This window comes from Schistocerca piceifrons, chromosome 1 (genome assembly GCF_021461385.2).
Source record: "Schistocerca piceifrons isolate TAMUIC-IGC-003096 chromosome 1, iqSchPice1.1, whole genome shotgun sequence".
In the NCBI taxonomy this organism is placed as follows: domain Eukaryota; kingdom Metazoa; phylum Arthropoda; class Insecta; order Orthoptera; family Acrididae; genus Schistocerca; species Schistocerca piceifrons.
Window position 1 is genome coordinate 909181365 of NC_060138.1, and position 72089 is coordinate 909253453.

Below are 72089 nucleotides of genomic sequence, written 5' to 3' on the forward strand. Positions count from 1 at the left end.
GATCTCGAATCACAGGGTGTAATTGAACGTGTGCAAGCTTCTCTCTGGGCCTCACCCTTAGTAATTTTGCCAAAACCTTCCGGAAAATTGAGACTTTGCGTGGACTTCAAGGCCACAGTGAATCCACAGTTAGTGACTGCTACTTTTCCTTTGCCCCGCCCGGAAGATCTTTTTGCTAAACTGTGCCCGGGAAAATATTTTTCAAAGTTGGACCTAGCCGATGCGTACTTGCAAATACCGGTGGACGACGAATCCCAGCGCATATTGGTGGTTAACACGCATCTTGGATTGTACCGCTTCAAAAGACTGCCTTTCGGGTGTGCATCCGCCCCTGCCTTGTTTCAGCAATATTTACAAACTATTTGTGCGTCGGTCCCTACTGCAGCAAACTATCTGGACGATATAGTGATCTCCGGACAGACAGAAGAAGAACATCTTGAGAATTTACGAACATTATTTCAGGTCTTGCGGCAAAATGGTCTTCGCTTGAGGAAGGACAAATGTGTGTTTTTTGCTCGTGACTTACCATACCTGGGACATGTCATTAATGCCCAAGGCATACATCCGAGTCCAGAGCACCTCCGTGCCATACACGACTTGCCGTCCCCTCAAAATATCAAACAGCTACAGAGTGTGTTGGGTAAAATTAATTATTACCATAAATATGTGCGCAATGCCTCTTCCATTTCAGCTCCGCTTCATCGCTTACGCCGTAAAGGTGTTCCGTTCGTCTGGACGACGGAATGTGAACGCGCCTTTCGCCAGTTGAAATCGGCGTTGCTTTCTAATACTTGCCTTACGCCATTCGATCCCCAGAAACCCCTATTGTTGATGGTAGATGCATCGGATTTCGGGATCGGTGCTGTGCTTGCGCACAAAGTTGGCTCACATGATCGCCCTATTGCCTTTGCGTCCAAATTGCTCTCGTCTGCGCAAAGAAATTATTCACAGATAGAGAAAGAAGCTTTGGCTCTCGTGTTTGGTGTTACTAAGTTCCATGATTTCTTGTATGGTCGTCACTTTACCATCATCACAGACCACAAACCTTTGACATCGCTTTTTCATCCGAACAAGCCTGTCCCTCCACGTACAGCGCAGAAATTCATTCGCTGGTCTATTTTCCTCTCGCAGTACCGCTACGATATCTTGTATCGGTCCACTGCTAAGCACGGAAACGCCGATGCGTTGTCCCGTTTGCCTGTTGCTGAGGATAAAGCATTCGATTCTTCCGAACTTGCTTGCATGTTCATTGATTCGGAAACCGATGAAGTGGTCGAATCGTTTCCGATTGATTTTCGTCGTGTCGCTACAGCCACAGCTGCTGACCCTGTCCTTGCTACTGTTTTACGTTTTGTTGCTACGCAATGGCCTTTGTCAAAGTCTCGGATCGAGGATCCGTTGGTTCGCCGATTTTTTTCTCACAAGGAGAGACTTTTTGTTCGACGTGGTGTTTTGTTGTTGCGTTCTGATAATGATCAGTCCAGAGTCGTGGTCCCACGTTCGTTACAGTCCTCTGTTTTACGGCTTCTTCATAAAGGACATTGGGGTATAGTGCGGACGAAACAACTTGCTCGTCAGCACTGTACTTGGTTCGGAATCGATGCTGCGATTACGAATATGTGTTCTTCGTGCCCGGCGTGTGCCGAACAACAATCCGCACCGCCGCGGAAAGTCTTTGCATGGCCAAAAGCCACTTCCCCTTGGCAACGCTTGCACATTGATTTTGCTGGTCCATTCTGGAATGCGCGATGGTTGGTTCTGGTCGACGCCTTCAGTAATTTTCCTTTTGTTGTCCGGATGTCTTCCACGACGTCCTCCGCCACCATCCAAGCGTTGTCTGCTATCTTTTGCATTGAAGGTCTTCCGCAGACTATTGTTTCCGACAATGGCCCACAATTCATGTCCGCAGAATTCCAGTCTTTCTGCCAGGCCAATGGTCTTCAACATCTGACATCCGCGCCGTTTTCGCCTCAGTCCAACGGTGCCGCTGAACGATTGGTCCGGACTTTCAAGTCACAGATGTTGAAATTGAAAGAGTCGCATTCTCGGGAGGACGCATTGTTGCTCTTTTTGTCTTCGTATCGCTCTCAGCCCCGAGATGGCCGCTCGCCGGCTGAGTTGCTCCACGGTCGTCCTCATCGCACCTTGATGTCTTTGCTGCATCCGCCGCATCAGGTTCCTGCGCAGCGGCAGACTCCTGCTTTTGCTCCAGGCGACGTTGTATTTTATCGCAACTATCGAGGTTCACGGCGTTGGCTCGCAGGGCGCATTCTTCGCTGCCTCGGCCGCGCGATGTATTTGGTTTTGGGGGCCTCTGGTGAGGTGCGTCGGCATCTCAATCAGCTGCGCCTCTGTCGTCGCTCGGGTTCTGCCGCTCCCCGTCTGCTTTCAGCGACGGTGCCGTCCGGTCAGCGCCCTGGGGACCCATCTACTGGCTCGCCTCATCCCCAGGTGTTACCGACGATGCCTTCCATTTTGCCCGATGGCGACGCGCCGCCGCCGCCGCAGCCGCAGCAGCCGCCGCCGCCGCCGCTTGTTCTCCCGCCGCCGGCGACCGCATTCGACGCTTCGTTGCAGCCGCCAGGCGCCTCCCAGGGTCACGCGCCGCCGATCGCTTCCCGTGACCAGCTGTCCTCCGCCATGGAACTCCAGCCCGCTCCGGACCACATGACGTCATCGCGCGTCGGCTACCCCGACGCCATGGAAGTAGACCCTTCGGTCCCTCATGTCTTCTCACGGGCGCATACACCGCATGTTGACGTGCACCCTGGACTAGTTTTGCAGGCGTTTCCTAGCTCCCCTCGGACCGGATGGCCGGGTGCGGGTGGCACAGCCTCGCCTGTTGTTAGGCTCCCCACCTCATCGCATACGTCAACATGTGGTCCTCCCCACGGCGGGCGGAAGCCTTATTACACGACCGTTCGCCGATTTGCGGGGGAGGAATGTGGTGTCACCGCCAGACACCACACTTGCTAGGTGGTAGTTTAAATCGGCCGCGGTCCATGTAGTACATGTCGGACCCGCGTGTCGCCACTGTGATCGCAGACCTAGCGCCACCACCTAGGCAGGTCTCGTGATACGAGAGTGGACTCGCCCCAGTTGTACGAGAGCACTAGCTACCGAGAGTTGTACGCGAACCTAGCTATCGCCCAGTTGTACGAAGCCTTTCTCTCTCATTAGCCGAGAGACAGAATAGCCATCAGAAGTTAATGGCTACGAACTAGCAAGGAGCCATTTGTATCAATGCCTATAGCTTACGAGTATTCAAGAGAAATAAAAGATAAGTACAAAGCATCTACATACTTTTCTTCTTATTCATTAATAAGTTCTCATGTTCCAGACTTCACGCCCGTATGCTTAATGCGTGCACTATCGGCTACAGCTTTAGTATAGCGTGCCTGTCTTTCTTTTGGCTACTACCGTGTGGCGTAACAGTCTTGTTACGTCACAACACCTTCCTTGACTATTCTGCGGAGAATCTCTTCGTTCCTTACCTTATCTGTCCACCTAATTTTCAACATTCTTCTGAACCTCCACATCTAAAATGCTTCGATTCTCTTCTGTTCTGGTTTTCCCACATTACTTGTTTCACTGCAGTACAATGCTGTGCTCCAAAGTACATTCTCTGAAATTTCTTCCTCAAATTAAGGCCCATATTGGTACTAGTAGACTTCTCCTGTCCCGGAATGTTCTTTTTGCCAGTGCCAGTCTGTGTTTTAAGTCCTTCTTGCTCCCTCCATCATGGGCTATTTTGCTACCCAGGTAGTAGAATTCCTTAACTTACAGTACTTTACGGTCCTCAATTTTAACGTTAAGTTCCTCGCTGTTCTCATTTCTGTTACTTGTCATTATTTTCGCCTTTCTTCGTTTTACCCTTTGGTCCACGTTCTGTACTCATTAGGCTTTTCATTCCATTCCACAGCTCCTGTAATTCTTCTTTACATTCACTCAGGATATCAGTATCATCAGCGGATATTACCATTGATTTCCTTTCATCCCAAATTTTAATCCCAATCTTGAAACTCTCTTTTATTTACATCATTGGCATTTCAATGTATAAATTGAACAGTAGAGGCGGAAGACTACAACCCAGTCTCACGCCCTTTTCAATCCGTTCTCCAGTGTTATTGTCCCCTCTTGGTTCTTATATACAGTCTACACTGTCGCCTTTCCCTATAGTCTTCCCCTATTGTTCTCAGAATTTTTAACTTCTTGCATCATTTTACACTGTCGATCGCTTTTTCCAGTTCGACAAATCCTGTGCAGATTTTTTGCCTTTTCTTCAATCTTGCTTCTATTATCAAGTTCAACGTCAGAACTGCCGCTCTAGTGCCTTCATCTTTTCTAAAGGTGATATATATATATATATATATATATATATATATATATATATATATATATATATATATATATATATATATATATATATATATATTGTGGGCTTTAAGTACCCCCGCCCCTTGATAGCATGCGTTATGAAAACTGCGTTGGTATTGCTATGGCTAAACGTTTTTACTCAGACTAGACTCACTGCCTTAGGAGAAAACTGTGACGATCTTGTAAACGGAATTCTTTAAACATACAGGTTACAGCACAATTAACAGTGAAAACTGAAGAGGTCGGAAATAAATGATAATAAAAGCAAAAGCGATTCAGTAAACGTGAGTCTGAGAACGAACGTTTGTGAGATAGTTGCGATTTTGTGGTTCCAGCCGCTAGACTAGTATGCAATATCCTTCTAGGAAGTACAAATATATTTGAAACGTAAATTTCTTAATAAAATCTCCATCTAATTCGGCTCAAATGTCACCCACGAGTAATCTTAAAAACAAATACTACTACTTCAGTACGTTACATGTTCACTCGTATCTGTTAAAGGAGATGTACCACGTGTCGTCTTCGCATTTGGATACGATAATACATACGCCTAAGCAGTGAGTTACAGATGTATGAAACACCTCTAGATCTTGATAAGGCTTTATAGTTTGACTCAACTCGAATGCTGTGCACCTGATAGTTTCGACTTCTCATTAAGTCGTCATCAGATGATTTGAATACGTTACATAGAAATCATCAAAGTACAACTGAACAGGCCACGAGAGAACGCCCATTCTGACTTTTTCAGTTGTACTTTGAAGCGCTACTACACTATCTGACCAAAAGAATTCAGCCAGGCCTATATAATGCGTAACTGATCAGTACACGACACGAGCGACAAATCCGAAATTATAAAAGCAGACGGGAAGTATTTTGTTGCCAGTAGACTGGCAACAGAATGGGTCGTTCAGGAGAGCTCCGTGACTTCGAATATGGACTAGTCACTGGATGCCACCCGAGCGACCCGCCAGGGTAGCCGAGAGCGCTAACGCGCAGCTTCCTGGACTCGGGTAGGCGCGCCGGCGCTGGATCGAATCCGCCCGGCGGATTAACGACGAGGGCCGGTGTGACAGCCTGGATATGGTTTTTAGGCGGTTTTCCACATCCTGCTAGTGAATACCGGACTGGTCCCCACGTTCCGCCTCAGTTACTCGACTCGCAGACATCTGAACATGCTCACACTATTCCATTAATTACACTCGACGCAGACAGTAGGGGTACACTAATTCCGTCCCAGGGGTACGGGTGGCGGCAGGAAGGGCATCCGGCCAACCCTTTCCACTAACTTTGCTAAATCCGTTCCTAACAATGCCGACCCTGCGTCTACATGGGACATGGCACCAATGAAAGAAAGAAAGAAAGACTGGATGTCACCTGAGCAATAAATCTGTCAAGGACCAGGCAGACGTCATGGACTTGTGACGGATCGTTTACAGGCTGCGACCATCGGCAAGTGATGGGCGTTGTTGTGAGTGCCAGCGCCAGTTTCCGAGTGACCGGGGAACTGTGGCTGTTCTCCAGACAGAACATGTAGGTTTGGGTTCCACTAATCCTGCTAACGTGTGGTGGCCAGGCCCGACATGGTGGTCTTTAAAGGAAAGAGTTTTTCCTACAGAAACAAACTTCTGAAAGTGTGGGCAGGCAGCGGCACTTAATGGTAGTACGATGTGCGTCAGCAGGAAGTGGCCAATCGCAGTGCATCGTCTCTGTTCTGGAGGCTGTTTGGCCGAAACGTCTTCGTGTGAAAAGAGTGTCGCCGGGCTGTGGGTAGCTCTCGAATTGCTGGTAGGCTGCAGGAGACAAACTGGAGACATCTGAGGCAGAGGTGGTGTGGAGGCGTATTTCGGAAGTTCGTAGTCGGGTAGCAGTGAGGTTGTTCTTTAGATGTGGGAAGTTCAGAAGTGTTCGAAAGTATGTTACCTTTCGCGCGCGTGGGAAACGTCTTAATCTATTGCTAGTTTTCGAACTGAGTGTTGATATAGGTCAGCTGACACGGACTGTTAAGTAAGTGACCGCCTAACAGAGTGTGGAGCAACTGGCTAGCTGGAAGCGTTGTGTAAGGAACGAAGCTGACTTGGTGAGAGTTGTTTGAACAAGAATAATTTGAGTTTTGCTCCAATAGAAATTTGAAGTGTGGAGTTGTCGTCTATGTCCTTACCTTCTTTTACTTTAGATTGTGTTACTTTTTCGTTTACAGAAGAGGGGTTAAACCGGTTGATGATGGTGTACTGACTCATTGCGGTGTTGGTTGTCCAGTCCAGTGGTCGGACGTGGGAGCTTTTGAAGGTGGCTTCAGGCTGTTGGGTAGTGATGTAGCGGGAGTAACTGTTTTAACCCCGTCTCGCGGATCTAAGTGTGGCTGATGACTGTTATTTGGGTTATAGCATAGGTGTAGCAGGGCCTAGAAATGATTCGGATCCGCCAACAGACCTTAGGGAGGAAGTCTACAGAACAATATGTCACTTGATTTTTCTCGCGCACCGCACAACACTAAGACTTCGCGAGCTCTGGCCGCGGTCACGACGGACTTCATCAGCCGCTGAAGGGGCTCCGAGATGACAGACTAGGAGGAACGTTTCATACTGACGGAGACGGAACGTGGGGCATTTGGGAAGATGGTTTAAAAAATCGCATGAAATCAGCGGAAGGGCTGAGTTCTAAAGTGGTATCAACAGTCCAGCTAGCAAAATGCCTGTTCGGAGGACATTAAAAAGAATGAAATACAATAGTCGAGCATCTACTCATAAGGCACACATTTCTGTAGCCAATGTTAAGCGACTCTTGAGGTGGTGTAAAGAGGGAGCCATTGGACAAAGTATGACTGGAAACGAGTGATTTGGAGTGAAGAATAACGCTATAAACTGTGGCAATCCGATGGAAGAGTCTGGGTTTCGTGAATGCCACTAGTAGGTTACCTGCCATGGCACCAACAGTGCAGTACGGAGGTGGTGTTATTCAGAATACCGAATTATGTACCGCGTGCAGCAGAGGAACAATTCACAGACGATAGCTGCTTGTATCTGTATGACGGTACACCCCGCCATAAGGCAGCATGTATGAGACTATGGTTTGTGGACAATAACATTCCTTAAATGGACTGTCCAGCACAGACGCTCGACCCGAACCAAGGGAACACCGTTTTGGTGAGAGATCGTCGACGTCGCTGCCGTCGACGTCCAACATCACTAGCTACTCTGTTTCCGGCTCTAGAACAAGAAAGAGCTACTGTTCCTCCATAGACATTAACACACCTGATTGAAAATCATCCCTAATGGAGTTCAAGCCGTCGTAAAGACGAAGGGTGGACACACCTCATATTTGGACACTTGGAGATGCTGTATATGAAATACTCAGATCGTCTGACGATGTTTTCGTATGAAGTTGGAAACGGTAATACCACTATTTATGTTATCTACATTACTGGCCATTAAAATTGCTACACCAAGACGAAATGCAGATGACAAACGGGTATTCGTTGCACAAATATATTATACTAGAACTGACATGTGATTACATTTTCACGCAGTTTGGGTGCATAGATCCTGAGAAATCAGTACCCAGAACAACCATCTCTGGCCGTAATAACGGCCTTGATACGCCATGGTATTGAGTCAAACAGAGCTTGGATGGCGTGTACAGGTACAGCTGCCCATGCAGCTTCAACCACAGTTCATCAAGAATAGTGACTGGCGTATTGTGACGAGCCAGTTGCCCAGCCACCATTGACCAGACGTTTTCAATTGCTGAGAGATCTAGAGAATGTGCTGGCCAGGGCAGCAGTCGAACATTTTCTGTATCCAGAAAGGCCAGTACAGGACCTGCAACATGCGGTCGTCCATTATCCTGCTGAACTGTAGGGTTTCGCAGGGATCGAATAAAGGGTAGAGCCACGGGTCGTAACACATCTGAAATGTAACGTCCACTGTGGCCGAGCGGTTCTGGCGCTACAGTCTGGAACCGCGCGACCGCTACGGTCGCAGGTTCGAATCCTGCCTCGGGCATGGATGTGTGTGTTGTCCTTAGGTTAGTTAGGTTTAAGCAGTTCTAAGTTCTAGGAGACTTATGACCTCAGCAGTTGAGTCCCATAGTGCTCACAGCCATTTTTTGTAACGTTCACTGTTCAAAGTGCCGTCAATCCGAACAAGAGGTGACCGAGACGTGTAACAATGGCACCCCATGCCATCACGCCGGGTGATACGCCACTATGGCGATGTGCGTTCTCCGTGATGTCGCCAAAGACGGATGCGACCATCATGATGCTGTAAACAGAACCTGGATTCATCCGAAAAAATGACGTTTTGACATTCGTGCACCCAGGTTCGTCGTTGAGTGCACCATCGCAGACGCTCCTGTCTGTGATGCAGCGTCAAGGGTAACCGCAGCCATGGTGTCCGAGCTGATAGTCCATGCTGCTGCAAACGTTGTCGAACTGTTGGTGCAGATGGTTGTTGTCTTGCAAACGTCCCCATCTGTTGACTCAGGGATCGAGACGTGGCTGCACGATCCGTTACAGCCATGTGGATAAGATGCCTGTCATCTCGACTGCTAGTGATACGAGGCCGTTGGGATCCAGCACGGCGTTCCGTATTACCCTCCTGAACCCACCAATTCCATATTCTGCTAACAGTCACTGGATCTCGACCAACGTGAGCAGCAATGTCGCGGTACGATAAACCGCAATCGCGAAAGGCTACAATCCGACCTTTATCAAAGTCGGAAACGTGATGGTACGCATTTCTCGTGCTTACACGGGGCATCACAACAACGTTTCACCAGGCAACGCCGGTCAACTACTGTTTGTGTATGTGAAATCGGTTGGAAACTTTCCTCATGTCAGCACGTTGTAGGTGTCGCCACCGTTGTGTGAATGCTCTGAAAAGCTAATAATTTGCATATCACAGCATCTTCTTCTTGTTGGTTAAATTTTAATGGCCAGTAGTGTAAGTCGCCAACGGCCTTGCCGCAGTGGTAACACCGGTTCCCGTCAGATCACCGAAGCACTGTCGGTCTTGGCCAGCACTTGACGGGTCACCGTCCGGATCTGCCGAGTGCTGTTGACAAATGGGATGCACTCAGCCCTTGTGAGGCCAATTGAAGAGCTACTTGGCTCAGAAGTAGCGGCACTGATCACGAAAACTGACAACGTCCGGGAGAGCAGTGTGCTGATCACATGCCCCTCCATATCCGTACCCGGTGACGCCTAGGGTCTGACGATGACACGGAGACTGATCGCTATAGTTCGACCTCCAAGGCCTGTTCGGACGGTGTTTATCTGTTTTATGCTATCTAATTTTGAAATACTCAATAAAACAGGTTGTTCAACGTTTTTGTTGAAAAAATATTTCGTATGGAATATTTTGGAGGAATCACAATCATTAAACCTGATTGACACGGTTGTTTATTAATAGAGTTGTAGACTGTCGCCTTCAGTAGCTGCTTAACAGTGTAAATTATAACTGTACGTCTTACATGGTTAAACAAATGCCTAGTCCGATTCTGATACATCGGTTTATCGGAAAAGTTCAGGTTCTCGCCGAAGCATTGTCACAAATCAGAATTTGAGGACGTGGTGTGGGACAATATAGGAGAAGACTGATCGTTAGCACACATCAGGTTGCACGTAACTCTGCTTCGAAGATTAAAGAGTGAAAAACAAAATAGCACCTATACATAAACATTACCACCCTCATCATAACCAAAGTGCTCAAGTCAGACGAATTTTGGAACTAGGACCATCATAACCAAAGTGCTCAAATCAGACCGATTTTGAAACTAAAGTTCAGTTCTGCAAATGGCTGTCCAGCCCAGTACTGTAGTGCTGAACATCAGAATGAATTGTTCTCGGCTGAGATCTCTTCCAGTCGCGATGGTTTTTTCAACTGCTGCAGCAGCCATGCATAGTTTGAATAAAATCGATACTCCATGCTCGTCTCACATCACCAGTAGGGATTTTCTATCAGCTGTACAACAGAATAGGATTTTCACTATGCAGCGGAGTGTGCGCTGATATGAAACTTCCTGTCAGATTAAAACTGTGTGCCGGACCGAGACTCGAACTCGGAACCTTTGCTTCCCGCGGGCAAGTGCTCTACCATCTGAAGTTTGGAAGGTAGGAGACTAGATACTGGCAGAAGTGAAGTTGTGAGGACGGGGCGTGAGTCGTCCTTGGGTAGCTCAGTTGGTAGAGCACTTGTCCGCGAAATGCAAAGGTCCCGATTTCGAGTCTCGGCCCGGCACACAGTTTTAATCTGACAGGAAGTGTCAGATGCTGTACAAGTTCGGCCACCACCCACGTTCAGCAGGTGTCCATTGCAGGTGTGCCACAGGTGGTTTTGGAGTTTGTAGTTATCCGCATGAGGATGTCGTGTGCACCATCCCATTTCACTGTTAATGTCCGTGAGTGTATGTACAACATATACCCTCAAGATTTGATTGGAAGGAACTGTTCTGACCTACAGCTCTCACAATCACCAAGTCTCTCTCCCACTTTTCCTCTGGAATTACATGTAGTTCTTCGTGCTACCTCGTCGGTAGCGTCCTAGATAAATATCATGCTATGCAACAGACACCAGGTGTATTTGAGAAAGTCTGGGAAAAATTATACTCTTACGTTTAGACTGGCAGTTACTCAATAAGTTGCTTTATTATTATTATTATTATTATTATTATTATTATTATTATTATTTTGCTCTCGAAGATAGTAATGAAACCCACAACAACATTTTGAGCTTGTTGAGATATGTTCACTCGATAATGCAGTCTTTCTCTAGCAAATCACTAAAAATAACTACATTTCACGAGAGACTAAATGGGAATTTCTGTAAAAGGTAACTGGAAAATGCCCTTTCACCCTTCATCGGAGATGGGGCCGCGCGGGATTAGCCGAGCGGTCTTAGGCGCTGCAGTCACGGCCGGTGCGGCTGGTCCCGGCGGAGGTTCGGGTTCTCCCTCGGGCATGGGTGTGTGTGCGTGTTTGTCCTTAGGATAATTTAGGTTAAGTAGTGTGTAAGCTTAGGGACTGATGACCTTAGCAGTTAAGTCCTATAAGATTTCACACACATTTGAACATTTTTTTTTTCGGAGATGGGTCGTAGATAGTTCGTTGGAGTGAGCTGTTTAATCATGATGTGGCATCGACACCATGCGGTGTTAGATTACAAGGATTTGTGCTAAAAGCAGTTATGTAAAACATTGCTTCCACCTGATAATGATGATGGTTGTGTAAGCGTCGCAAAAATTTTAAGATTTTAAGTTTCCAGTTAGATAACGAGTCGAAGTCCTTACAATGCAGTGAATTCTGGATGAAATAGTTAATCATAAATTGCTGCCTTTATTATAGTAAAATCACACACTATTTTTTTCTTCGGTGGGCAGTTTTTTGAATCTCACACTCCAATCTGTTCGATCAAAATCGTTTCTTGTACTCATTCACATATATTGTGTTGTTTGTATTTGATCAGAAGCTTAATAGTGCCACTGTATACAAGTGATCAGAAACAACCTGAAAAGCGTGAAACTGTGTTGCAGTCCGCAGCTCGTGGTCGTGTGGTAGCGTTCTCGCTTCCCGCGCCCGGGTTCACGGGTTCGATTCCCGGCGGGGTCAGGGATTTTCTCTGCCTCGTGATGACTGGGTGTTGTGTGATGTCCTTAGGTTAGTTAGGTTTAAGTAGTTCTAAGTTCTAGGGGACTGATGACCATAGATGTTAAGTCCCATAGTGCTCCGAGCCAACTGTGTTGCAGGGTAGGTTGTACAGAAAAATAATTGTTAATAAAAAAATTCGATACGTTGCACCGTTTCCGAATTAATTAGCACAGAAGTTAGCCAGTCTGCCCGTTGCGCACGCAGATTCAAGTGGGCCGCAAGATAAAATTTGTATCAGTTCTTATCATAGCATAGAAGGCAGTGCATGAGATTCCTTTGGGTCGGGTTTGATCCTTGCTACGCCCCATGTCCAACTTTTGTATCTCTCTCGAGTTCGGTTTCAGGAAACCAAACGAAGTTGACGTTTGGCAATTTGCGTGCGCAACGGCCTGATTAGCTAACTTCAATGCTATTTAACTCGGAAACGGCGCAACATATCGGATTTTTTCTAATCAGTTATTTCTCAGGACAATCTACACAGCAACACCCTCACAAGCTTATCAGACTGTTTCGGACCACCCTGTATATTTTATCAATGCTGGTTATACCCATCATTTGATTAAATGAAATATTAACGTGAAGTTGTGCACAAAGAACCCTTGCTTTGAGGAAAATAGATAAGCTTTTTACTCGGACAAGGAAAGGATAGTAACGATAAATTAAGGCAAGTTGTTACAGTTCTGACTGTGGAGCCTATTTGTAACGGAAGTGTCGCCGCCTCTGCACTGACAGCATTATCCTTTTTGAACGGAAGACCATCAAAGGAGTTGAGCAGAAGGAACTCGTCCTGCCTGACTGGGTCTGGAGGCCAAACACGTGCGCCTCTGAGTAATATGTAGATCAGGGTCAATTGGCGCAGCAGAAATGCTAAACAGCTCCTTTGTGACCATCGGACGAGTCTGGGGCGTACACACAGACCCGAATCAGATAACGCAAAGGAGTCCGTGCCCCGTACAATGGTGAGGTGTTCTTACGAGAACAATGAGCGCGACCTTCCTACTCCTCAAGAAGGGCGCGCGGTGTCTTCCCCTCCATGAGAACGTCTGGGCGCTGCCCAGTTTTTCTGGATTGTTCCACACCGAAGCCTTTACGGGAGATTTACGACTGTGAAGCAGACGGCAACGGCCTCCGGCGGCGGCGGTACAGGCGCTGCCATCTAGTAGCCGCGCGGCGCGCTTAGTGCGGCATTCCGCCGCCAGGGCGCAGCTCCCATCAAGGCGCCTCTCAGGCAGCGTTGTGAGTGTTCCGCTTGAAGTATCTGCTCCCGTAACGACTAGTGAAAACTGCCGGCGTCTATATTCTTGTCTGCGCTTCAGTTACTGCCATTGACTGTTCGAGTTTTCCCAAATGATAGCTTAGAGAGTGCGTAAGTCGTCTGCGTAAAAAGTTCATTGATTACTGGACGAAACTTTGTTACAACACTGTCGGAACAGAGAGGTAGGCACCAGGGCACCTCCATGAAGTTGCTAGATAATCTTATCTCTATGAAACATCACGCAAGGGTCCGAAAATTCAACATAGTTCATAATATTAAGAGACACGAAGTGATGTTCTGTACAGTGGTTAAAACACTGGACTCTTATTCGGAAGAAATGGGGTCACAAAATAGCGTTGCTCATGCGATTTAGACTTTCTGCGCTATACCCAGAAAAATTACGGTGAAAGCTGAGGGACTTCCCTTGAAAAGGACACCCCTAATCCCCTTTCGCATTCTTCTTCGATATCAGTTTGTGTGCTGATTCTTATGATATTCTCGACTGGACGTCAGGTTTTAAATCTTTGTCGTAAAGACGGCAGTCCGGTATTATTTCAAATTTTTAAGCTGTGTGAAGAATAATAATCTAAGTGTGATGTCTCCTGAGAGGTACAACGTAATTACACATCTGTCAGTATGCAGTACGCACTCCATGAAGGAGGATGGAACGTGATTGTCAGTGTACGAAGGTTATTTAAGTATGTCAGTGCGTTTTACCGTTAGCTGTATTAAAGCACTTAGCTATTTGCGGCAGTTTCAGTGTGGCTGGGTGGTTTTTGGTTTACTTGACGCCACAGTAAGAGCGTTGCTATTTGATGATGATGATCAGTTGATCGAAATGTTTATTTCATCAGCAGCCGGTCGGGGTGGTCGGGCGGTTCTAGGTGCTACAGTCTGGAAACGCCCGACCGCTACGGTCGCAGGTTCGAATCCTGCCTCGGGCATGGATGTGTGTGACGTCCTTAGGTTAGTTAGATTTAAGTAGTTCTAAGTTCTAGGGGACTGATGACCTCAGCAGTTAAGTCCTATAGTGCTCAGAGTCATTTGAACCATTTCATCAGCAGCTCTTGACATTACTGAAATAGGACTTTTTTCAGTTGCAAATAAGAAGTTGATAAGTCACATCCGCCAAAACAGGCCTGGATGGAACTTGCAGTAAACCGTCCCTGATGTAGTACACTGTAAATTCTCGAGCACAGCCGGTGACAACTTGAAAACTGGAACTAGATCATTTTCTACATTGGAAGCGTCAGAGCTCGCGTGTGTTCTAGGAGGGGGGGGGGAGTAGGGGAGAGGAAGACGTGGAACGTTCAAGGGCGCTCGTAAGAGTGTTCGTAGAGGAGGAGGAGGTGGTTTGTACATTTTTAACGTTTTGAAAGAGGAATGGCACACTTAAGTAGTCATAAAAAATGTTTTAAAAACTTGTGTAATACTGACTTTAACATCGTTGTCTAGAAAGAAAAACACCTGTATACACCACATTTTTTTCATTTCCCTGAGAGCTAAAGGGGGGGGGGGGTGCTTGCCCATAGGTATGAGCGCCTTTGGAGACGTTGTGTGTACATTAATGAATGGTCAGTTCCTTCTCGCTTGGGAATGTCCCTGTCCATGTGTGTTTTTCTTTAACATCGGCTCGAAATCGGGCTTTTGTCGATGTAACAGTGGTTGTGGAAGGCTCTCTGTCAGTGTGGAACGTGGCGACAGATTCGCTCGAGGTGCACGGCGGTGCCTGGCCGAGCGTCTTCAATCAGACGGGAGTCCTGCAGCGGCAGACTGAGGACAATGGCGGAGGTGGAGCGTCCTGCGTCCAAGGACACGAGGCCGCGCCTCCCGCCGACCTCTCAGGACTCCGGCCAGCCAGCGGCGGTGCGCGCCGCTGCCAGCCACCGTCTCCACATCTCTCCTGTTCGTGCAGCAGGCGTCGCCGATCTGGTTCGCGTTTCACTCCCCACATCACCCACGTATAGCCAGCAGCAGAAGATATATTCAATTATTCGACGAAAACAACGTAACGACTGTAACAAAGAGAAATACGAGATTAGTAGTGAACATTCTGAACACGCCACAGCTTATAAGTATTTAGGGGTAATGTTAAGAGGATATATGAAATGGAACGATCGTGTAAAATCAGTATGGCGAATGGATTTGTCCAAAGAGTTTTGGGGAAATGCGATGTAACTGTGAAGGACATCGCCTGCAAGACGCTATGGTGACCGAATCTGGAGAGTTGTTCTAGAGTTTGGAGTCCTTATCAAGCAGGCACGACAACAGACATCAGACGATTCCACAGACGCAGTGCTGGATCGTTATTTGTCGGTGTAGTCCATGCGAAAGATTAACAGAAATGTTGTTGACATTTTTAACAACAATTCTTCCCGGTTGCAGGACTCAACAGGACCAGCCATACCTCTGAGGATGTCCAACGTAGTATTGGACGAAACGTTAGGAATAGAAGTATTCCATGGACCACGGCCACATAACCCGGAAGAATTATCAACAACAGTACCATCCGGTCGTGAAAGCCTTCATTGTATGATTAACAGAAATGCTCGGCGAACTTAAATGGTAATCCTTGGAAGAAAGACGACGCAGTTATCTAGGAACGTTGTATGGCAAGTTTAGGGAATCGGTGTTCGAAAAAGACTGAGGGGCTTTCATGCTACTTATCTCGAGTAGGGATCGTGACAATAAGACAAGACAGACGAGGCACGTAAGGAGTTACGTAGACAATCGTTCATGCCTCGCTCAGTACGCGAGTGGAATAGGAAAGAAAATTGATGATACTGGTACGATCTACCCTCCGCCATGCACTGCACAGTGGCTTGCGGAGTATGCGGGATGTCCCAGAATCAATGGTCAATCTTCAGGGATACGACAGGATCGATCACTCATAGCAAAAAAGGCTAGTGAACATGGGCTTTAAAATGCGTACTTTAAGAGCTATGAGTGCTTCTTCATCTTCGATACTGCTTAACAAATCTGTTCTACTCCAAGCTCTTTGCTTTTCATATTTTGCGAGAAATATGGATCAAAACAAGAAAAATTGCCTAATAAACGTGGGCACGGATTTTAGAGCGCATCATTACTGAACAGTTTTTTCTTGTTTTCGTCCATAATACCTTCTCCCAAAATACAGAAACAGAGAGCTTCCAGTAAAAGAGAATTGATTCACAGTATCGAAGATGAAGAAGTGCTCATACTTCCCGCATTTTAGAGGCTAGACTTTTTTGCTCTGCATGATCGTTTCTGTCGTGTTCCATTTCTACTGGATCATCCTGCATACGTAGATGTAGGTAACCAGGAACGACATAGTCAGACGAAACGAACACAGCCGGCCGCTGTGGCCGAGCGGTTCTAGGCGCTTCAGTCCGAAACCGCGCTGCTGCTACGATCGCAGGTTCGAATCCTGACTCGGGCATGGATGTGTGTGATGTCCTTAGGTTAGTTAGGTTTAAGTAGTTCTACGTCTAGGGGACTGATGACCGCAGATAAGTCCCATAGTGCTTAGAGCCATTTGAACCATTTGAAACGAACTCAGTATCTATTCATGAATGTTGTCTACTGGGGAAGTCACTTGGATACACCGGCAATGCAGAAAACAGTGCAGTATGTTAACCTGCCGTCGACATGGACATCATTAGAGACAGAGCTTGAGCGTTTTCGTGCTTTTCATACTCAGCTACAGTTTTCTGGCGCTCCTACCCGAGAAATGTCGTTGACGGTACCGAGAAACGAGCCTTAAGCTTTGACAGAAGATGGAATTGCTTTGAAACAACTTATCAAATATCAATTCACTGCTTACACTACGTATGTGTCTTCTGATGCATTGTGAAAATGATACAATAATTAGGACTAAGGATTTATTCGATCTTCCATAAGTTTAGTACGTCTACTGACTGTAATTGTGCCAGGCACTTTATTGTGAATAGCAGAGGAATCACGTAGATGTAGATGTAAAGGTTATGTGGTTTTATTTTCTTGTTGCAAACTGTAGGCGATAGCTTAGAAGTCACTAAGTGAATGCGAAAATATGACGTATAACTGTTTTCTTTAATCCAACTTTTCGTACTGTTGTGTTCGTATCAAGTCAGTGAATGTGCATTGAACACTTGTTTGCAGAGACGATGAACAAAAGTTGGTAATGTTTTAACAGTTCTTGACATCGAGATCATTCGAGCGAAACAGGAGAAGAGTATCGAAGGAATTAGGTTGTGGTCTCGTTGGCGGATCCATCCCCATATTGATTTGAAGTGTACTGGGGAAATACCTGATACAGGATGATCGTATGAGGCTTACCCTGATCTATTCAAATGCAAGTACACAGTAGAGTCTCACGTAGATCGATTAAGTCATACAGCCCGAAATAGTGCCTACCCCCCCCCCCCCTGCCCCCCACCCCATGAACTTTTGTAGTTATAAGTCTGCATAATAAGATTCACGAGAGGAAAGCCGAAACACGTAATCTCTAATAGGACCACGCCTAATATAACACTTTAGAGCCCAGCTCAGTCATGGAGTTATGAGGAATTGTTAAGTGCGAAATACGAGACGAACAGATGAGTCCGGTTTATGACACGCACAGTATCTTTTTTGCGTCTAACTACCTATTCGATATATTAAGCGACAAGATTAGTTCTCTTCCGAGGTGTAGTCATTCGCTCTCTCATCGAGTGTCCGGTTTTACTCCTTCCGAGGTCTAGTCAGTCGTTCTCCCTTCGAGTAACAGCGGCTTAGCTCCGTGTTACTTTAAAAAAAATTACTTTTTGTGTTGGTCATGGGAACTTAGATATGTAATCGCTTCTTCAGTTTTTGGGCTTTGTGTGAGAGAACGTCTGCTCGAGAGAAGGGCGCAAGTGACTGACTAGCTGCGCTGCAGGACAGGCGAGACGGGCAGCACTCGGCACGAGACGTTAACAAAGGACGACGCCAGGACTCGTTCCCGTCCCGGACTGGCGAGATAATGACCTGCGCCCCACCCCAGCGCGGCGCAGCGCAGCGCCCCGTAGAAAGCGAGGCCACCGTCGCCGCCGCTGCGTTGGCAGTCCTGTTTGAACAAATACAGTGTCGGCCGGGCCTGTGTGCGCGCACGGGGCCTCACACACACCCGCCGGACCCAAAAAAAAGGAGCCCGGGTTGCTGCCGCAGTCGGGAGTGGGGGTGCGAGTCAAGGCCACCAGCGACGTGACGCTGCCGGGTGGTGGGGGCCGCGCTACACCACGCCTCCTCCCCCCTCCCCCGCCAGAGCGCCACACGAGGGGGCAAAGTCCTCACGCGCTCATAGGCCTGCGACTCCGTGACGTCACGGGCGTCGGTGCCCCGCTCGGAGCGCGCTCGGCGGCACCCGTGCGCGCTCGGCTCCGTCCGTACGCCGTCGGGCCGTGCCAGCAACGCGAGGCGCGCCGACAGCCGCAGTCGTTCCCAGGCAGCGACATCGCGAACAACAGTCGAGCCGACTTGGTGTAAAAGGCGTGCGCGCGCTCTGTGTGCGTGTGTGTGTGTGTGGCACAGTGCTTTGCCAGTGCCGCGAGTGTGACAACTGTAAACTCGCCGCCCGTTCGCGGACGTCGACGTTCCGGTAAGTGAGATGACCGGCCACGCAAGCCGGGCCGCGGTCGCAGTGCGTCTGTTGCAGCGTTTCGCGAGTCGCGTGTGATACCGGCGGAATCCTCACAGGAGAGTGTACTTTGTGCCCGTAAATGTGCTGCGTCGCCACTGCTCTACCCCGTCTGGGATTTGACGGTGGAGCGAGTGCGGATAATAGTAGTGCGACAGTGCCGACAGTGTGTGTGCGAGTGTGCGCGAGTGTTGTGAGTGCGCGATCATGAGCACGACGCTGGGCGTGCAGCAGTGGTTCCCGCCGCCGGCGGATCCCGCGGCCGAGCTCAGCCGGCACGCGGAGGAGTTCGGTTTCCAGTTCGTGGCGGACAGTGAGGACGTGAAGGAGGAACCCGAGCCGGAGCCCGAGCACGACCTGGTCGTGGCCGAGCAGGACCACGACCTCGACAGCGACGCGGAGGGCGAGGCGGCGGCCGCGCGCTACGGGGGTGTGATAACAGTGCGCGGCAGCGGCTGCGCGGGCGGCTCCGAGGACGAGAAGCTGCTGCGCCTGCTCGGCGGAGACAGCGCGGACGAGGACGACGACGTCGACGACGCGGACGACGACCCGGAGGAGCGGCCGGGCGCGAGCGCGTGCTCGGTGGTGCTGGACCCGCTGCCGCGGGGCGTGCTGCGCTCGCTCAGCTGCGAGGGCCGCGTGAGTGCGACGCGCGCCCAGACCGAGGTGAGCGGCCTGCTGCGCGAGCTCGTGGAGGCGGTGGCCGAGCCGCCGCCGCCGCCGCCGCCCGCTGCCGCCTGCGCGCTCTTCGCCGCCGCTTGCGCCACCGCCCCCCACGGCCGCAAGGCCCGCAAACGCCGCCGCCGGAGGTCCGCCTCCGCCGCCTCCACGTCTTCGTCCGGGGCGTCTTCCTCGCACGGCCGCGAGCGGCGGCGCCAGCGCAAGCGGGAGAGGCGGAGCGCGTTGTACGCCGCCGCCAGGACGACGGAGGGCGGCGCCGAAGACAGGCGCGAACCCAGTCCGACACCCACCCCGCGTGTCAACCCCATTTTTGTGTGGATCAAGCAGGACGATACTCGCATTGTGGAAGTGTTGTGTGAAGATTACGACAAGCGCAATCGCATTAGGATTACTAAGACGGCGCACGGGTGGCGGGCGATACCTCACACCGAGAGGTTAGCGTCGGCCCTCAGTCCCCCTGCAGTGCAGAAACAATCTCTCCCTGCCGGCAAAACACAGTCGCCGCCGCTGTCGAGGACTCATAGCAGTAGCAGTGGTAGTAGTAGTTCGGGGAGCGGCCGCAGGGAGGCATCGCGGAGCTCTACCGAGTCGCGGCTGTCGCCGGTAGGTGGCAGCGCGCGCATCCCGACTGTGGCGCCAGCCGTGGCGAGTGTCGCTACTCGCGAAGAGCGGATCGATATCTCGCAGAGGATCGAGGACGAAGACGCCGAGTCCGGCGCGGAAACCAAAGAGGGGAGGCTGGAGGACGAAGACGAAGGGGCGCACGAGGAAGAAGAGGACGAAACGGGTACCCATCTCCCAGAATACGACTGCGAGGAAGAGATGGAGTACGAGGAGGACGTCGCAGAAAGTGACGCCGGCATCGAGGGAGGTGACACGTGTTGCGAAATGGAGGAACCGGAAGACGATCACGAGATGGCTTCGTTGAAGGCGGAAGATGCGGACGAGTTTTGTGATCCCGAATGCTACCAAGAAATGCATCAGGAAGAAGAAACTCACGGAGGCGAAGAAGAGGAGGAGGAGGAAGAAGAAGTGCAGCATTTGGACGAGGGCGAAATAGTGGAGGGTTGTGAAGAAGAAGGCGAGCTTTGCCAAGAAGAAGAGGAGGAGGAGGAAGAGGAAGAAGTTTTGCCCACTGATCTCAGCCTGCCCAAACTCCGGAAGCGAGAAGAAGACGAAATGGAGTGCAAGCCGAGGAGGTTGATGCTGTCCCGGTCGCCGCCCATCACGATACCCAAATACTCGCCGTCGTGCGGGGCCGGTGTACAGCAAGTGGAGAAGCAGTATCAGGAGGCGCAACCGGCCCACCAGCAACCTCCTCGGTCCGCGGCCAAGTCAGCATTCCTAGAGTCGCTGCTGTCGAGGAAGGTGTCCGCAGTGGTACCTACTGAGGCGAAACCGGCGTCGGAGCGCACATCCCCCGCGGCCGGAGGCGGCGCGGGAGCCATCGACCTCGGCACGCGGGCAGCGGCCGCCGGCAGCCCCACCGTGAGCTGCTCCTCCGACGAGAAGGCGGAGCGCGAGCGGGACGACCTGACGCTGCGCGCGCTGCTGGCCGGCGGCTCCCACCAGCAGCCCGTGCAGCACCCCATGGCGGCGCCGCCGCCACCGCCGCCACCCGCGCAGCAGCACCACCACCACCAACAGCACCACCGGCACCAGGCGGCCCCAGTGGCACCGCCGCCCACGCTGCCCGCCGTCACCGCGGAACAGAGCGGCCGGTCGCGGCTGCTGGAGCTGCTGACGGCAGAGGAGCCGGTGGCGCAGCTGCGCAGACTGGAGCGCGACTTTCCGGACCCTCTGGTCGTGCCACGGGACAGGCTGCCCGCGCTGCTCGCCGCGCCCGCCGCGGAAGCGCCGAGGCTGCTGGCGTCCAGGCCCGACCTGCGGCTGCCGGCGGCGCTGTCGAGTCCGGCGCTGGTGCACGACCCGGACCTGCTGGTGGTGCCGCTGCGACAGCTGTACGCCACCCTGCAGCAGCAGCAGCACGCCAAGGACGCGCCCGCCGCCTCCGCCCACGCGCCGGTGCCGGACTTCGCCACGCTGGCCGCCTTCGCCGAGTGGCAGCAGCGCCAGCAGGTGGCGGCCGCGGAGGCGGCGACGGCGGCGTCGATCACGCAGGTCATGTGGCTGCCCTACCTCACGCAATTGGAGGCGGCGTCCGCTCTCTGCGGCAACTACGCCGAGTTCGTCGCCGCGGTCAACGCCGTCTTCCCTCCCGCCGGCTTCGGTGGCGGCGCCGCGGCCGTTCCTCCGCCTCCGCCGTACCTGCTGTCACCCACCGCCGGCGTCGATTACAAGGCGCAGCTGGAAGCCATCGCCGCCAGCTTCTGGCAACAACAGCAGCACGTGGCACCGACGAAATCGAAGGCGCCGTCGGCGGCGAAGCGTTCGCCGCGCGCCAGCCCGCTGTCGCGGCCGCAGCGCCACCACGCCGCCCCCGCTCCGCAGGCACCGCCCCCTCCGCCCCCGCCTGCGCAGCCCGCCGCGGCGGCCAACAGGCCCCCGTCGGTGACGTGCAAGTCGCTTCTCAACCTGCTCAGCAGCAGCGGGGGGCAGCGGCGGCCGGAGCCCGTGGCGCTCAAGGTTCCCCAGCCCCCGGGGGCGGGACCCATCGACCTGTCGGCGACGCCCAAGCTGAAAGTGAAGCAGCCGCAGCACCTGGTGGACCCACTGCACACGCCGCGCCTCCTCAAGGAGCCGCCCCCAGAGTGCGCGCCCATTGTCAGCTCGACGGCCGTCAGCCCCGGGCCGCCTCCCACCCCCGACAAGGTGTCCGGCGCGCAGAACCTCTGGCACCCCCTTTTCGGAAGGTCAGTATCCGCAAAGCGCTGCGCTCTCCTCTCCCAGTCCTATATAGGGGTGAAACGTCATCATAACTGTCACTCATCAACCTCGCCACACCAAAAGCGCAAAAATAACAATAAATTTCCATTATTTATTTGTATCATTTTCTTTTCATCCCTATTTATTTTCCTTCATAGGGGACGACAGTCATATAACTTATTTTAAAATAAATTTCCGCCATTTGACTGTTAATTGTTCATTTATTGTACTCAACCATTATTTCGGCGAAATATTTCTCTCCTGTCTCTGACGTGTCATACGACAATTGGTCTTTAAGCCGAGTAAGATGTAATTTAGACATGTGAAAAACAGGTTACAGGTATTTTAACATTTCAACATGCACACGAGAATGGCTACAAAGACGAAATCATGATTGTGTACAATAAATGAACAATTAACATTCAAATAGCGGAAATTTCTTTCGAAATAAATAAAAGGTCCCATTCAGCCTGTGAAATCCTAAAACAATCTGCCGCTCACAAATATTGGTCGTTTCCATTACTTTCATATTTCATCTCGTTTCCACCCTTTTAGCACAATGTTAATGTTATGATTGTATGTGAGTTATGATTGATGTGATGACTTCCTCTGATCACAAATACAGTTGCTAGGTGTATCTTACCCACGCATTATCTTTTCGTAAATAGTAAGCAATATTTGTACTAAGTCGGGCTGAAAAATGTTACTCCCTTCTCTTCTCGACCTCCACCCCATCCCCCAAGAGAGAACTAGTGTCGTGCTAATCCAACTATTTTATTTTCTTTTTTCCCCTCGGGTAATAAGTCATATTCATGCCAGAGGTGGATGAGATTTTTCACTGCGTTTCAGAGTACTCCTAGAAAGTGCAAATTTGACACTAAAATAATTCGTTTTATATTATTTTTACAAGTCGCACCCCCACCCCACCACTAAAGTTCCTAGGGGTGGTTTACTCGAACAGTAAACCAAGTATAAAGTCGCATAAGGTTACCAAGTTTGGTTGAAACTGCTCTGGTTTTTCATGAGATACAATTCACGTAATACAAAGACAAGATGCCCCTAAAACTATAACCCTTCATTACATACTCTCATAGCTCGGAGAAGTGCGGTTGAGTCCAGTCTGAACGATGGCACAGTACTGTAACATGTTTCTCGAAATTAACTTTAATCGTCGATATTTAAGATAAAAGCAGCTGGATAGTTGATGATAATACCTTGCAACTGGTTGAAAACTTACCTTAGCAACAAATCAAGCATCACATGAGGTGTCCTCTTAATTTTTAATCAGAAAATTCGTTTAAAGTGATTGTTTAGTATGCTATACCCAGCGGATGAAATACTTCGCCAAGCCTTGTTACTTAGTATTGTGACAGTATCAAGCTTTTACGGAATTAGCAATAGCATTGCGCATTAAAAACGTATTCTATCCACAAAAAAAAAAAAAAAAAAAAAAAAAAAAAAAAAAAAAAAAATCTGTGAACTGATAAATATTCAGCCCGTTTCTCTTATAAGTTTGTTCAGGCGTCTTTTGTACTTGAAACAGGTGTTCTTCCATTATCCGAGTGTATCCGAGTCTAGAAAGGGCACGTAGAAAACAATAAAAAACGAAGTGTTTATTTCACCTTTTTCATGAATGGCGTCATCTCAATTGACTCTTGAACAGTTTGCACTTCATACTGCATGTTTTCGCACCAAAATATTTTATATTTGATCTTTTTTCTTATATTAGACTTCATGTCTGATGCCAGAACAAGAACGTCAGTTTGTAAGATTTCTGACAGCAAATGAACGTTCATTTGCTCCGCTATGATTGATTTAAGTCCAAACGAGCTGAAATCACTCGTGTTAGCATTGCTCCATCAAGTTGCTGAAGGAATACTACGCCTAATAATGGCCACCACATTCGTGTAATTAAGAGGCAGAACAAACTCAAGAAAATATTCCGCTAATCTTGATAGGAAAGTCTCTTCTCCCAAGATTCTGCTTTCTTGCCACTTACATTTCGCTCATGTGTGGCTTACAGACGGTCACCTGTTAGGAAATGGGGTGTAGTGAGTTTCATCGCCAGAGGCAACACCATGAACGAAGCGAAGGAGGTTCGCATCACCAATGAGTGTGGCAGTCTTTGATTTACAATCTAAATACCAGTTCATCTGCGATCCCAGACTGCATTGTTACTACACCGTACTGACAATACACTTCTCTATTGTGAAGTCTGACTCGGGTTCAGGATGTGCTGGTTGTCAGATATAAACACGGTAAGTGAAGTCAGAAGCGACAGCGGAACACAGAAAGGCACGCTGGTTGTTAGCGGAGCCGCGCTAGCGGGGAGAGAGGTTCATTGATTGGCGCGGCACGCGGCCGCCGACAGCGACATCTATCCCAAGGCCTCGCCGACCACGTGGTCGCTATGTTTGTAAACACAGCGGCTTGGCGCGTGGAGCGGCGCCTGCGAGTTGCGTCATCGCTGCGCACCGGCTGAGTGCTGACGCAGCCGCAGCCACTGCAAGTCGGCGCCCAGTGTACACACGCTAGCTAGCTCTAGCCCTCCTCTGCATTCTATTCAGACAACAGCAGAAAATATTCGGTAGGCCTGATGACGAACAGACAGCTATCGTAATTGAGAAAGACTTACATGTGATGCTACTGCTACCGTTACACCTCATTCCTAAATGTTAGTAGATGCATACATATTTCCGCACGAATGCTCTACTATGGTAAAAGAAAGGGCGTCACTGAGTAACATATCCATTAGGAACAGTTCAAACCTTCTAAAGCTGCTCAACTCAACTTTTGGTGACCTGAGCATTCCAAAGGATGGTTGTAAAAAAATCGCATGAAGTCTGCAATCAGAGTAGCACTCTTAGATTGTTTGCAGATGATACTGTCATCTGTCATTACAGGCCTGTAAAGTCATCTGTTGATCAAAACAAATTGTAAAACGATTTGGACAAGTTTTCTGTATGGTGCGAAAAGTGGTAATTTACTGTAAATAATGAGAAGTGTGACGTCATACAGATAAGTATCAAAAGGATCCGCTAAATTTCTTTTAGACATTAAATCACACACATTGAAAGGCTGTAAATTCGCCTAAATACTTACGGATTACAATTGCTAATAACGTAAGCTGGAACGATCATATAGATAATGTTGTGAATAAAGCAACCAAAAACAACGATTTATCGGCAGAACACTAAGAAACACTGAAGACACTGCCCACACTACGCCTGCACGTCCTCTTGTGGAGTACTGCTGTGCGGTGTGGGATCCTCATCAGATAGGGTCGACGGAAGACACTGAAAAAGTTCAAAGAAGGGCAGCTCATTTCGTATTATCGCGAAATAGAGGAGAGAGCGCCACAGATATGATACGTGAATCGGGGTGGAAATCAATAAAACAAAGACGTTTCTCGTTGCGACAGGATCTTTTCTTGAACTTTCAATCGCCAATTTCCTCTTCAGATTGTGAAAATAGGAAAATATTTTGTTGGGGTCCACCTACATATGAAGGAACGATCATCATAATAAAATAAGAGAAATCAGAGCTCGCACAGAAAGATTTAAGTGCTCGTTTTTCCCGCGCACTGCTCGAGAGTGTAACGGTATAGAAATAGCTTGAAGACTGGTTCGATAAACCCTCTGCCAGGCACTTAATTGCCAGTTGCAGAGTAACCACGTAGATGTAGATGTAGATGAAATTAGTGCATGGAATGATTCGTGAGCTCCGGAGTACCCATAAACCAGCTAGCATAGTTGCTGTGTGTAGTCAGTTTAAAAATGTGATATAATATTTAGTTATGTTTATTTGCTTATTGGAAATTTAAATGCTTGTTCCCTGGCATTTCAAAACAAGTAGTCTTTCGTTTGCTATCTTTTTTGTAGTTTTTTATCTGCATTATTTGACACGGAATAAATACTTTGAAAGTAATTTGAGTTTGAAATAAAAATAAAATTTTATTGTTTTAAAAAGAATATGAGAAGATGATAGGATAGAGGAGAGATTTGTTAGTGCCATAACCGATTCTGAATGGGCGTCAATACCACCGAATGGTTTCTTCAAGCTGTTGACCGCCAGTCACAGCAAAATCGCAAAGTAGATTATAGTTAGCAGTAGAGAAATGGTATTGCAAAACCTATGCATTAACGTTAGGTATTCATCCACGTCTGAGTGCTCCCTTGCTAGATTGCCAGCACCTTACACTACATTTACTTTAGAATTCGCAATACTTAACTGTTATTTTATTGATAATGGATATAGGATACAACGGTCGAACATTCATAAGCCACACATTTCTGCAGCCGATGCCAAGCGACGATTGATTTGATGTAAAGGGCGACGCCACAGGACAATGGGTGACTGGGAACTAGTGATTTGGAATGATGAACCATGCTATACCCTGTGGCAATCCGACGTAAGGGATTACGTTCGGTGAATACTTGGAGAACGTTACCTGCCATCTTGTGTAGCGTCAACAGTGAACTGCGGAGGAGGCGCTGTTACGGCTTGGGGGATTGTTTCGTGGTTAGAGCGCGATCCCTTTGTTGAACTTAAGAAAACTCCAGATGTGGAACGATATGAACACATTTTATAGCATTGTGTACTGCGTCACATTACGTAAATAGTTCGGAGACGATGGTTCTTTTTTATTAGCATCACACTGCACTTTTCGTAAAGCAGCATCAGTGAGGGAGAGTACTGTCGACAATAACATTCCTGAAATCGAAAGTTCTGCCCAGAGTTCCTACCTGAACCCAGCCGAACACCTATGGTATGAGTTAGAATGTCGACTTCGCTCCAGGTCCCAACGTCCAACATTGCTATCTTCTTCAGTTTTACCTCTTGAGGAAGAATAGACTGCCATTCCTCCACTTTCAGAAACTTCATTGAACGTGTCCAGCGGCAGAGTTCATGCCGTCATAAGTCCGAAGGGTTGACACAACCTGTATTGAGGTCGACTAACAGGAATCCGCATACTTTTGATCAGATAGTGTACATAACGATAATAGGCTAAAACAAGAGTTACGCTTTGGTCTACTGAAGAAAGGAAAGAAAACTAGGTTTGAACTCCCGCGGACGATGTCATTAGAAAAAAAAATAGCTCTAAGCACTATGGGACTTAACATCTGAGGTCATCAGTCCCCTAGAACTTAGAAATACATAAACCTAACTAACCTAAGGACATCACACAAATCCATGCCCGAGGCAGGATTCGAACGTGCGACCGTAGTAGCAGCGCGGTTCCGGACTGATGTGCCTAGAACCACTCGGCGACAACGGCCGGCTGATGCCGTTACAGCCGGAGCACAATGTTGCTTCTACGAGTAAGGAAATCGGCTGCGCCATTTTCAGTGCAACAATCCCTGCGTTTGCCGTAAGCAAGTTAGGGAAACTATGGAAAATCTAAATTTGGATGGCGAACCAGAGAACTGAACTGTCATCCTCCTGAACGCAGGGCCTCTGAGTTACCACTGCACCACCTTGCTTGGTTTTTGATCTGGAAGTACAGAACATGTCAGCTGCAAGGAAATGCGAAATGAAATCTCACTTTGCGGAATCGATCGCTGAATTAGTTTCCAGTCAAGTGTGGACTGACGGTGCGAAACAAAATCACAGATCAAAAAATTGCTAAATTCTCAACCGAAGGACTCATGATGATGTACACCTTCAATAGGAGTACTGGGTTGATAGATGTGTTTGGGAATTATTGCCCTGCTTACTTCCAGTAACAGGAAGCATTTATGATGGCAAGCAAGTTTGAAAATAGTAGCGTTGCGTTGTACGAGTTGTTAATGTCAAAATTATCGACCTGTTACGAGACTGTGGAAGGCACTGCTAGATAATAATACAAGATATGATCGCATCTGATGTGATAACAGGTTTGTAAATAAGAAGAATCAAATATTCAGAACTGTGCATAAGAATTTTTCTGATTCCTTTCTTTTACATCGATGCTAATACTCAATTCAACCGCTCCAGCAACTGTTGAGGTAACACCGTGTAAACTTCCATGATTGTCTGACCAGGTACCATTACTTATATGGTTTAATATATACCTTCGCATGAAATATTTATTAGCCCTTCGTGTAATCTCGCGTGCCTGTGAGAGTACCAGCGGTATTTAAAATAGAAATAGATATCATCCAGTGTACTGTCTTAAAAAAGTTGAAGTCAGTTTCTCCTGCTGTTTCTCGAATGTAGCACACTTCACTTTTCTGCTTCGTGTTTCGTGATGCCTTCAACCACAGTGTAATAGTGGCAGTGCGAAGCAGTAGCAGTTTTGACCAGAAGATAAGCTGCCAAGCATTTTCTTTTTCACGATTCACAACGTGGAGCCGTCAACGAAACCCTAGGGCTCGTTGAAAAGTATTGCCTCCGAATTTTTTATGTACAACTCTTAAAGCCTTTAAATAAAACAGACTTCATTCTTCACATCTGCATATTTATTTCTCAACGTAGGCACCATGGCGACTAGCACATTTCTCGCAACGGGAGAGCAGTTTGTTGATACCGTCACAGTAGAATGTTTGTCGTCGTTGGCGAAGCCCCAAGGTCATCTCTGTTTTCACCGCCTCTTCACTATCAAAGTTAAGTCCTCGAAGGTGTTCTTTAAGTTTTGCAAACATATGAAAATCGGTTGAGGTCAATTCGGCACTGTACGGACAGTGATCGTTGCTGATGTCACACACAGCACTCGTGTGCGGTTTGCATTGTCATGGTGATGGAGACTGTGCTCCATGTGCGGACGAATTCATCGAATTCTAAATGCGATTACAGCACTGTTTCTCATCCACCGACATAGTTACATTACACACCATTTTACACGCTACATTTCGGAGCCCTCATGCGGCAGAGGGCTGCAAAAATGTAGAAATTATTTTAAAAGCTTTAGGAGTTTTCACAAAAAAATTCGCTAGTATTGATTTTCAACACGTCCTCGTAGAACCTCTCGCTCATGGCGAATAGCAAAGGAACTGAAAAGTGCCTTCGGTGGCCTGGGTAAAGGCAGATCTTAATTTTGTGCTGTGGAGTCATGGGTGCGTACTGTATTTTTGTCCCATAGAAAAGAGGAAATCCCGTCGTATTTACAGTTCCAAGACATGAAGTATCCCTTAATACAATGAAATTACTAGTTCAATTACAATGCATTTGTCAGCTTTTCAAATGTGGTTAATCTTCTATAAAGGGCTTCGAATATCTCGTAGAAAACGTCGCTAAAGAACCTTCCTGTAAAACAGTTTATTTTTTAAATGTTGTGGCAGCTGACGTTAACTTCTTGCGTAATTACAGGCATAGACATACATCTGAACCGTACTACCCAATACCGTCTGACAAACTGTTGTAGGACGGATGCTGGTTAACAGATGTACGCAATCGTAAGTCACTAATATTGTGAAATCATTCGTCAGTTGCTAAAATTAATCTTCCGTTGGCTGATCTTGCTAAACCACCGGTATTACGACCTGCCGAAGTCCTCTGTCACGAACTTAGGTCTTTAGTGATTAAGTCACAAACCAGTGAAGTTGTATGAAGTAGTGACTGATCAACCCAGCCTGCAGCTATGATTCTACCTGTAATACACTATAAAAAGAGGCAATTCTGTACCAAACTATTGCGAACCTCTTGCCTAGCGGTGAAATGTAACGCTGTGGAACGAGTCTTTAGCGTGTCGAGATGATCTGCCCCTGGTATACACGCCACCTGTACAACGCTTATGTCGAGTGGGAGGCCGATATGCCAGAACCTGTTCTCTCCGATCTGTAAATGTTCGCTACTTGTGAATTTACAAATCAAATGACACTATTAATACAAAAGAATATTGCTAATGCTTTTCGAAGCTCCTGTTGCAGACCGGACATTGAGGTAACGCGTTCTCGTTTAGTAACTCCCACACTGCTACAAATCTTAATAACTACTTCGAAGTTCAGTTTTTCGGAAACTAACACAGCTTCAAGTGCCCTGTTGCTCTGTAATAATTCCGTATTTTACTCATAGAAAATTGATAGACCCACAATTTAGGCAAAATGCAGATCAATATTAAGCCGAAAAAGTTTCGTTCTTGTTGAACAACTTTTCTTCGTTCGTCATGTGTCTTGGGATGTGTTAATTTGAATCTTTGTGTTTCAGTATTATAACACTACACTCAAACAAAGCTAATGTCTAATCTGTTAATATGTCATTTGAAGTCTGAATAAAAGTTGAAAAAAATCATAGTCGCTTGTCATCGACTTGTTCACTATTAGGGTCAGATGCTTTTTCCTCTCCTAAAATAGTACTTCAAATGAAGTTCGATGGTATTAAATGTCACAGCATTCGCACTGCAATAGATAAACGAGGCAACTGATAGTTAGTTTACGAATATTACCAGTATTAAGCTTAACTGTTTTCGTTCACGAATCCCCACACGGCCTCCGAAAAGGCAGAATCTTTACGGAACGTATTCATTCAAGAGTTCAGAAGCTGCCATTCTTTATATGATTCAGGGGTTTTCCTAATAATCAGGTGCAGAAAATGCACATCTTTGATCACAGTTTTGAGAAGCGCAGTTTCTTTTCATTGTGCACCAGAGTTGTGGAGAATCTCTCCGACGGATGAAGTTCTTTGTTTAGATCATACCGGACGATTTATCGGAAAGCTTATCGCTGGAGGGGGGGGGGGGGGCGAGAGAGAGAAGTGCCAGAGGGGAGATAAGACTCTCGTGGCGCAGTACATCGCTGCTAATGCACAGAGCAAACACCACTTGGAGTTGGGTGGACGGGATAATATTTGAAATCTGTAAAAGCCTAAAAACGACACGCTTCATATATCATTCGGTGAGGTGAGCACGATCTGTGATTTGTGCTGTGTTGTATTTCCACTTATGTAACCTGCTCGACAGACCCGCTCGATGCTACTGTATGGCGTCGCCATATGTAATTCAACTTCAGCGCATAAAGGCTACCGCTGTTAGAGAAGTAAAACGTCCCACAGTGATTAAGTGTGGACTCCTCATTACAGCGATGAATGCAACTGAAAAACTGCAGTCGTAGAAATAAGTATCACTGTGAAGAGAAACAGCTATTGGAAAAAGAATAACCATTGACTTAACTGGAATAAAAGTAAACTTTTCATACAGCTTTCTGTCGGTTTGACATTCTGGCGTAGTACGACAGAGCAGAACATAAGCTTCGTGATGAACAATTTTAAAGAAAAAAATGTTTGCTTTAGTCTGTAGTCGCACTTTTGTTTTGACGCACCTACTCGGATAAGCGAGTTTGTCGACTGAGCGCTAGGATGTAGCCTGGTGATGTTACTTGGAACGGAAATATGTAATGAGAAGACAAAATAAATGTGCTACTATAGACTACATCAAGTAAATTTTTTCGGATTGTGTTGGTCACTGTTCCAACCGACAGATGTCGCGAATACGTAACTTCAGGGAAATTAAGGGTATTTTCTATTTTCTTGTTAGTGGCAGAATGATGGACGACCTAAATTTGCGCATATTGTTGACATATGAACCGTATGACACGATCTTGTAATGACCCTTCAAAGTGAGATATAGTCTTCACCATCGTTTTATTCCATGTGAGGTAATAACTTATGGAGAAGAATAAATACCACAAAAGTAATAAGTAATAACTGCAGAGTAATAGGAAAAAAATTTCTCAACCTTGGTTCGAACATCCGTTTACTAAGCAAGTCAAGTGAAACGAAAGTTTCGTGTGCCTCATACAGGACTGAGAGATCAGATTGTCACCTGTATTTGGATTGTAGAGCGTGCACGACGAATGAAAGACATGCGGCCTTTGCATACCTGTGGTAGGCATAGTTTTAGTCATTAGCTTGTGAAGATGTGAGTGACTGCTTCCATTAACCGTGCACAAAGTCACCAGAACAGACAAATATTCCAGAGAGAAATGATTGCATGATATTAGATGACGCATCGATATAGAAATTATCAGGGAGGGACCTTTTCGCTAGCTTACTCTAAACTCTATACACATATATGATATTTGATAGTAAACCATTACTGCGTTCGTCTGGAATAACGCAGAGAAACGAAGCGCCCTCAAATTTAAAGTAATCAGATCAGAACCTGAATCACTGTCCTTCAGATTTCAAGCGCTGAGCAGAATCCTATTGTTCTATCTTTGAGGAGGTTGTTGTCAACTCCTTTAATACTGCAGTGAAATATATTTTTAAAAAATGCTACGTTTATTCTATGTACAAACAGGACGCAAGGACGTTGACGCATACTATTGCCTGGGTTTTCCCCTTTCTGGCATGACCGAACTAAGTGAAGATGCATCACTGGAACTCATGAAAACCAGAACTGCTCAAATGTTGTGCAAACTATAGCTAGTCTGTTTCCACAATCCGTACTGGAGCATTGCATAAGAAACAAGCTGATGCATGTAAATGCTCTCCATTCGTCAGTTCATATCTATGCTCAAAGACCCACATCTTCTGTCTCTCACAAACTGTATTCCAGAATAGATCGTTCACTCACTTTGTAAGAAATCGCTTTTGTAGTTAAGCTACAATTTCCCCGTATTCTACCAGTGACTCGAAGTCATGTCACTTGCTTTATCAACGACTATACCTATAATAAATTATTCTTCATCATGATGTAATAATACTTCAAGTAGCTCAATGGCCTGGTGGAAATCTTTCTTTTGGACGCAACCTCGGCGACTTATGTGTCCCTAACGCACTCCAATTATCCAGGCAGGGAAAGGAAACCTACAGTTCCACGTGGAATCCGAGTTACGCGTTTCTTTCCCACGACTCCTCACATCCTTGAGAGATGAAGGCTAGTATGGCAGCGTTATTTTAAATAAAAAGTAAAGAAGCTGTTATCAACCGGAAGGCTGGTCTGAACACTGCAGTGCTTTATTAGGCATGGTTCTATTGGAAGTGGTGTACAGTTGCTTTCTCCCGATCATTGAAATGAGTTACCCAGCCAGTTACAGGAGGATCTAGAGTTTAACGTAAGTTTCGAACCACAGCGCAACTCGGCATTTTTCACATTAACGATGTGATAAGTATCATCAAAAGCTTCGGACTGGCCACGGATCCTTAGTAGTCTGACTTTAAACCATGAGCCACACAGATTAAATATGACAGTACAACGGAGAAATACTCGTATGCTTGTAAGTTTGTAGGCTTTTGCGGCCGGAGTCAATATCCGCAAAGTTGTTGTAAAATCATTTATCGAGATTTCGACCATTATGGAAAGTGGTCTCCCTCAGCTTATGCAAGGGTAATACACTGATAAACGCCATTTGCAATACTGAGCCTAAAGATGATACATCATTTTACAACAGACGCTAACTAGAACAAAGAAGAATTTTATGGAAAGTGGTACGTATTTATAGAGAATATACATGATACACTGGTAAGGGTCTGAGACAACTATTTGGACAAAAGTATTCGACAACTATTAGTGGACATTCATATGGAGTGTGTCCACCCTTCGCCACGATGACGGCTTAAACTCTGCTGGGGACACTTTCAGTTGGCAGTCTGAATGCCTGTCAAGGACTGGCAGCCCATTCTTCCTCAACAGCCGAAAATAGGAAGTCAGTGACGTTGGCGCTGGGGTCTGGAGAGAAGTCGGCGTTCTAACTCATGTAAAAGATATTCCATTGATTTGAAGTCGGGACCCTGGGTAGGCTATGAATGTTATTGTCCACAATCCATTGCTTCACAGGTGCTGCTTTATGACAGAATGCACTGCCATCGTCTCCGACATGTTCCTATACTGTGCGTAGTACATAGTGCTGTAAAATATCCTTCCGCACTTAACGTTTCTTTAAGTACAACAAGGGGATCACGCCCTAACCACGAAAAACACCCCATACCGCAACACCATCCTCCGTATTTCACTGTTGCCACTACCATGGTGGTATGTCACGTTCTCCAGGCATTCGGCAAACCCAAACCGTTCCGTCGAAATCCCGTTGAATACAGCGTGATTCATCACTCCAAATCGCTCGTTTGCAGCAGTCCACTGTCCAGTGGCGTCAGTCTTTACGCCACCTGAAGCACAGCTTTGCACTGAATTCAGAAATGTGTGGCTTATGAAGAGCTACTCGACCATTTTACCTCGTTCTTTTAAACTCCTTGCGGCCAAACATTGTGCCAGCGGGTCTGGTGGTAGCACTTTAGAACTTACGAGTGACTTCCGCTGATTTGATGCGAATTTTTACAATCACCCTCTGTAACGACCGACAATCCTGTCCGCCAATACATGTGATCTGCCTCGTGGTTTAGCTGTGGTTATTCCTTCGTGTTTTCACTTCACAAACACGTCACCGACAGCAAATTTGAGCAGCTTTAGGAGGGTTGAAATGTCTCTGACGGATTTGCTTCTCATGTGACATCCAGTGGCATGTCCTCCTTCGAACGACCCATTCTGCAGTTCCTGCTTCTCTCCTGACAACAAAATACTACCTGCCTCGATTTATATTATCGGCTGCGCCTCCCGTGTCGTCTTCTGGTCAATTCAGCATCACATAGGGGTGTCCGGATTTCTGATCGGATGGTATGATTTACATTTTCGCAGATTTAGCCTCAAGCTGTGAACTGTATAAGGACGCCATCCGACCATAAAACGTCCGTCAAATAACACAGCCTGATCTATTTTGCGCCTTTATACATTTACAACCAGTGTTTGTAATAAAGGCAGGTGCTTTGTTACAGTTCCCTGGCGTTCCGTCTTATTCCGTATGAGAACGGAGTCCGACAGAAGCCGTACACGTGTTATCAGGATTCTGCGGCAGCAGACAGCTTTCCGACAATGCCTCGGAATTCCAGCCACGGTTTCGCTGCAGCAGCTTCGCGCTTACGTACCGTGTTGACGGTGGCGCCGCTGTCGTGTGCACCGACCATGGCACCCTCGCCGTGTTAATCCTATTTATCTGCGCTGCTGCAGGCTCCGAGTTTTCCCCTGTAATAGCATTAGCGCAGTTGGAGCTTCACGCGGATTACGTTCAGCCGGCAGGCACTGCTGCAGCGCCTGGACGCGCAGAGAAGCGAGTGCTCGTCCTTCTCCAAAGGGAAAACGGCGGTAAGGAACTTTCGTGAAGTGCTGCGATGTTTCCACCGGAAAAAGCGCGGATTCAGACAGCAGCTAGAAACAATCTGTATCCAGAGATACAATGTAATGGGGAATTGACTACTAGATGTCAGGAGAGACGGATCTGTCAGTATAAAAGGAGGGGGGGGGGGATACTGTATCATCAGGAGGGAAGCGTACTCCTCCCAGATACGGCTGCGTTCTCAGTGGCGCCGACAACGTTCGTTAGACGCCGTCGCCAGAAGTCGCCCGATAACATAGGTCGACCGCTTGGTCACAGAGTGTCTGATTTCCTCCGTTAGTTTTTGGCTGGGCCAAAGAGGTTAAGCTAGAATCTATTCTATGTATGGATTGGGTTAGACTTTAACCTCCTAGAGAGAGACGGGTACAACGACGCCTATGTATTTGCAGAGGAGTGCTGCAATTCGGCTTGCGCTCTTAAAAACACGCCAGAAGCATGTGAATGAGCTATATCTGTTTGAAAAGAACGTGGCGAGTACAGTGCACTCTGTGTTATATTATTGGAATAACCAGATAAGTTTTATAAATATCTGTGATGAAGAGACAGTCATTTTATTACATACTTTAGATGATTTCTGGTGACCTTGAAAAGCAAGACTGCAGACACTGTTTTGTTGTATTTATTTGAAGTTGTACAGCCATACGTTAAGTAACCATCAACGACTATCGTTCACCGTACGTACGAAAGACAAGCATAAAGTTTACAGTAAGATGCTCTGAACACCTAAATCTCTTGCAAATGGAAACACATATACCATATTTGCAAACCGCGTAAGAGACACGCCATTTTACTAGCATAAAAACGCTAGTAAACAGTAATAATAATTTGTAGACTGCTAATGTCCATCTGCCACAAGTCAAAAAAAGATCCACTACAGGAAGCATATGATACTTCACCGTTTTCACTTGAATAAATTGTTTTTTGAGGTTACAATTTATGCCTAAAACTTCAGATAAAGATTTTATCTATTTGTGGTTCCCAAGAAACATGCGATTTCAGTCCACAGCTTCCGAACTATATCTTTCGGAACTATATCCGGATTACGATATTTTTTTTCCTAAGAATGCCACAAACACACTCTTTCTCGCCCTAAACTTACCAATTTCTCAGTCTCAGAGTGGCGGAAAGTCGGCTGATTTGACCGAAGGTTCAAAATGGCTCTGAGCACTATGGGACTTAACTTCTGAGGTCATCAGTCCCCTAGGACTTAGAACTACTTAAACCTAACTAACCTAAGGACATCACACACATCCATGTCCGAGGCAGGATTCGAACCTGCGACCGTAGCGGACGCGCGGTTCCAGACTGTAGCGCCTAGAACTGCTCGGCCACCCCGGCCGGCTGGACCGAAGGTAAGAAGCTGATCTGAATTTCGCCAGTTGTCGTCCGAAGTCTGTAAGTTCGGACGATGAAACCGACTACAGTGTTACCACGCAAGGAGTGGCGTACTGATAGGAAAAAATCGGCCGTCTTCGGTAGATATCGGTCGTCGTCTAAATTCACCGATATCGGCGCCACTGTGACCGCAGCTTAAATGACTGACACTATTTCCTATGGTTGTTCGGTACTCGTGTATTCAAACATTAACAAACCTTTCCGCCTACTTGTGCACAATAAGTTACATTTGTTTATGTTGAGAGTCAACTGCCAGTCGCTGCACCAAGCTTCGGTCCTCGCCTGATCTTCCTGCACTTTGCTACAATTTTGTAGCGTTGCAACTTTTTTATATACGACATCATCCACGTATAGCCTCACGGAGCGTCAGATGTTTTCCTATAGTACCCTTGGAATAAGCCCGAAGCTACTTTTACGACCACAGTAGACCGTCATAAGCCAGCAAAAATGTTAATTGAAGACACTCCCATGGAATTTTGTCGAGTCACTCTCTTCAACAAACACCGTTAGCGTTACTATTGCTTCGGAGAATAGCGTTGCCAGCGACTATCTTTCGTTTTCATTCAAATATCGTGTCCGTGAAAAGTTAGCTCCATTCCGTCTATTTAACCGACCCCTTTAAGAGACTGCTTAAGAGCTGTTCATATCGAAATGAGATGAAGAGAAAGCATTGGACTTTGTGAAGCAATCATCCCTACTCGATGGAACTGTATGATGTAGTAATAGTTGTGTTCTGGGGAAGGATTTAAAGAAAATTATTTTGCACTTAGAGAAGAGACAACTTTGGTGCACCTGAAAGAGATCAATACATTGTGGATAGTCGTGCGTGTGCGTGCTAACGGCCTTGCCCCAGTGATAACACCGGTTCCCGTCAGACCACCGGAGTTAAGCGCAGTGGGGCTTGGCGAGCACTTGGATGGATGACACTCCGGGACTGCCGGGCGCTGTTGGTAAGCGGGGTGCACTCAGCCCTTGTGAGGCCAGTTGAGGAGCTACGTGACTGAGATGTAGCGGCTCCGGTCACGAAAACTGACAACGGGTGGGGAGCAATATACTGACCACATGCTCCTCCTTATCCGCATCCAGCGACACCTGTCGGCTGATGATGACGCGGCGGTCGGTAGGTACCGTTGGGTCTTCCGAGGCCTGTTCGCACGGAGAGTTCAGGCGGAGTGTGTGTGCGTATTTGTGAGCACATTTCATTAACGCTCCCAACACCTACAGTGTCAAATATACAGGACTAGGATTCCAAAGAAAATGGAGTGGTACTGCGCTCCGCAAGCCACTATGGTTATGATACAGAGAGTTTATTGTATACTAGCATCATACCTCTCCCACTTTCCATTCCATAGCACATGATCACTGGGAAGAAAGACCGCTCGGTGTACATCATTGCTGTCATTAGATGAAACATAAGCTGAATAGAGTAATATACATGCCTTTGACACTCACTGGAACTTGGACTCTTGGAACTTTTAGACTGAAGCTCATCGGGATGAATATCTCCTTCTTATAAAGCATCCCTTTACAGTTTATTGATAATTACAGCGTCGCTCTCACGCCGAATAAACAAACTCTGTGTTGACGCGCACAGGTTTTCTTTTGATATGCGAATAATGGAGTGAACGTTAGCTGCAGAATATCTTGTTTCGCACTGCAGTGGAGTGAACCGTTTATTTATCGACATTCGTGGGCACCTCTCCGCTTCCCTTTCCAATATCTATCTCGGTCTCTTCGAAGAATAGTTAAATTGGCAACGGAGCACTGTGAACCCTTTTATTAAAAATACGAGGTTTCCTTAACACTGAAGGACTTGTTTCATTACCTATAATCATCTTGTCGAATATAGTGTCTCGATGGGCACAGAACAGGATTTAATTTCAATAGGTTCTTCATAAGGAAATCTTTCTAACACATGTGGTTTCCCTTCAAAGGCAGCATTTTGTTTTATTTTTTTCTAGATTGGTCATGTGCTGTCACCAGGAAAGAGAGCAAAATAATGAAATTAGGTTTCAATGGCTTATGTTCAGATGAAATTAAGAGCGTTGTTTCTTCCCTTCACTGATAAAAGCAGGAAAGTTTTCTGAGCCATGTGTACTGTATTATAAACATAAACTGCTACTTGGTGACGAAAAGAGTAGTAATATGCTGGAGCTTCTGATAGTAGCTGGTTCTCATATTGGTAGATGCGCCAAAAACTGAACGGATCCGAAATAGCCATTACTACACCGAAAGTCTGAGAGAGAATCTCAACAGAGATGAGTGAAAAGAATAGAGTTAGAAAAAAAAATACAGTTGATCCAGGTGCAATGGTTATCATATCTTGACGATATTTGTAGATTTTTATCACGTTTTCTTTCCCTAAGTATTTTTCTCTGTGCCGTGTCTGCAGCTCGTGGTCTAGTGGCTTGCGTTCCTGGCTCTGGATCACGGGGTCCCGGGTTATATTCTCGGCCGGGTTGGGGATTTTCTCTGCCCAGGGACTGGGTGTTTGTGTTGTCTTCATCATATCGTTATGATCATCATCATTCGGGACAGTTGCTAGATTGGACTGCGTCAAATATTGGAGCGTGAAAAATTTGAGACTTTATAAGGGTGCTGATGACCGCGCAGTTGCGCGCCCCACAAATCAAACATTATCATCATCATCGTCATCAGCATCACTGTGCCGAGTGCTACAAAAATTAAGTCACTGGACATGCATTCGGGAAGGTAGTGATGAAACTGCTAGACACGCAGCTGACCACTCCAGGTGAATGCCTCTACCAACGCTATGGTCGAGTCGCCACTATTTTAGTCCAGTTCAGTTACTAGCGCCTCTGACGTAACTTATAGATGCCCACGGGATGCTACACTCGCGCTTCATCTGCAGTCTTTAAAAAAATGCGTAGAATCAAGGAGAACACTGATCTACGAAAGAAAAAGTGACCTTTGTACTACTCTTACTAAAGAATACAGTGGATGATGAAGCCTGTGTTTAAACTGACTACCTGCTATTTCGATTGACCTTTCGAGGAAATCTCGAACCCAAGTTTAGAGAGGACTTACCGCAAGGGAAACAGGGGCATATTCCAGCAACAGAATGGTGCCATGTGCATCATTGTCAGATAGTCATCTTTCTTGCGTTGTAAAAATTCCCTTTCTTCAGTACATCGGATAGTTGTCACTGATAATCATTTTTTTTATCTTGGCTAGCTCTGCGAACTTGAAATATACCACAAAATGAAAGCCTTCAGATAATATTGATTAACAAACTTTCGCACCAAACCAGTGATTACAATCACGGTTGTAAAAGTAAGAAAGTGGTACGTACAGTACTGTACCGCAGTTCATCAGAGCTTGGGAGGTACACTTTGAACAATAGTGAAGGCTACGACTAATAAGCAGACAGAGAAGAGTAATACTGTCAGATACGAAAATTTAAGCTGTAACATTCCGCAGAAACTTATGTAGGAACTGAGTAAAGAATAATGTCCTTGTATTATCTTTTGTGTGAATTACGTCGCTTTACCGAAACCAGTTCAAGTTAGTTTTATCTGTTATGTCATTGACCTCGGAGCCACTTATCCGTGAAGCAGGAATTCGTAGTTCCATCCTTTAGTAGACCTAAAGACCTAAGCGCTCTGAAGACCATGGACTCGCATTACGGAAGAACTTGGTTACGAGTAAGTAGACCAGTTCGGTCACCCAGATATGAGCATCTCGTGGTTCTCCTCTGTCGATTCAGAAGAATACCGCAGTGGTTCCTTTGAAACTGACGCACCCGATTTCCTTCCCACTCCTTTCTGTATTCGAGTTTGTGTCCCGTTTCCACTGACCTCATTGTCAACGGGACGGTAAAGTCTAATCGCAAATCAGTTTCCCTCCCTTGCTGCGACCGCTGTGGGTGGATAACTCCCATTACACTCCACGTGTCAGATTATCTATAATTATAAATAAGAAGACCTAAGCTAGCGGATGCTCCTAAGAAGTAAATCAAGGCATCATGCACAAGTCCTGCATCTTGCTTCCTCATTATTTATTGGTTTGGCTGTCTGCCTGAATGTCTCCAGGACACGACATTCCTGTTCATTTTGCAGGAATGTTTGAGGACAGTCTACAAAAAATTAACCACTTACACCTCCAAGTGAGAGCATGACAATACCACTTCTAACTAGACCCGCTTAACATAAACACAGTTTTCTCGTAGCTCAAAGTTGTGTGTGGGTGTTTGTCATTGTTTTTGCCTTTCGACGATTTTAGTTTTCATACAATTTTTGTTATTCTGCCCATTCTGTGCTCCAATTAGCTTCTCCATGCCGTTCGTGGTGTTTGATATATAACTTTTCGAAAAGAATATGAGGTAACATACTCATTAAACGACAATCAAAACAATGCCTACTTCCACAAGTATCGATACGAAGTATCTCTACAGTAGTTGGGAACGCTGCCCTAGCAACAGCGCTGCAGTCTTACCTTCCCTGTTTCCAAACATTTTTTTGACGAATTGTACTGAAAATAAAAGTGCTGATCTAGAGGCGCCCTTTTCCTCTCAGCGCCCTAGGTCCGGATCTACCTGGCCTGTGCCTATAAATCTGATCCCCAGTGTCATTTAATGCGGCAGAGATTCTGTTCCGCGAGTGGTGCTATTCCGGCACGCACCTTAGGAGAGCCGCTGGTAGTTTGTGGTAATCGTAGGTGGAAACATCAGTGATAATGAAAGTTTGATTTACGCCCGGAGGTGTTTTCAGATAGCCTGATGATTAATCAACTGCTCGCGGTAAGCATGAAATACGTGTTCGAGTATCGCTCTGGCACAGATTCTCAACTATAATTATATGTTCATTAAATCGAGATGGATGAGGCTTAAACTTAGCCTCTGGCCTGGAGACATCGCTTATACATTTAACTTAATATTTTCCCACATCTAACATAATATTTTTTATGGGATGGTGTACCTCACTGAAAAGATACAGAAAAAAATAGTCAAGGTTATGCATGCACTGCTTCATGCAGATACTGTGGTGTGCTCTACAGAAATGTAGAAATGCATTTCTTCTAGAACTTAGAGGCTCGTAGGATCACTAATACTCTGCATACTTGATTATGTTGATCCTATTCTCGATGGACTTTGGTAGAGAGTTCACACTGGTCGGAACTAGCGACGAATGTTTGTGTACGGTGCATTCTGCACGTTGTCAATATCGACCTGCCGACAAACGGTTGCCATGGCTACAAGCCGATAAGGGTAGAGACTAACACAGCCTGTGTGATCTCTATCGTCTTTTCAGTCATTTCCCTCCCTCTATAAACCTTAACAGCAGAAGAGAAAAACTCGCCCTCGACAGATTAAAAATCTCCCTATCCCACTACGTGACACGGCCATCTTTTCAAAATCATTTTCTGTATCAGGAATCCGACTTTCGAACGATCTTTCCCAAAATGTGAGATAAATATATTTCGAATTTCATAAGACAGCTAATGGTGCACCTTTTAGGTATCTCTTCCACATACGTATCTACTGCTGACGCTTGTCAACACCCACTTCGCCATCATTTCTCCTTCCTGTTTGTCACACAATCATCTGCTGACAGGCTATTTTTTCTTCACAACTATTCGCACTGTCATATCAGCGTCCATCTTCACCTTTTCCATTACCCCTTCTGTTCCTGATGATACAAAACGGTGCGACAAGTTTGCTCAACTTATCAATATTATTGTTATTCTTGAGGTCCATCATTGTTATTGTTATTATTATTATTATATTTCGTTTCTGACCAAATAAGGAACAAGTCAGGATAATTGTTTGTTCCTTTTTCCTTCATTCTTTTCCAAAACTCTTTCATTCTCTCAAAATGAGCCCATTTGCTCTCATATGACCATTTGATACCAGCTGTTCTTCTCTTTGTTTATTTTCTTTGAAAACCTTGAAACGTCCCCTTAGAAAAATTAACAATGACTGTGCTTAAACTGACACACAATATTTTGTTAGCGCAACGCAATCTGACTTTCAATAATCCCTACAAAAGAATGGCCCTGACTAACTTTAAACTATACCTTTCACAAATCACTTACCTCACAAAAATCTTCGCTACTCAAGCTACTGCAATACAGCGAGCGCCACTACTGCCAGCTAAATAAAAGATTCAAACTACGGAAGGCACAAACTACTGATAGGCATAGTTAGCAAATGAAAGATTTTGATAGAGAACAAACAATGTATTTACCTTAATAGTGTTGAAAAATCATAATATACATAGGAGTTCATGACATCCAGTCTTAAAAATTTCCAAACTCCGCCATTTCTCTCCCCACATCCACCACTGCTGGCGGCTCACCTCCAACTGCGCAACGCTACGCGCTGTTCACATCCAGCTGCCCAACACTACAATGGCAGACAACAATGCAAACTGGCCACAGACTGCACACAGCACAGACATAAACAGCCTACTTACAACCTTTTTAAGTCTTGACTTCTAATCTGAGTTTGCCTCTGTTGAATAAGGTCTGCTGTTTGATTTGTGCTTCTTTAAACATCTTGTTTGTGTTGCCTCCCCCAATCATTTTCTTTCTCTGTTTTCCAGTTTTGGAGGAGTATGTGAATCTTCTCTGTTAGTCTATCTTACGTCAATATTGCTAATTTCATCCGTTATTTTAGGGCAGAATGAGTATATTCCTTATTTGGTCACAAAATCCAACTGTCATCTTTGCTCAGGAATAGGCTAATTTTTCTGTCTCTGTAGCGATCCACAGGTGCGAAAGTGCTGCTGGGCTAGGATTTTGTGCACGAGCTGACCCCTCGATTATGTCTCATAAGTGTTGGATGGGATTCATTTCGGGCGACCTATCTGGCCAAATCATTCGCTCGGATTGTTCAGAATGTTACTCAAACCAATCGCCACCATCGTGACTCGGTGACATAGCATCGTTGTTTGGTCAACAAACAGCCAAACATAACCATTCCCAGTCAATATCTGTTCAGTTGCACCAGAAGACCTAGTCCATTTCATGTAAACACAGCCCACGCCATTATGAAGCCATTACCAGCTTGCACAGCGCCTTGTTGATACATTGGGTCCATGGCTTTGTGGGAAGTGCGTCACACTCGTGCCCTACCATCAGCTCTTACCAACTGAAATTGGGTCTCATGTGACCAGGCCACGATTCTCTAGTCGTATAGGGGCCAACCAGTATGGTCACGACCCCAGGAGAGGCGCTGCAAGCGATGTCATCTGTTAGCAAAGGGCCGGCCGGAGTGGCCGAGCGGTTCTAGGCGCTACAGTCTGCAACCGCTACGGTGGCAGGTTCGAATCGTGCTTCGGGCACGGATGTGTGTGATGTCCTTAGCTTAGTTAGGTTTAAATAGTTCTAAGTTCTAGGCGACTGATGACCTCAGAAGTTAAGTCGCATAGTGCTCAGAGCCATTTGAACCATTTGAAACTAACGATTTCTGAAGTGGAATGTCCCATGCGTATGGTTCCAACTATCAATGTGCGTTCAGAGTATGCTAATTCCAGTCGTGCAGCCATAATCACACCGGAAACCTTTTCACACGAATCACTTGAGTACAAATAACAACTCCGCCAATGCAGTGCCCTTTTATACCTTGTGTACACGATACTACTGCCATCTGTGTATCACTGTCCTACGACTCTTGCCACCTCGGCGTATTCACTGTTTTTGTTTTTATTTGTAACTGTAATTGTTCTCATAATAATTTCCCAGATGTACATAGCTGATCCAGAAGTACGATTAGAGACTGAGAATGTATTTGTAATTTTTTTGCATGTGCCATGCGAAATAAACCATAAATTAATAACGTAGAGATGTGGCCTGTAATTATAATGTATTTTGGTTTGTTTCAGTCAGAAGAGCTACAGCAGCCCTTGGCAGTGGACGACGGTGACAGCGACCGGCGAGTAGCGATGGGCCTCCGGAACACGGCGCATGCGCGGACTGTCCATGTGACCGAGTACAACATATAGAACGACGGCGGGCCGCCGTGTCGCCCCTAGTGCGAACATTGACTGACACACACGACAGTACTTGCACATTTCCTTCTAGATGACTGAGTTCGGGAGTCGATATCGTTTCAGGTAGTGTTGCTTCTGTATATTGTTTCAGGTGAACTGTTTTTACCTCTTGTTTCGTTCGTTAGTGCAATATATATATTTGTCAAGTTTGAGTCGAATTTCAACGCGTTTTGAATATTTGAATGTGCTCAGTGAGTTTCCTGATATATTTTTCGACTAAAGAGTGAAACACTTCGTCTTGTTATATTTTCGAAAGGTTTTATACTGCAAAATACTCTTTTAAAGAAGCCTCCACGTGTGAAAGATTTTCTAGAGCCGTTTACAACTTGTAATGTTTTGTCTGCGTCACAATATTCGAAATCTTATATTGTCTGTTGGGCCAAAACAAAATGTAATTTGTTCACAGAGGACTTTGCAGGTGCAAGATTAAGCAGAGAACTGCGTTTTCTGTAGTGTGGTTATGTACGAACAGAATCAGGAATGACTTTGAGTGCCACAGTATTACAAATGTGCGCACTCATTACGATGCAGATGCTGGAAATGAGCATACGTTCTTTACCCTTCAGTTATCTCAGGAAACTACTGACACTGTGATTTTTAGAATCTAAATTTTATATAGATTAACTGATAAAAGGGCTCTCAGCAGTAAAGTAGTGATTTGTATAACTGCATTATGCTTTTGCCTTGACATTGCCCTTCACCTGTGTGCCATTCGTGAGATAATTTCGTCAATGAAAACTACATTAGTTTTCAGTTTTCCGCATTATTGTACAATAAAGAAGAACATATCGCAATGATGAGCTATTGTTTACATATAAAAATAAATAAATATATATATATAACCAGTATAAGCGGAATTACATTCCACATTATTGCGATCAGTGATAGAGGTTTTAATGAGTAATTTGAACCATAAATATGTTCCTTTTTTTAAGAATGTCTATCTGTTGGTTCTTGTTCTGAGAAATTGATCTAATATTGTAATGGAAGTTTAGATGAATGTTTCACTGAGCTGTTAAAATATATGAGAGTTTTTCTGAGTGATACAGCAATAGACTGAGAGTTCATGGTAGGAAGCTGTATGTATAACCTGATTGCAACTATTTGTGAATACATTTTGTTTGTTTGAAGTAACAATCAGTATGATAGTTGCTTTATATTATAGTTAAATCTCTTGGATGTTTGACGATGTGCAAGCACAATAACATTACAAAAGTGAATGATTATTTTATTTTGTTAAGACTATTTGTGGTTTATAATAGAGTTATGTCTGTAGATATTTTTAACATAGAAAACTAGTCCAGAACTTCTGTATTATATATTTAAAAATCACAGTGCTGTGAGATATGATCTTACAAAACCAAACGTTATGGAACTGAGTCAAGAGTAGAAGAGTACTGAAAAGAAATTTACCTGTTAGTGCAACAGTAGCATTAGAGCTTAAAGAATTATTTTTCAAACCTGTGATGCTTAATACTGTACGTTATCAAAACTGTAATGGCTTGATAACAGGTTTACAAACTTAATAATCTGTACCCTGATATCCATGTAAAAGGAGTCAGTATCATCATGCGATATAACTATCATTTTATTACTCCATTGTATCTTGTTAACAGCACATTCTTCTCATAGTATTGTTGTTTGCTTGAACCCGATATTGATTGTTAAGTTTGTAAATTTTTTCATGAGGAAATGAAAAGCATTTCTTAAAATTCTGTTAATACTGTTATGTTTATGATTTAATTTTCTGTTATTACATATTATAACAACTTATAAATAACTTGATCCTTGTAGTCCTCTCCTTTCAAAAAAGTACATTATGCTAACAGACTTTTACGACAGTTCCTTGCAACACCAAGACCTAATCTGCCTACTTATTTCTGCTTTCTTTGAATAATATGCTTCATAAATGTTGCTATATGTGTTTTAGCAAAATGACAGATTACTTTATTGTATATCGACAAGTATCTAAGAATAAATGACTGACTGTAGACCATTATCACATCTTTGCATATTATGATCATCAATCTGAAATTTCACATTCATTTTTCTTGCCACCGTTTATGGCATAGTATATTGAGTTACATAAAAAGAGCTGCTACGACCTAAAAACGAAATCAGACTGTAAAAATCTTTTTCTCATTTTTAATTATTTAAATGCAAATATACACATATTATAAAATAAGGTCTTTGATTTATTTTGCCCACATTCACCAACATACTTCACTCTAGTTGTTCTTCTTTCCTTTATGCAAGAGAATGCGAAAAAATTGCCTAGAAGAATGATAGTGAAATCTTGCCTTTTATGGAGGGATCTCTTTCCCTTTCAGATTATTTCATCTATTGAAGGTAACCATATCCTACAGGGTTCAGAAGATAGCACTCTCTGTGGAGAGTTGCTGCATAGTGGAATGTAACTGGCAAGCATATAATTTTTTTCGATGGGCCAAGAATGAAATTAATATTAATGACCTGCCCATTAGAATTTCCTTGATATTAGCATTTCTCTCTCATTCATTTTGGTTTGGAGATTAAATGAGTTAAGGACCTAACCAAATCATGGCATTAATAATAGACATATTGTTTATATTCTTTTTAATTTTGTGAGCAGTATTACAAGGTCGTGTATTTGTAGCACTATACAATCATTAACTCAGGAATTTTTTCTTCATGTGGAGCAATAAATGTGCTATCATAGAACTACAGTCCACATTAAATATCTAAAGAAAAATCCAGTGTTTCTCAGTGATAAGTACTTGTAGTAACACAGCATGCAACTGACACATGTGCCAATTGTCAATGTACTAACTGTCAAAGTATTAACATCTTGTCGTTCTTGAGTGGCAATATTTCCTTGAAAATTTAAAAGAAAATGGGGTACTTGTAATGGTCTGACTAAACTAACTTCACTATAAATTATATCCATTATACATTACTACATTTCAAACATAGAGCCGCATGCCTGACAAAATTAGACTGTTGTGAAGCAAAAAGAGGAAAAGAGGATTTTCATTGCATGAGACTGTTTCTGTATATAACATACGCTTGTAAGTTAATCATGCAATGAACAAAATAGTACCAAAGACAATGTCTGAATCAAGAATTTTTATTGTTGTAATAATAAAATACTGAGTGAAAGAAACTGCCAAATTTTGTGAGGGATCACAAATTATCTAAAAACCAGTGGCACATGATCAGTTTTATATATGGCCAAAAGAGCTGAATTATGCAATCTGAATCACTTGTTTGGTTTCAGCATGAAATACCTAATTTATAAACCACTAATTGTAAGAGTAGGAAATCCTGTAACAAAATATCAGATCTGTGATCATCACATATTATATGACAAAGCTGTAGCTGAGGAACTTAAGACCCTTAGTGACTGCTGACTATAAAGTATTCCTTTACTTTGTGTATATTCTATGTAAAAATTATCATAAGATGTGTGAATATATATATATATATATATTGTGTACATATGAATAATAACTGCATTTAAGAATGATTTAAAACATGGAATATGTTCAATCAGTAGCCTACATCCCTTCCCACACTCAGTGCTTCATTAATTGCACAACTGAAATCTCATTCTCATTGTTAACAGAAGTCAAAAAGTTGTGATGAATTTTACAATTATCTGTCTTATAATTGCATTAAAAATTCATAACATTTTATGCAAGACCTATTTTGATTATATGGTCAAAAGTTCTACTGACACTGGATGATATAACCCAGATGAGTGCACGACAACATGATGCCAGATATATAATATAAATTATCAGTAGTTCATATTTACATTATATGTGGTACACAGAAGAGACACTTCACAGTTTACACACAGTATTTTATACCTGAAAATTTGCGTGCTTTCCAGACGTGTAAACTCCTTTCCAATTGACATTACTTTCTTTTGCTTTATTTTGTGTAAATTGTGAACACAAGATACACATGGAGTATCAGTGTGAGATATTCATACTTAACATACATTACATTAGGTGTTAGTAGTTATCGTAAATATTCTTACAATTGTTAGGACTTGTACTGGCAAGAGTTACAAGAAATGTGTCACTGTAATTACCTCTTTTTATTAGGTCCTAAATGCATTTGGGTTCTGATATTAGAAAGTCATTGGTGCTCAGCTGGTTACATTTCACACATTTACTACATGAAACACTCACAAGTCACTCATTGTTAAATTTTGTACACTTGAACTCAGCAGTGGATTACAACTTGGGGGTCACATGTTATTTCTTCACAGCACACTTGTCTTTCACTTCATTTATTTTCACAATTAATTTATCTGTGTGCGAAGAATTAGAAAGTTTGAACACTGTGGAATCTTTAGGCAAGGACCTGTGGACAGTGATATTCAGTTGACTTCATCCAGTTTAGAACCTCATATTTAATCTAAAGCACTGTAGAATCTTGGTGTTTTGACAGAATCAAGCATACCTGAAGGATACAGCCACACTGTTATTCAATATACATAAATTTCAACTGCCAATTGACTCAGCCAGGTATAGAACACTCTGCATTGCAAGAGGTAAGAAATCTAGTGCTGTGATACACATGCATTCTGATACTGAAAATAATGCTAACTAATTACTGTTTACATATGTGGAAAATGTCACAAATTTTTATTTTATTGTTTCTTCAGACCAGCTACAATTTATTGATATTTAAGAAACATTTTCAAGTAAATAACTATTTGACTTAAGACTGCAGGAAACGTTGTTGTTCATCATGATTTCATGGCTAGTTTAGCACACTTTATTTGTACAGACCAGTTTACTCATGTGGGATTAACATTATCTAATATTAATTTCCTTTTCTATCAGTTTTTTGGTCTTTTGAATGACACACACATGCAGATACAGTTATAAACTTTCTGGTTTATTAAATTAGGTTTTCCATTAGAATATTATCAGCATTAAAAGTTCAGTCACGAATGTATCATTCATTTGACTTTTGCCTACTGTTGAAACAATCTCTTAGTATTAGAAATGAAACATTACTGTGTATATACACTACACTGTAGATATACAATGGAGACCAATTAGTTTCACCACAAGAAAATTTAAAAGATATCTCAAAAGCAGAGGAATAAAAGTAACAATTGTTTACCTAAACATTGACAAACTACATGTTGATCAAAGACCCAAGCCTGGACTGTCATAGTCCACCATCATCATCAGCACCTGAAAAGGTAAGATTACTGTTCAACACCACAGAAGTACATAATGATATAACATATGGTTAAGTGCATTACACAGCTGTGTTCTTGGTGAAAATCTTATAACTTTTGTCTTAAACAAAAATACAGTCAGATGTGCTCTGAATCAGTTAGCTCAGTTTGAGGGTGAGGTTCAGTCACACTCATAGTTCATGCAAAAGAAAATGGGAAGGATGAAATTTAGTGTCTATAATCCAACATGTCTGACTTTGATATCAGCACATTCACTAAGTTCAAAATAAGTTCAACATTGTAGGCAATTTCCAACAGAAAGTTATAATAATTCAGTCTAGACAAGGTATCGAGTCAACAGTAACAACCTAAAACTTCAGAATGAGACAGCAAAACTGAAATTATTCCTTTACTTTCAGCAGGATTTCTCCATGTTTATCTACCATGGATCATAAGCTATTAATCAGCAGCTTTCACCTTCCTTGCAATCTCAATCAAAATTATTTACCACATCCCAACACTTATTATTCAATGGGACCTCCAGCATGAACATGGGTGATGTTCATTAATTACATGAGCTCAAAATGGAGAAAGGCATCTGGAAAAAGCTCAGCTCACCAAATCTCATTTAAGCAAAGGCGATTGAAAATATCACAACTTTTTAATTCAGAGAATATACACTATTAAAGTAGGTAACATTTCATGTTATAGAATTAATCTGGACTGCAGGCAGTATTTAAGTACTCACCAATCTTTGTGGTCTCTCTGAAGTGAATGTGTTACATGGGTGCATGCCCAGTTTGAAACAAGTGCCACACACATGTCAAATTCATTCAGGGAGTTCTCAGGTGCACTGGTCGAAATCACTGCATGTCAGTCAGCGAGCCAGTCATGATATGTTGCAACACATATGAAGCTGACGATATTTTGTTAAACACGAATTTATATCAAAACTTTTACAACGTGTCTGTTAAGTGGTATGCTGACAAAACGAAACTCAGGTGCGAGCGGAACTTTATCATTTGTGGAAGGAAGCTAAGCCGAAAGTTCACTTTAGGAACACCAATGATATTATAAATCAAGAGATTGAAAAGATACATAATTATACAATTCAATGGAAGGTACACATAATGTTGTCTTTTATCCACAAAACAAGTAAAGATTCAATCACACTTAATGTATACATTTTATACCAAAAAGGTTACATATTTAGGGAAACATCAAAACAGTTAATACTAATTTTGTGGAGTCTTTTTGTCCATCTGTGCTAATACTACCCAGGATTGGCATGTTTAAAATAGTGTTTTAATCATGTGTTAAAAAGACTGTTTAATACACTTTATAAATAAATCTTGGTTTTATTAAAGTGTTTTGATCAGTATTTAAAACACAAACAGGACTGCAGGGTAAAAATCACACGAGGGGGGTTCCAGGGGTAAAGGGGGCGAAAATTTTAAATAAAACCCCTGACGTAATTAATGGGAATCCTCATGTGAGTTACTTGTGGTCAGGCATCGTTACTTAAATGTTAGATGGTGATAGTGCTGTTCAGACCGAACAGTGTACTTTTCTGCACTTCATATAATATGCACGAAAATGTTCTGCTTGATACACGACAATGAAATGCTGACTGAGAATTTTATTGTAAGCACTTGTTTTCTATTGGGTCAAGTTTAGAGGATGTTTATTTGAGAATTCAAAAATGGTTCAAATGGTTCTGAGCACTCTGGGACTTAACATCTGAGGTCATCAGTCCCCTAGAACTTAGAACTACTTAAACCCAACGAACCTAAGGACAGCACACTCATCCATGCCCGAGGCAGGATTCGAACCTGCGACAGTAGCGGTCGCGCGGTTCCAGACTGAAGCGCCTAGAACCGCTTGGCCACACCGGCCGACCATTAAAGAATATAAAGTAATATATTGAAGAGATAACTGTTGTTCTGCTGTTACAAAACAGAAGTGAGTCGCACAGAATAAGACCCATACTCAATTTAAACAGGGAGAATGTTGCTCGAAAAATATTTTAATACCAAAGTGCCATCTTAACATTAATCTCGCTACAGTAATAAGCACAAGGCCTTAGAAATAACATATCCTAACCCAAAGGACACTACGCACTATGAATGTAACCTCCAAAGAACAAAACGTAAGATCTTATAAACAAGCTGTTGATTTAGCTTGCGCAAGAGAAGAACACAAATGAATTATACAATTTACACACATGACAAAACGTTAAATCACCACTCGGAGATGTCACTTCTAATTCCTAATAACATCGCCCTGAAAGTAGCCTGGAGAGGAAGAAGCTCCACAAGTTTCGTAGGGGTTCTTTTTCACTTGCTGCTCTGTATAAGAATAACCACCTCAGTTCTCATCGTGGTCTGTTTTTGGCCTCTTAGTTGCTGTGTCTCTCTGCTGAGCTTAAAGGTGCCAAAACTGGCCATCATCAATCCCTGCGCCTCATACACTATTGCTCGTGTCTGCCATTATCTTTTACTATTTTGTCTTTTTTTTCTTAAAGCAGATTTTTACTTATTTAAAATAAAGTAACAGTTTCGTGAAACGGAAACATAATTAAATTATATTAAAAATTAAAAGGAAGAGAAAAACAGAAGATGGGATGGGTGACAGATGTAAGCGCCGTTGACCTTGATGATACGTTGGTCGTAAGGCAATTTAATTAACCATGGCAGTACCAACACAATTTCCATAAAGTGTACTATGAAAAGTGGGGCGTACTTCATTCCCACCTCAAACAAATTCAAATAAAAAAACAAATTTCGTTTACTGACTTTTATTAACAATATTACTTTTTAAATAGATACTGATATGTAAGCAGGGCCTAGAACCTGAAATATCTTTTAGTGCAATCTTGACAATACCATCACATTTTCCATAACCTATTATACCTTGAACTGGGTACTTTATGCCCACCCCCCCCCCCCCCCAAAAAAAAAAAAAATTTCTTGAAATGTCATTGACCGTTATTTTTTAAAGGCAAACTGGTATGTCCCCCCCCCCCCCCCCCCCCCCCCCCAATGAACCATGGACCTTACCGTTGGTGGAGAGGCTTGCGTGCCTCAGCGATACAGATGACCGTACACAACCACAGCGGAGGGGTATCTGTTGAGAGGCCAGACAAACGTGTGGTTCCTGAAGAGGGGCAGCAGCCTTTTCAGTAGTTGCAGGGGCAACAGTCTGGATGATTGACTGATCTGGCCTTGTAACACTAACCAAAACGGCCTTGCTGTGCTGGTACTGCCAACGGCTGAAAGCAAGGGGAAACTACAGCCGTAATTTTTCCCGAGGGCATGCAACTTTACTGTATGGTTAAATGATGATAGCGCCCTCTTGGGTAAAATACTCCGGAGGTAAAGTAGTCCCCCATTCGGATCTCCGGGCGGGGACTACTCAAGAGGACGTCGTTATCAGGAGAAAGAAAACTGACGTTCTACGGATCGGAGCGTGGAATGTCAGATCCCTTAATCGGGCAGGTAGGTTAGAAAATTTAAAAAGGGAAATGGATAGGTTAAAGTTAGATTTAGTGTGAATTAGTGAAGTTCGGTGGCAGGAGGAACTAGATTTTTGTTCAGGTGAATACTGGGTTATAAATACAAAATCAAATAGGGGTAATGCAGGAGTAGGTTCAATAATGAATAAAAAAATAGGAGTGCGGGTAAGCTACAACAAATAGCATAATGAACGCATTATTGTGGCCAAGATAGACACGAAGCCCAGGACTACTACAGTAGTACAAGTTTATATGCCAACTAGCTCGGCAGATGATGAAGAAACTGGTGAAATGTATGATGAGATAAAAGAAATTATTCAGGTACTGAAGGGAGACGAAAATTTAATAGTCATGGGTGACTGGAATTCGAGAGTAGGAAAAGGGAGTGAAGGAAACATAGTAGGTGAATATGGATTGGGGGTAAGAAATGAAAGAGGAAGCCGCCTGGTAGAATTTTACACAGAGCATAACTTAATCATAGTTAACACTTGGTTCAAGAATCATAAAAGAAGGTTGTATACATTGAAGAATCCTGGAGATACTAGAAGGTATCAGATAGATTATATAATGGTGAGACAGAGATTTAGGAACCAGGTTTTAAATTGTAAGATATTTCCAGGGGTAGATGTGGACTCTGACCACAATCTATTATTTCTGAACTGTAGATCAAAAGTGAAGAAACTGCAAAAAGGTGGGAATTTAAGGAGATGGGACCTGGATAAAATGACTAAACCAGAGGTCGTACAGAGTTTCAGGGAGAGCATAAGGGAACAATTGACAGGAATGGGGAAAGAAATACAGTAGAAGAAGAATGGGTGGCTCTGAGGGATGAAGTAGTGAAGCCAGCAGAGGAACAAGTAGGTAAAAAGTCGAGGGCTATTAGAAATCTTTGGGTAACAGAAGAAATATTGAATGTAATTGATGAAAGGAGAAAATATAAAAGTGCAGTAAAAGAAGCAGGCAAAAAGGAATACAAACATCTCAAAAATGAGATCGACAGGAAGTACAAAATGGCTAAACAGGGATGGCTAGAGGACAAATGTATGGATGTAGAGGCTTATCTCACTAGGGGTAAGATAGATACTGCCTAAAGGAAAATTAAAGAGACCTTTGGAGAAAAGAGAACCACTTGTATGAACATCAAGAGCTCAGATGGAAACCCAGTTCTAAGCAAAGAAGGGAAAGCAGAAAAGTGGAGGAGTATATAGAGGGTCTATACAAGGGCGATGTACTTGAGGACAATATTATGGAAATGGAAGAGAATGTAGATGAAGATGAAATGGGAGATACGATACTGCGTGAAGAGTTTGACAGAGCACTGAAAGACCTAAGTCGAAACAAGGCCCTGGGAGTAGCCGACGTTCCATTAGAACTACTGACGGCCTTGGGAGAGCCAGTCCTGACAAAACTCTACAATCTGGTGAGCAAGATGTATGAGACAGGCGAAATACCCTCAGACTTTAAGAAGAATATAATAATTCCAATCCCAAAAAAAGCAGGTGTTGACAGATGTGAAAATTACCGAACTGTCAGTTTAAAAAGCCACAGCTGCAAAATACTAACGCGAATTCTTTGCAGACGAATGCAAAAATTGGTAGAAGCCGACCTCGGGGAAGATCAGTTTGGATTCCATAGAAATACTGGAACACGTGAGGCAATAGTGACCTTACGACTTATCTTAGAAGACTTAAAGAAAGCTTTTGACAATGTTGACTGGAATACTCTCTCTCAAATTCTAAAGGTGGCAGGTGTAAAAAACAGGGAACGAAAAGCTATTTACAATTTGTACAGAAACCAGATGGCAGTTATAAGTGTCGAGGGGCATGAAAGGGAAGCAGTGGTTTGGAAGGGAGTGAGACAGTGTTGTAGCCTCTCCCCGATGTTATTCAATCTGTATATTGAGCAAGCAGTAAAGGAAACAAAAGAAAAATTCGGAGTAGGTATTAAAATCCATGGAGAAGAAATAAAAACTTTGAGGTTCGCCGATGACATTGTAATTCTGTCAGAGACAGCAAAGGGCTTGGAAGAGCATTTGAACGGAATGGACAGTGTCTTGACAGGAGGATATAAGATGAACATCAACAAAAGCAAAACGAGGATAATCGAATGTAATCGAATCAAGTCGGGTGATGCTGAGGAAATTAGATTAGGAAATGTGACACTTAAAGTAGTAAAGGAGTTTTGCTGTTTGGGGAGCAAAATAACTTATGATGGTCGAAGTAGATGAGATATAAAATGTAGACTGACAATGGCAAGGAAAGCGTTTCTGAAGAAGAGAAATTTGTTAACATCGAGTATAGATTTAAGTGTCAGGAAGTCTTCTCTGAAAGTATTTGTATATAGTGTAGCCATGTATGGAAGTGAAACATGGACGATAAATAGTTTGGACAGGAATGAATAGAAGCTTTCGAAATGTGGTGCTACAGAAGAATGCTGAAGATCAGATGGGCAGATCACATAACTAATAAGGTGGCATTGAATAGAATTGGGAAGAAGAGGTGTTTGTGGCACAACGTGAAAAGAAGAAGGAATCGGTTGGTAGGACATGTTCTGAGGCATCAAGGGATCACAAATTTAGCATTTGAGGGTAAAAATCTTAGAGGGAGACCAAGAGATGAATATACTAAGCAGATTCAGAAGGATGTAGGTTGCAGTAAGTACTGGGAGATGAAGAAGCTTGCACAGGATAGGGTTGCACGGAGAGCTGCATCAAACCAGTGTCAGGACTGAAGACCACAACAACAACAACTGATATGTTAAGAACAATCCTGAACCTGAAAGTATGAGTATGACATTTGAAAATTCCTGGAGGATTAAAACCAGTCGGAGACTCAAACACGGGACATTTTCCTGTCATGGGGATGCTAATAGCTACTTTTTGCCTCCTGTTGCAAAAAGTCCCACACATAGAAACATCCAGGCAAATGAAAACTGTCTGCCGTACGATGACTCGAACCTGGAACCTTCACCTTTCGCAGGCTGCTACTCAAACACGACTCGTCCTCATAGCCCTACTTCCGCCAGTAAGTCATCTCTTATCTTCCATCCTTCAGACAAGTTCTCCCGCGAAACTTGGGAGATTAACGCTCTTGGAAGTAAGGATAATTGCGGAGACATGGTTCAACTACAGTCTGGGGAATTATTTAAAGAATTAATATTCACTCTGCAGCAGAGTGTGTACTGATATGAAATTTCATGGCAGATTTTCAGGGGGATTAAGGTCGGGTGATTTAACGCCTCAGTCGAGTTACGATAGATGGGCTGAATGTTCAGTACGGGAATGTACGTGTGCAGCCTCGGAAGACGGGAATGTACACTGCATACTCATCACAAATATGTAAGAAAAGGGCATCACAGATAATCCTTAAATTAACATCCTGGTTCATGTTCACGGCAATCTGAATGATGGGGCCCTAGCTATTGTATGAAAAACACTCCCAGAATATAAAAAAAAAACCGCCTCCGGTCCGAACTGCACCTTCCACACACTGTGAACAGAATGCCACCTAGGGCAGGCTGTGAACTTGACGTCTTACATCTAGTGAAATTTAAATTGAATTAAACAGTATAAAATAATTTCTCATAGCCCTACATAGATTCCTAAGTCCAATAAATATAGTCCTAAAAATTTCTGTTTGTGTATTTTTAATTGCTATGATAATAGTTTAAAACCCAAATGTGGGGCGGATGCAACAGCTGATTGATGCACGAATATTTCACCTTTCCGTTTCATTACACTGCAAATGGTATAAACTGTTGAGTGATTTTCCTTAATGAAAAAAACTCTCTACACTCCTTACTATTATCTACTGCATGTGCCCCACGTTTCTCCTTTTATATTTTACAGCTATTGTCATACCTATTAAAATTTCACAAGCGCAGATTTTCAGGACTATCTATGTGAGGCTAGAAATCTGGAAGAGGCGAGAAAAAATTGTTTTATACTTTCCAGTCCGTTTTAAAAACATGTTACGTTAAAAATGATTATTTAAATAATCATTTTCTGCTTTTTAGCCTTTGTGTGTGTGAAATTAATCAGTCGACTTCAAACTTTTTGATGAGATTGCGACAGACATGTGATCAATTTCAGATTTAGTTCAGCTGCCCTTCACCTGGGTGAACCAGTATTTTGCTTTCCCCTACGTATATCTCTCGAAGAAATCAAGAAGGTAGAAAATGAGAGAGAATCGATCTCATACAAATGCTTACCAGCGATCGTTCTTAGCGCAAAACATTCGCGACTGGAAGAGGAAAAGGGGAAACAGCAGTGGTAAACAGAGTATTCTGCGCCACACACCAGAAAAAAAAGCGAGCTGTGATTGCACTGACATCCAGTTCTGAGATATGTTGAAAGTTTCAAGTCACTAACTCACGAGGAAAGTTAGTTTAAAATCGGTTGTCAAATCTGAATCAAACAGATAGACAGACAGAGAAACAAAGCACCCTCGGGCGCACACCAGACAAGAGAGCGAATTAATATCGCATTGTTATTCCGTCCCGAGCTATTTGGAAGTTTCAAGTCTCTAGTCCATCAGAAAGTTAATTAGAAATCAATTCAAAATTTGTACCGAACTGACAAACAGTCAGGAAAATGAAGTCCTCTCCCCCAAACGTCAGACACGAAAGCGAGTTACTACTGCATTGTCATCCTGTTCTGACCCCTGTCGAAAGTTTCAAGTCGCTTGGTCATCGGGAATTTAGATTAAAATTAACTGCAAAGTTTGTACTGAACAGACAAAAAGTTGAGAAAGTGACCTAATAATAATAAAAAACAGCTAAATTATGTATTATTTATTCTCTCAACAACTGAGACAGATGAGGTGTAAATAATTTATAACAAATATATTGCGTCATACATGTTTGCAGGTTATTGAACAGATAACCAACATATGCAGAGGATAATACACCGAGTAATAGAGTCACAGACAGTATAAAGCATCCCACTTAGGATCTGAGACACTGTCTTTCAGTTTCAACTTTATTTGTTGAACTGTTTCTTGACACATGCTCACTAAAGTAATCCATAAATTTGAGGTACTATTAACGTCAGAGTATTTACCAAAGATTCTATGCCCACTCAATCTCCTCGGCTGGTTTATACCAACATAGGACTTTATATGTACCCCTATGCCTCCAGCAGCAGGCAGTTGCTGTACTTCGCTGGAGGTAAATCTCTTCGCTTCAAACCGTACGTGAAAGTGTGAGCCGCAAATATATACTGCGAAAAATAAAGTAAACCGTAGCAGTGACAGTCCAGTCAATGGGGACTGGTTCTAGGAGATCAGTCGCACACCATACTGTAATAGGCTACAAAATTATTTTGTGCTCCTCTGTGACATTCTGGATTTGATTAGCACTGTAGCCACAATCATCTGGATTAATAGAGCAGTGTAAGTTAAATGTAATCCCGCTACTCCAGACAATTTTATTGGGAATAGCAGACTTCTTGCACATTTATCAACATGCCGTTCTGTGACTAGAGGCCGGCCTGGGTGGCCGAGCGGTTATAGGCGCTACAGTCTGGAACCGCGCGATCGCTACGGTCGCAGGTTCGAATCCTGCCTCGGGCATGGATGTGTGTGATGTCCTTAGGTTAGTTAGGTTTAAGTAGTTCTAAGTTCTAGGGGACTGATGACCTCAGAAGTTCAGTCCCATAGTGCTCAGAGCCATTTGAACCATTTTTTTGTGACGAGAGCGTGGAGTGATGTTGAAATGTAACTATTCCCCAGTGCACCACTTGAAAATCTGGTGGACACTTTGAAATTTCTCATCGTAGGACAAAAACTCCTGAAGGACGTCAGCAATCATGTTGCCTATAATAACGTTCAGTGTGGACTACAATTCATTGTATTACTTTACACAATATTCGCGTTTTGGCTAAAGCAGTCATCGTTAGCTGCAGCAGATATAGTGGGCAAGCGTAGTATAAGAGTAACAAGAAAAATGTGCACTATATCTGTTGTCTTTGGTTTTGATGATTCGATTAGCCAAAATACATGACACGTCAGGTAACTCCATAAATTGTGATTCACGTTAAACAGTGAGCATAAATTTGAATTTTATGTCAGTAGGACCGTTTGTCATATACACCTAAATCTATGTATTTTCCTCGAAAGCGACTGTTTACCGCATGGTGGAGGTTTATTCGCGCGATGAATTTATTACGCGCTTCGGTATTCGCTGTAACTGTATATATTATTTTCATGAGCCCCACGCGATATATATAATGGAAACTATAGAATCGCTGTACGGTCTTCCTCCGAATTTACCCAACAGAGTTTAGAGACATCACCGTCGCCGCGCGGGATTAGCCGAGCGGTATAAGGCGCTGTAGTCATGGACTGTGCGGCTGGTCCCGTCGGAGGTTCGAGTCCTCCCTCGGGAATGGGTGTGTGTGTTTGTCTTTAGGATAACTTAGGTTAAGTAGTGTGTAAGCTTAGGGACTGATGACCTTAGCAGTTAAGTGCCATAAGATTTCACACACATTTGAACATTTTTTTAGACATCACCGTCGGCTTTCGCCTCAAGACTTCCGCTCAGGTACGCCGAGGCTATTTGTCACACATCCGTATGGACCTGTTACGATTCTTAGCACTAGATCACTGAATTCGTTCAATGACTGTTTTATACGGGCTTCAAACACTGAAGCAGTACTCTAGAACTGCTTGTAGAGACATGTTATGTGCTGTTTCCTTTACAGACGCACTGAACTTCTCCCTGAACCTCATCAACAAATCTAAGTTTTCCATTCGCATTTCCTACTTATGATTCCACGTATCCGTCCAAACACTCTTACTTATCTGTGATTTGGTTTGGCGTTGATGGATAGGATTGTTGGGTGTCCTCCTGAGGAATGTCGTGCCAAATTCTGTCCATCTGGGCGTTAGATCGTCAAAATCCTAGGATGGTTGGACGGACCTGTCCATAGTTCTCCAAACGTTCTCAACTGGTGTGAAGTGGACTAGCAGTAGAAACTCGCCCTGTGCGGGGGTGCGTTATCTTGCTGAAACGTAAAACAGAACTGCTTGCCATGAAGGGCAACAAAACGGGGAGTAGAAGACGTCTACGTACAGCTGTGCTGTAAGGGTGCCGTGGACGACAACCACACGTGTCATGCTCGGAAAAGAAATGGTACCCCAGACCTTCGTCCTGACTGTCAGGCCGTATGGTGAGCGATAGTCAGGTTGATATCTCACTGCTGTCCGAGGCGTTTCTAGATAAGTCCTCGGCCTGGAATCTTATAGACTGGATTAGAATTGCCTTCAGTGATGAGTCTCGCTAGAACTGAGCCCGAATGATCAGCGAAGACATGTCTAGAGACGCCCCAGACAATGGCCAGAGATGGACCAATACGTTATTGAAGGGCACAGTTTGTGAAGCTCTTTCTCTTCAGTAAATTAACCAATTTTTCTGAAACTGGAAAATGTTTTTGTTTCTCTGCACATGTATATCACATCTGCAGGTTTATTTTTTGTGACAGGATACAGAAGATTACTGCTGATCTAGATGTTACATACTGTCGAGGTCTTTCTCGTTTTATGGGGTTTGTCCTGCACTAATCGACATTTAAAGAGAGCTGCCGTCCTGTACACCAAATGCCTAATTGTCGCTGCATTTTCGTAAGATCTTTCATACAACGGAAGGAAGAATACCTGTAGTATTTAACATTGCGTCGTCATTAAAGATGGAGCACAAGCTCGGGTTTGGGACAAAAGTCGTCCACATCTTTTCAAAGAAACCATCCCAGTATTCTACATATACATCTGCATCTACATACATACTCCGCAAGCCATCTGACGGTATGTGGCGGAGGGTACTTAGGGTACCTCTATCGGTCCTCCCTTCTATTCCAGTCTCGTATTGTTGGTGGAAAGAAAGATTGTCGATATGTCTCTGTGTGGGCTCCAATCTCTCTGATTTTATCCTCATGGTCTCTTCGCGAGATGTACGTAGGAGAGAGCAATATACTGTTTGACTCCTCGGTGAAGGTATGTTCTCGAAACTTGAAAAAAAGCCCGTACCGAGCTACTGAGCGTCTCTCCTGCAAAGTCTTCCACTGGAGTTTATCTATCATCTCCGTAAAGCTTTCGCGATTACTAAATGATCCTGTAACGAAGCGCGCTGCTCTCCGTTGGATCTTCTCTATCTCTTCTATCAAATCTATCTGGCACGGAACCCACACTAGTGAGCAATATTCAAGCAGTGGGCGAACAAGTGTACTGTAACCTACTTTCTTTGTTTTCGGATTGCATTTCCTTAGGATTCTTCCAATGAAACTCAGTCTGGCATCTGCTTCACCGACGATCAACTTTATATGATCATTCCATTTTAAATCACTCCTAATGCCTACTCCCAGATAATTTATGGAATTAACTGCTTCCAGTTGCTGACCTGCTATATTGTAGCTAAATGATAAAGTATCTTTCTTTCTTTGTATTCACAGCACACTACACTTGTCTACATTGAGATTCAATTGCCATTCCCTGCACCATGCGTCAGTTCGTTGCAGATCCTTTTGCATTTCAGTAAAATTTTCCATTGTTACAACCTCTCGATATATTACAGCATCACCCGCATGCTTATTGGGCTTAAAAGAATCAGGGATATCATCGAACTGAAACAGGGATGGCCGAACGCGATTTGAAGCATCTTCCTATTGAATACGAGTCCAGTGCCTTACCACTCCACCACCTTGCTCATCAATGCGATCTTCCTGGGACAGTTCTATTCTACAGACCTATCTACTGTCCTCCATTACTTTAGAGTATTCCCGAGGAGCGGAGTTAAAATCAGCCTCCGGCTAAGAAGTTTACGTTTGCCCTGGTTTCTCTAATTCAGTTAAGGTGATTGTCCGAGGCAAGTTGTGAGGAATGGCTCAACGGCGAGTCAGAAAGCTGCTCTGGAGGCAAAGAGAACTTTCCCGTTTATTTCACTCCCTCTGACAAACAAAAATTGAGCAAAGTCAAGCCGAGCGTAAGGTGGGCCATGCGTGAACCGTTCAGCTAATTTGAAAGTAAAGTAGGGACGGACAACAATCGCTCTCGACAAACGTACGACGCTAAGGCAAATTCTCGGAAATTTCTCGGGTGCTCTGGAAGAGGTGTAGTGGCGCCGAGCTGTCTGAGGGATTGCGAGCCAACTACTGCACACCGAAGCATTGAGTCGCAGCAGTCGGAATCGTTGTGTCCCGTATTTGCAAGGTTCACTCATGAAATATCAGAAACTTGCGTTTCAAGAACAATCGACCAACATATTACTTTCTCCAACAGACGTCTCAAGAAGTGGTAAGGACAGGAAAATCAGTTAAACTAGAGCTAAAGCGGAAATTTACCGACCACTTACCACTCGTGAATAGAACGAGAAAGTGGGAAATTGATACTTAGAAAAACTCTCCTCCATACACTGTAAGATAATGTAGCCTATGTACAGGTTGCATTTAGGGATGGCGGTTATTGCTGAAACAACCGATTTTCGGTTATATCGGTTTTACTCCCACATCAGTTTGTGAGTTAACGAGCATTTCGCTCTCATTTAAGTACAGGGCGGAAAGAGACAGCCTTCCAGGAATTGTGAAACGAAGCATGTCGTCCAGGACCGTGTAACACAAAGATCGCCGATTCGCCACGAGATGGGAAAATTCACAGGCGTCTATTGTGCTGAGTGAGGCCGGGCTGATCAGGCCTAAGCGCTGTAGTGTGCGAGTGAGACAGACGACAACCTACGTCATGGGTAAACCCCGTAGGAGCTGTTTGTGCCTAGGGAGGCGTAGCAGTGTTAAATATGGCGGACCTAAGATGGCCATACTGTTGTTGTTGTGGTCTTCAGTCCTTAGACTGGTTTGATGCAGCTCACCATGCTACTCTATCCTGTGCAAGCTTCTTCATCTCCCAGTACCTACTGATACCTACATCCTTCTGAATCTGCTTACTGTATTCATCTCTTGGTCTCCCTCTACGATTTTTACCCTCTACGCTGCCCTCCAATACTAAATTGGTGATCCCTTGATGCCTCAGACATGTCCTACCAACCGATCCCTACTTCTGGTCAAGTTGTGCCACAAACTTCTCTTCTCCCCAATCCTATTCAATACTACCTCATTAGTTATGTGATCTACCCATCTAATCTTCAGCATTCTTCTGTAGCACCACATTTCGAAAGCTTCTATTCTCTTCTTGTCCAAACTATTTATCGTCCATGTTTCACTTCCATACATGGCTACACTCCATACAAATACTTTCAGAAATGACTTCCTGACACTTAAATCTATACTCGATGTAAACAAATTTCTCTTCTTCAGAAACGCTTTCCTTGCCATTGCCAGTCTACATTTTATATCCTCTCTACTTCGACCATCATCAGTTATTTTGCTCCCCAAATAGCAAAACTCCTTTACTACTTCAAGTGTCTCATTTCCTAATCTAATTCCCTCAACATCACCCGACTTAATTCGACTACATTCCATTATCCTCGTTTTGCTTTTGTTGATGTTCATCTTATATCCTCCTTTCAAGACACTGTCCATTCCATTCAACTGCTCTTCCAAATCCTTTGCTGTCTCTGACAGAATTACAATGTCATCGGCGAACCTCAAAGTTTTTATTTCTTCTCCATGGATTTTAATACCTACTCCGAAATTTTCTTTTGTTTCCTTTACTGCTTGCTCAATATACAGATTGAATAACATCGGGGAGAGGCTACAACCCTGTCTTACTCCCTTCCCAACCACTGCTTCCCTTTCATGTCCCTCGACTCTTATAACTGCCATCTGGTTTTTGTACAAATTGTAAATAGCCTTTCGCTCCCTGTATTTTACCCCTGCCACCTTTAGAATTTGAAAGAGAGTATTACAGTCAACATTGTCAAAAGCTTTCTCTAAGTCTACAAATGCTAGAAACGTAGGTTTGCCTTTCCTTAATCTTTCTTCTAAGATAAGTCGTAAGGTCAGTATTGCCTCACGTGTTCCAGTATTTCTACGGAATCCAAACTGATCTTCCCCGAGGTCGGCTTCTACCAGTTTTTCCATTCGTCTGTAAAGAATTCGTGTTAGTATTTTGCAGCTGCGGCTTATTAAACTGATTGTTCAGTAATTTTCACATCTGTCAACACCTGCTTTCTTTGGGGATGGAATTATTATATTCTTCTTGAAGTCTGAGGGTATTTCGCCTGTTTCATACATCTTGCTCACCAGATTGTAGAATTTTGTCAGGACTGGCTCTCCCAAGGCCGTCAGTAGTTCTAATGGAACGTCGACTACTCCCAGGGCCTTGTTTCGACTTAGGTATTTCAGTGCTCTGTCAAACTCTTCACGCAGTATCGTATCTCCCATTTCATCTTCATCTACATTCTCTTTCATTTCCATAATATTGTCCTCAAGTACATCGCCCTTGTATAGACCCTCTATATACTCCTTCCACTTTTCTGCTTTCCCTTCTTTGCTTAGAACTGGGTTTCCATCTGAGCTCTTGATGTTCATGCAAGTGGTTCTCTTATCTCCAAAGGTCTCTTTAATTTTCGTGTAGGCAGTATCTATCTTACCCCTAGTGAGATAAGCCTCTACATCCTTACATTTGCCCTCTAGCCATCCCTGCTTAGCCATTTTGCACTTCCTGTCGATCTCATTTTTGAGACGTTACATTTATGAAAACTGTTTAATTCTGTAGTAATTCAGGGAATGAAACCACAGTGATTTTAATGTACCATGTTTCTTAAATTCTCATTGTGATCCCAATAAAACTTTAATATTGATCATATCTATAATAGTTTATGATTTACTGGTAAAGTGAAATTAAAAAGTTTCGTAACAAAGACCTGAATGCTAAATTCTGAACACTTTGGTCGATCTTAACGATCTACATTTCATGTAAAAGCGCATCATTACAATGACAAATGTAAATATCAACTCTGTAACTTTATTTGTTTAAAAGATGTAGTAAATTTAAATGATCAGCATTTTCAGTTAAGCATCAGATCATCATTTCCTCCACACAAAACACATTGAATGATGACAGCATGACACCTTATTGAATCGTTAGGTAACATAATATTTGTTGGAAAGCTTATTGCATAATAGTTACTTTTGTTTATTTATTTATCAGGAAGCACATTGGTGCAAGGCTATTGGCCGTGACATTCAAAGTTAAGCAGGAAATTACATTTGTTTTATGTAAAACAATTTGACATTTATTGTTTAATGGACATTACTGTTACTTTATTTAGAATGTGAAAGTGGCCAAGCTTTGATTATTTAAATATGTTAAAATTTAAATAATGCAGAATAAGCTGTAGCCAGTCAGATGGACGGCTTCAACAATTCCGGGTTGTGTAGTATTGCGGGACTTAGGCTCTGAGCGGTGGACAGCCACGAGCCTGGTGTGAACTCTTCACTTCTCGCGTAGATAACGCGGTGGAGTATTGGACTTGTGTTTCGCGATGAGATTGTGAATGATCGAACTGTGTCAAATGGATATGCGCTCGAATGTAACAGTAACTCTAAATACGACTGCTTTCGTTATTAGTTTCCTTTCTGAATAAACATTATTCTAACCAAATCGAAACTGCGTGGCCTACAACATTTATGGGTCGTTAATTTAGTTCCCGATATTATTATTTCTGTTACTATATGTTATATTAACTTTGTATGATTCATACAGTTTCTGCCGGTGGTTGTCGCCGAGCGGTTCTAAGCGCTACAGTCCGGAACCGTTCTGCTGCTACGGTCAAAGGTTCGAATCCAGCCTCGGGCATGGATGTGTGTGATGTCCTTAGGTTAGTTAGGTTTAAGTAGTTCTAAGTCTAGGGGACTGATGACCTCAGAAGTTAAGTCCCATAGTGCTCAGAGCCATTTGAAACATTTGAACCACACAGTTTCTAAAACTTGCTATCAGACAGACAATTTAACCAAAGGGTCACAAGTGTCTAATTTAGGGCGTGTAATGCGACACGTGCGGTTCAACCCTTAGACTAGTTTGAGCCAAGACATTTCGACGAAGAGGAATCGGATGTGAGCCCGAACATCTTTGGGATGTTAGCTCGCAAGTTTAACGTGACTGCTAAGACCACTCAAATAAACGGTTTCTGAAAAAAAAGACAGTTTTCGGTATTTTATTCCTATTACTTCCAGTAATATATATAGAAAACCAACAAAGATCGAAAAAATTTGATTCTTTCTGTTTCATGATACATAGGACCAAAATATTAAATTAAGCAGGCAAATAAAAGGAAAGTTTGACCGTCCACCATTCATTGCTTTTCCCGAAAAGTGATTGAATGCCATAAAAATCACCAGTGTTGTTCAATTGTTTCTAATTTTTTGAAACTCTGCTCAAAAACCAAGTTGCAATCGGCGGTCATACTACCATTTGCGCATTACGAATAGCTAGTGCAAAAGGGTGAAAACTGAGGTTGAAGAACTGTGTTTCTGGTGTTAATTTGTCCGTTTTATATGGCAACAAGCAGGTAAAAGTATATTACGAAGCCGGCCGGAGTGTGTGTGCGGCTCTAGCCGCTACGGTCTGGAGCCGAGCGACCGCTTCAGTCGCAGGATCGAATACTGCCTCGGGCATGGATGTGTGTGATGTCCTTCGGTTGGTTACTTTTAATTAGTTCTAAGTTCTAGGCGACTGATGACCTCAGAAGTTAAGTGGCATAGTGCTCAGAGCCATTTGAACCATTTGAACAGAATTAGAATGTCATCGGCGAACCTCAAAGTTTTTATTTCTTCTCCATGGATTTTAATACCTACTCCGAATTTTTCTTTTGTTTCCTTTACTGTTTGCTCAATATACAGATTGAATAACATCGGGGAGAGGCTACAACCCTGTCTCCCTCCCTTCCCAACCACTACTTCCCTTTCATATCCCTCGACTCTTATAACTGCCATCTGGTTTCTGTAGAAATTGTAAATAGCCTTTCGCTCCCTGTATTTTACCCCTGCCACCTTCAGAATTTGAAAGAGAGTATTACAGTCAACATTGTCAAAAGCTTTCTCTAAGTCTACAAATGCTATAAACGTAGGTTTGCCTTTCTTTAATCTATCTTTTGAGATAAGTCGTAGGGTCAGTATTGCCTCACATGTTCCAGTATTTCTACGGAATGTAAACTGATCTTCCCCGAGGTCGGCTTCTACCAGTTTTTCCATTCGTCTGTAAAGAATTCGCGTAAGTACTTTGCAGCCGTGACTTATTAAACTGATAGTTCGGTAATTTTCACATCAGTCAAGAGCTGCTTTCTTTGGGATTGGAATTATTATGTTCTTCTTGAAGTCTGAGGGTATTTCGCCTGTCTCATACATCTTGCTCACCAGATGGTAGAGTTTTGTCAGGACTGGCTCTCCCAAGGCTGTCAGTAGTTCTAATGGAATGTTGTCTACTCCCGGGACCTTGTTTCGACTCAGATCTTTCAGTGCTCTGTCAAACTCTTCACGCAGTATCATATCTCCCATTGCATCTTCATCTACATCCTCTTCCATTTGCATAATATTGTCCTCCAGTACATCGCCCTTGTATAGACCCTCTATATACTCCTTCCACCTTTCTGCTTTCCCCTCTTTGCTTAGAACTGGGTTGCCATCTGATCTCTTGATATTCATACTAGTGGTTCTCTTTTATCCAAAGGTCTCTTTAATTTTCCTGTAGACAGTATCTATCTAACACCTTGTGAGATAAGCCTCTACATGCTTACATTTGTCCTCTAGCCATTCCTGCTTAGGCATTTTGCACTTCGTGTCGATCTCATTTTTGAAACATTTGTATTCTTTTTTACCTGCTTCATTTACCGCATTTTTATATTCCTCCTCTCATCAATTAAATTCAATATTTCTTCTGTTGATTCCCCATTACTGGTAAAAAATAAAAACACCTGTTAAAACCGAAACCAGAGTAATTCTGGTTATTCAGAACTAAAATACCGGTATCGGTTTAAACTGCTCGGTGTTTGCCGTACCCTACTTGCATATCTCAGTACCTGAAGTGATCTGAGGATTGTAGATGTATATCTTGACGGAAAGTGCACAAGGGCACCGTAATGAGGCGGATGTCTCCTGTCAAACTGCGGTAGTATGAAAGGCACGTGCCGTGCTTGCTCCAAGGGCAGGAGAGTGGCGAACTGCAACTCCGGACTGGTGGGCCCAAAGGCCGGGCCGGAAGTTTCTGGAAGGGCGGCAGCGCGGCCCTGCATCGATCCGCGAACACTCTCACTGCAGCGCCAGCACGCGCCGCGGGCCACAGGCCGCAGTCGCCCCAGTCCCGACCGGCGCTGCCGCGGGCCCTGCACGCCCGTCCACTAGCACGGCCTGTCAGTACTGCACCACCACTACCTACGCGTTCCGCTTTTGTTTTCCAAAAGCGCTGCCGTTTCTTCGTCTACTGTTCACTTACCCGTTCAAAAGGAACTGGCCCGCCTAACGAAATGGAAGCATGATCCTGCACTGTACGTCTCCCCCGAGGGGCTTCAGAAAACAGCGGAGATGCCATTTTCTGTGTGCTGTTGTGGACAGGGGTCTTGCAAGCATTGCTGATCGCGCACGCGAACTCGAAAAAAAATTACCTAATATCGATTAGGCGCATATTACAAAGTGCGTCTGAACATGGGACTGATAGCACAGAAATCGATTATGCAATAAGGAAATTAAAAATCATCCTTGCAGCCAGAGGCTAAATTATTTACAACTGCAAATTGCCAAGTAGTATTTTATATTGTATTCTGGACTGTTAGACATTTTATGCCCTAGAGCAGGGCCAGCCACGGCGTACCAAACGTTTCGCGAGCCGGATGTGTCGGCAACGTGCGGCCAGAGGCTCAGCCTACCTCAGCTTCGCTCGGTCCTTCTCGGGAGCACCCGGTCCATCGCGACATTTCATTTGGTACTGCGGTGTGGCATTCTTCGGTCGACTCGACTGTCTTCAGGTCAGCAGAATCAGTGTCAGCACCGTCTATCCGCTGCTATTTGTTCGTGGTATGAAGGACATCCACAGCTCTAGTGGCTGTTTACAAAAAAAGGGACAGCCAACGATCTATCGTCACAAGCCTTTACAAATGAATGAGAATGACAGAAGAGAGGGATGGGAATTCACAGTATGTATTATGCAGTTGCGTAATCGATGGGTAGGGGAGAGAGGGGCATGTTGCAACAGGGGTAAATTGCAACATCTGCATTTTTTCATGAATAAACCCATCAGGTGCTGCCATCGTGTGGAGGCACTTTCAACTGCATAGTATCATTACTGTGATGGTCAGAGTCGCAAGAAGACGTTTTTCTTTCTGTTCTCTTTCTTTGATTGAAATCGTCATTGGTGAGTAACTGTTTATAGTTTTTCCGTTGTATACATAATGACACGTTCGGTGACAAACATTAGATTTCACAAGTGTTAAATAGTTACTTTTTGTAGTTTAATAATGTAATAACTATTTTTAATTTAAAGTCATTGTCGGGGTGTTCACTTATGACTTATATGGCGGTGTGAAATGGGGCATGATGATGCAACACAGTGTTGCAACTTACCACGTTCTTGGTTAGGTCGAATTTTTATGACTTTTTCTTTTACTTGTTCTTGTATTTTACGTTTACTCAGTCCAAATTTTTACTTTCAGGTAAAGAAAATGCGGCATTACAAACTCAAAAGAAAAAGGTTTGACACCTTTAGTTGTGATGCAGAGAGCGGCCACTTTGGTTTTAGAAAGTGGAGGGAAGGGCAATTTTTCTATTGGAAAAACTGCAAAAGAATTTAGTATCTGCTACTGTAACCTTTCTCGATTCATCAAAAAGAAAAAGGAAACAGACGGAAACGTTAATTGTTGGTACTCTAAACACATGAAAGTGTTTTCATACAATCAGGAAAAAATACTCAGGGATTATATCGTTAGATCCAGCGAAACAATGTTCGAGTTGACCAACGAGCAAGAACGAAAACTGTGGTGTCTTCGTGCAGAATACTTTAACCTGAAATTGCCATCCTCTTGGGCACAAAAGGAATATCTGGGGCCTATTGGCTTTCACGATTTTTGGAGAGAAACAATGATCTTTCTATCAGACAACCTGAAAGCACAAGTCTGGGAAGAATGACAGAATTTAATAGAAAAAAAAGTTGGGGTTTTTTCCAGAAGTTACACGAAAAGCACTTAGCAGAACGATAGGTTAAGTACCTGCCAACCAAAGGAGAACAATAGGCTGACATGGACAAGCACGTAACAGGTTTGCCCCTGAGTGCAAACCTGCCCCTTATGTAGGCAACCCGCACTAACAAAATGCTCCACTACTCGCGTGTACTGCGATCTTCGTACAAATGAGATCAGTGACACGTCATCGGTGGTAAAACACAGGAGGTATGAAGGACAGAAGTAAACTTCGAGAGAAAGGGTTGCTGATACGAACGTAAATATCACCCTCTCTCTTCCCCTCTCGTTTTCTACTTGTCGTAATGCATGCACAGTTTCGGTTTGGAAGGGTGTCACAAATCGGTCGTGTGCTCTCCCGAGGCAAGCTGACCCACGACAGGTGTAACCTGTCCCAGATATCCTGTATACTGTCACTGGAACATAGTAGACGTCCGACTGGTTCCACACGTGTAATCGATCGCAGACATGTCATAGAGACACGTGCATGTGTGGACGAGCGTGGTCGTCTTGAAAAATAGCACCACAATACATTCGCAAGAGAGGCAACACATGAGGGCGTAGGATGTCCGTGACGTACAGCTGTGTAGCCAGAGTTCCGTCAATCACTACCAGCCGTGATCTGACGTCATACATGGTGGATACCCACTCCATGACATCAGGAGTAACACCTCTGTGCCTCTCTAAAATATTGAATGAATGGTACCATTCTGCAGATCCCCGCCGTAGCCGCCAACTATAGTCATCCGACGTAGTGCCGGATCACCATCCTTGAGTGAGCACATTGTGACGTCATTCGTCAGCAGTTTATGTTTTCCCGTCACGGCACGACTCGAAACGCAGTCGTTCGTTTTGTACTGTTAACGGCAGGCTACGCTTGGGATGGTAATTGCGTAGTCAAGTTGCTGCTAGATTCCGATCAATTGATGGAATGACACAGAGCACCACAAGGACCCCATTACTTATTCTGGCATGGCAGATGTGAATGGGTTAAAATGTGCTTGGAACAGAAGAAGCCAACTCTCTCTCGTGATGGTCGACGGGAAACGTGACAACGAGTACGCCTCCCCCATGTTTCTATTTAGTCCATCATCGGGACACTGCCACATCAGAATTCCCCATAATTCTAGATATTGTTCGATTTAACTAGCCAGTTATATGGAGACCCATAATTTCGCTGTCTCAGATATGTAACGAAATTCCGCGTCCTTCACGGTGATAACTCAACATCTAACGTTGTTCACACCCCTTACATACTCTACCAGGCATGCTAACAACACTAAACGCTGAAAATTCTAACGCATCTGGTGACTGTTCTACCTGCCGCAGAGAACTGCAACTCCAATCTATTGCATAGCCGCCGATGGTGTGTACGTACACAAAGTTACATTGACATC

General features: G+C 44.0%; 1 protein-coding gene across 1 annotated transcript; it reads left to right on the top strand.

Moving 5' to 3' along the window:
• Positions 1-18699: 18699 nt before the first annotated feature.
• LOC124776480 (bromodomain-containing protein 4) lies at positions 18700-48389 on the top strand. Its single transcript, XM_047251498.1, has 3 exons — positions 18700-19790; positions 19836-22382; positions 44717-48389. The coding sequence occupies exons 1-3, from the start codon at positions 19096-19098 to the stop codon at positions 44772-44774; spliced, it is 3300 nt and encodes a 1099-aa protein (XP_047107454.1). The 5' UTR covers positions 18700-19095; the 3' UTR covers positions 44775-48389.
• Positions 48390-72089: the final 23700 nt, after the last annotated feature.

Bases quoted from the DNA above. Each gene is read 5' to 3' on its own strand.
- LOC124776480 (XM_047251498.1), top strand. From the start codon at position 19,096: ATGAGCACGACGCTGGGCGTGCAGCAGTGGTTCCCGCCGCCGGCGGAT. The intron at 19,791-19,835 runs GTTGTACGCCGC...CGCCGAAGACAG, and splicing joins AAGCGGGAGAGGCGGAGCGC to GCGCGAACCCAGTCCGACAC. The intron at 22,383-44,716 runs GTCAGTATCCGC...GGTTTGTTTCAG, and splicing joins TGGCACCCCCTTTTCGGAAG to TCAGAAGAGCTACAGCAGCC.